Source organism: Mesocricetus auratus, unplaced genomic scaffold (assembly GCF_017639785.1).
Source record: "Mesocricetus auratus isolate SY011 unplaced genomic scaffold, BCM_Maur_2.0 Super-Scaffold_100007, whole genome shotgun sequence".
NCBI lineage: Eukaryota > Metazoa > Chordata > Mammalia > Rodentia > Cricetidae > Mesocricetus > Mesocricetus auratus.
The window spans coordinates 20,538,118-20,610,206 of record NW_024429191.1 but is presented as its reverse complement, the minus strand read 5'-3'; the positions used below and the strand labels follow the sequence as shown (position 1 = coordinate 20,610,206).

Here is a 72,089-nt window from a genome sequence, read left to right as displayed (position 1 = left end):
TTAGTATCTGGAGAACAACATTTTTTGTTAAAATTATCAATAGTTATTGATTGTACTAGAGAGAGCTGGGATAGCAAATTTGTACAAAGAATAAATGGAACACAGAAGCAGAGATTTTTTTAGACTCAGGAAAGGCTGCTTTCATCAACAGTAGATTTTGTAGTTTGGATGGCATCTGAATATGGATGAAAAAATCAATATTATATGTATTTTATTTAAATTAAAAAATATACCTCATATCCAAATGCAACAGCTCAATGGTTGCAATAGAACAATCTAAAAGTTGTTAATTCCACAGCATGAGGCCTGCATATGCAAAGTGAGATGAAATCTTCGTGCCTCCAGATTGCCAGCTGCTTTTGCCTTCTGATACATGTAAAAGCTCAGTAAAATGAGCTATGTGAGAAAAGAAATCAGTGGGTTTATATTATTATTACTATCGGAAAAAGCTTCATTACCATGTTTATATAAAACCCCTTTGGATGGCCATTGTTTGCCCTTTTCTCATTTTTATTTTATGTTACAAATTCCTTTACAAGTTTTAAAAAATACATTTAAAGATCTTGTCATAAATCTACATATATTTAAATGTGTATTTGCATAATCAATGTGACTCTAATGTTTGTTATAAACTTAAAATTTGATGCTATTATCCTGTAGCAGTTCATTCCAGAGACTGTGAAATGCCAAAGGTGTTGTGTCCGTCGTGTTCCTTGTTCTTTCCCTTTGTCAAAGTAGAAGGGACCGGATATGCTCCTAGATTCCAAGAAATGGGGAACTGGGCTCTTGGTATTCATGGTGACTAGCTAATGTCCCTACCCCCTACATGGAGTTGATAACAACCCCAGCTATTGAGGTGCCTCTATTCTTTGCTGTCATTGATTCTTCCTGTTGGGTGATATGAGTCAAATCCTGAAATGCATACTTCCTTGTGGACTTTCATTGCTTCAGCTAACTTTCAGCTAACCTGCTTCCATTTTCCGTAAGGTCCTACTTACCTGTCCTTCAATTCTCACCTCAGAGCTCAACTATTCTCTTATTTGTGATCCTAGCTTTTAATGGCTGAGCTATTTCTCTGGGCCTTAACTATTTCCATCATATTTTCTTAGCCTTTGGTGCTTCTGTTATATAGACAAGCCAACCGCATATGAGTTACTTATACACACATTGTTCCTTTGAGTAGGTGTGCTGATCTGTGACTCCTTTCACAGAAAACCAAACATGAAGTAAGTGGGGTCCTTGTCCATTTTGTTTGCTATTATACTCCCAGTATCTTGCATAGTATTTCACACCTAATAGGCACACAAAAAGCATTTGTAGATGGAATGAATGAAGCTAATGGCTTCATTCAAAAATTTTTTATTATAGTCATCCTTAGGTGTTTTTTGTTTTGCTCACCACCATATTTCTGTACATGGTAACTTGTGCGTTTAATAGAAATGAATATTTAGCTGAATGAATGATAGAATGGAGCTGTGTTTTCGCCAAGGCTAAGAGGCTCCTGAAAGACAGATCTGGTAGATTTGGTAGGCATAAACATGAATATATGAATGGATTATTAAAATAAATTGAGTGAGGTAACATATCCAGTGTGAAGTTAATATCCTAATAAAAAGCACAAGAAAGTAAACTGTTCTAAAACTTGATGTACTCCCAGGGTTTGGATCATGATGCCACAGATGCCTGAGGGCTTATGGATTTAGTTTTTTTCATTCAGCTGTTTGTGACATGTTCCATGCTGTGGTTTAATAGATAAAAGGGTATCGCTGGCAAATGGCTTCCTCATTTGGACCCTGACTACAGATAGGGCCAGCTGGGAACTCTTGAAAAGGCAACACAACCCTAGTTATTTCAGTAAGAGGCAAATTAAGGTGCAAGGTGTTAAAGTATGGTGCATCAGTTGGATAACAACCATCGTTGTAGGAAAAACATTATGACTCAATACAGCTGAGTTTGGCAGCTACAGGTGTAATTAAATAAAATCAGCAATGATGGGAATCCTACCTCAGTATGACTAATCCATCAAGTCTGTGAAGAGTGATTTGTTTTCTCCCTGAACTACTGTGGGCAAAATTTTCCCATTTTCTTTTCCACTTAACATTTTCATTATTCCAATTTGATCATGACTGGCAAAGATTATGTGGTGTCCTGCCACTGTATTGGGTTGGTGGGATAGAAGGTCAAGGGATGGTGCAATGGCCTTCAATTTAACACAGCTCTGATGAGCTCTAAAGAATTGGAATACAGTTTTTGCCTCTTGATTCTTTGTCCTTGTTTTGAAGAAAAACTAAACACCACGGGAATTTCAGATTATGAGCCTGTGGTAATGAAAAGGTTCCTTATTTCACAAATGGCCCCCTACTGAAAAATAGTCTTTCCCTTTCTCCTGGAGTGGAATTTTAATCCCATAGATTGCCCTGTTCTAACTCATCCACAGTTAGTCTCCCAGACATCATTAACAACCACTCACACACATGAGTGAGACCAATTGGCTTTCTCTTATTACAACCTCACTGGTGCTTCCCCATCAAATTTAGAAAGGAATCCATCATTTCCAACATGGTCTGTAAATCTTTCTATAATTTGGTTAGGAATATTCTCCACGAGCTAACCTGCTACTCCTCCTCTTGCCTACAACCTTCCAGTCCCAGTGACCTCCCTGCTATTTGTTGGAGAAACTGATCCTGGGGAATCTCAAAACCCAGCACTGTGTGTCGTGAAACCTGTCTTCACTCACCTACCCTATACAGTTCTACCTGTTACCAGCCTGTGGCTCTTCAGAAGATTTGTGTTGCTTCCCAGCACTCATCCTTATCCTAAAGAACGTTACGTTAATTTGTTTATTATTCTCACACTGCATAGTGGAACCTTATGAGAGAACAGGCCTTATTTGTCATCATGAAGACTGGACATCGGGTGTGTGTGCTCAATAAACATTTATTTCAACAGATCAATGCATTTATTTTTATAGGCACTCTGTGTTCAAACACAGTCTCCCAAAGGCTTGTGATTCTACTGCCTGACCACAGCTACTTGTGTTTTCTTCCCCTTTTGTTGTCTTCATTTGAAAACTGAAAGTATTTTCCTTTTTGGACAGTGTGTGATTATTGTTCTATACTTGGGGATCCTCTGATTAAAGCTGTATTCATGAGAAATAATCAATACATATGACAATGTTTATGTTAAGCTTCTTTTTCCATCCCCCTCCCCCATATGAAATGATTTCTTTAGAAAATTTGCTTCCTCTAATCTTTCCAATCTGCCATAAGATTATCTGTGAAATTGCTACAAGATTTGCCTGTGGTCTCAGGGTATAAGGGCTGCAGCAGGAAAATTACACCAGAGTATTTTAGAAAAGTAAGGCAGGATTAATTTGTTGTTGTTTTGTTTTGATCTATAAGCAGTTAAGATTCGTGTTGGCCTCTGCTGTGTGTGAGAGAGACCCGCAAATAATTCATGCTTTTAATGATAGAGTCTCTCACAGTTCTCCCTATGAGTGTCCTGACAGGGAAGACAAAATTGCCTTTTTTTGCCACTTAGAAATGCAGGACAAAGCAGCTGACAAATGTCGTGTGGAATTTTCTATCATACAAACAGATATTCTGTGTGTCAGCAAGGGTATGCCTATATGATTTGAGCAGCTTCCTTCTGCTTCCTCTAGAAATGGGTTAGTTCACTGAGGACAGTCTCCAGATTATTGATATAATCACAAATTGAAATGGGACCCTGAGCTCTCTGTTCACAGAAAAGCTCGCCTGGCTTTCTCTGTATTTGAAGTGATTAACGATGCTGGAGCATTGTGGGAAAATGGTATGTCTATAATTATAGGAAGCCACAGGAGGGAGAGGCCATTTCTGATACTGGTCTTTGAAGCCACCCAAGTTATTTGAGTCAGTATGGGGGAATAGAAAGAAGAAAAGTAAGAAAAAATATTTTTTAAAGAGAAAAATCAGAGTATGTAGTATGGTGAGCAGTCTTGGGGACACTAGCTATGAGATAGGAGGATATAAAAGACAAACAAAATGTTTGGAGCACGGGAGAACTGAGTTAAGACAGCAGCAGATACCGGCTCTACAGTTAAATAAGGGGATGTAAAGTCATAAAAACCATACCTGGGCACAGACAGGCTTCCCACCATTCTTTCCACTTTAACCTTCCTTTTTGATATGTAATATAGAAACAATGCTTCTCACCACTTTTTTTGTGAGTACACAATGACACAGCCTTACTGAAAAGGAAATTCTATGCAAGTACCGCAAACAAAAAATGTGGAAAGTGCAGTCCCCATCACCACCTTTGTCTCCCTGGTGTTGGTTAAACTTACAGTTTTAGAGAGTTTCAGACATACAGGGTTTTAAAAGCCATATTTAGGAGGTGCGGATGCCTCTGTTACCCCTCAGCCCTGGGTGTGGTCCCCTGCTCTGTGGACTTGAGCTGCCATCTCAGCTTCTTAGAAAAAGCTAGGCTGAAACAGCAAATGCAGTCAGCCGGAGGATGTGAATTCACAGTGACTGCCTAATTCCACTTGCAGCCGCTTGGTGCCACTCTGGCTTTATGAACCACTCAGCCACAGGCAATTGCTGGGAACCTGCTTCCTCCTCAGTTGGCTTTCTATGGTTTCAAAGACAGTCATTGTTTTGAAGAAGGTCATTTGGAGAGTTCGGTGGCGGGTGCGATTAGAATGTGTACAGCGAGTCACATTCCAGGTGCTTTGTGTGCTAACACTTAGGTGTTATTACCAGCATTAATTATCCAAGGGACATGTAACAAGCACAGGTGGGCCCTTGTTGGTTCATTTAAAAGGCAAGGCTTTGTAGAATGCAAACCCCCAGGTAGCTACCCTGGCCTTGAAGTTTAATTTTGAGATAGCTTGAGCCCACTAGGCTTGTCTATTCATAGATGGGATTTTATAAAAAGGAAGATTCAATATTAATTCTTCCCCAATAATATAGGTTTTGCACACACACACACACACACACACACACAGAGGCAATAATAGTCAGAAAGAATATTTGTTGAGGATACAATACTTGCAAACAATAGATCCTGGTTTCATTTGTTTTATTTTGTTTCTGTTTTACTTCTTTGCTTGAATAAGTTTTTAGTCATCAATAAAAGGGGCATTTTTTTCTTCCAAGAACACCATATCTTTCAAATGAGTTACATTCAGTGTTGTAAAACACTTTACTCCAAATGTTAAATCTTTTTCTTTCTCTTTACCTCCTTGCTCATTTAAGCAAACAGGATTCCAGAAAAGAATCCGTGCATGGGTTTTTGCAGCTTGGAGATGACTTTCTGAAACGTAGGACGTTACAGCATTTAGCTGAAGGTCCTTGTCTCTGTTTAATGGGAACCCAGGAGGGGGGCTTGCCCAGTTCTAAGGATGTGATTGAGAGCAGTGCTTTTCTGACTCATTAATTTGGAAAGGCAAGAGGAGGCTGCCGTTAAGAACTGTCTTTGCAATTAATTGCATGTAAAACTCTTATTTTCCCCCCTGACACGTTTATAGAAATTGGATTATCTTGTTTATGCTGAAAAACTTCTGCTGGCCTTCCCACGAGTGGACCTGGCCATAGGTAAAACTGAGATGTTTGCCAAAACTACCTTGTGTCCCTTCTGATACTAGTGCTTACTTTTTCTTCCTGTGAACCTATGCCTTCTCTGTTTCCCCGTGAGTCTTAGTAGTATCAGAATTGTCAGTTTTGGGCTGCATATATATTTTGGGTGTTGGGGAACCATCAGTAGAAAGACCATTTTAGTTTTTGCTTTGTAAGTGCAGGCAAACTTACTTACTTTTTTTTCCACTCTAGTGTCCAAAGCAACCAGAACTGTTTCATGCAGTAAATGAAACACGGCATATGCGCTTGCTGTCTGGCACCATGAATGGAATTCTCTAGTCTGCTTGTTAGAGGTGTTTTCAGCATCTTCTAGACAGTGGGCCCTGAATCATCAGGGAAAGGCCAGGGGACCTGCATTTCCACAAATGCTTCATGAGACTCTTGTGTTCAACTATGCGTTTGTCTAAGATGCTTGGTTTAAGGATGAAAACTTCTATGGAGTAGCTGACTATATCATATCAGAAAAACAGGACAACCAAAAGGACAGGGGGTTCAGGAGAGACTCAGGCATTGCTGCCACTCTGTAGGAGAGGTGTGGGGGCAAGGAAACAGCGTATGAGTTGATTGACACCATCCCGAGCCCTACCTAAGATGAAAAAGTCGAACACTTTTATTCAATATGTGGCAAAGGTGCCTCTCTCCCAAAGGACGAAGCTAAAGATATCTACTTTACATTTTCACTTTTCCCAGTTTTCATTGGTTGCGTGTAGCTATTTGTGTTTAAATGAAGCTGGGGCTGCGCTGTCTGCAGTTGCAGATCAGCACACTCATGATGCCTGGAGTGCAAATTCAAAGAGAACAGAAACCATGACTTTTGTCCTTCAGGATTTGGGAGTCTGGAGGTCAGTGAGTAACCTGAATGACTAGCACCCATTGATTGGATTGGTCTCTTCCACTCCTCTGTTTTGTTCATGCTGGAGCACATGCTTGCAGGCTTGGCAAGGTCAGGTTCAGGGATGGGATACTGATGCTCTGTTTACAGCAAGGTTACACTGATTGAAAATCAAGAATGACCAGAGACAGGAAATGCACATTGTAAAGGACATTAATTCAGTATTGGCTTGCTTGTGAGCCATCTTTCTAGTTCAGATCATCTAGGAGATTAAAAAAATCCACTAACCCAATGTCAGTCTGGTTTGCAAAGCTTATTGACCATCTGGAAAATTGAGCGATGAGGGGAGAGCTGCTTGCTCCATGTTTGGCTGAGAGGTTGATCCATGTACCTAATGCTTAGTCAGAGCATTTAAAGAAGTGACACAAGAAAGAATTGTTTCCATCGTGATTAAAATTTATACAAGATACTAGCAGTCATCTAATTCTAAAATTTATGGTCCATGTACAAGGAATGTAGACCCCCAAGGCTCTATTTCAGATTAAACCTAGTATAAATCATAAGGCTAAGAAAGAATGTAAGAGAAACCCAAGATATTCAACTGGTCTCATGAAAGAGACTGCTGAGGGAATCTGGACCATTCCAAGAACCTTGTCATAGGCAGTAAAGGAGTGGTGTCTGATGGGTGTAATTTATTCACATGGAAAATTCTGGAATAAAAACCTGAAGTTTAAAAAACCTCAACATAAATCCAACCACTTTGAACCTCTTAGAAGAGAAGATAGGTGGTACCCTTGCACAAATTGGTATAGGAGAATGCTTCCTGAATGTAACATTTCTAGCACAGACACTGAGATTGATAATTAATAAACGGAACCTCCTGAAACTGAGAAGCTTTTGTAAGGCAAAGGACACAGTCAACAAGAGAAAATGGCAGCCCATGGAATGGGAAAAGATATTCACCAACCCCACATCTGACAGAGGGCTGATTTCCAAAATATACAAAGAATTCAAGAAGCTAGAAGCCAAAACACCAAATAACCCAATTAAAAATTGGGGTACAGAACTAAGTGGAGAATTCTCAATAGGGGAGTCTAAAATGGCTGAAAGACACATAAGAAAGTGCTCAACATCCTTAGCCATTAGGGAAATGCAAATAAAAACAACTCTGAGGTACCATCTTACTCTTGTCAGAATGGCTAAAATCAAAAATACCAATGACAGTTTATGCTGGAGAAGTTGTGGTGAAAGGGGAATACTTGTCCTTTGCTGGTGGGAGTGCAAACTTATACAGCCACTTTGGAAATTAGTACGGAGGTTCGTTAGGAAATGGGAATTAGTCTACTGCAAGATCCAGCAATTCCATTCTTAGGCATATACCCAAAGAATGCACATTCATACAACAAGGACATCTGTTCAACCATGTTCATAGCAGCATTATTTGTAATACCCAAAACCTGGAAGCAACCTAGATGCCCCTCAACTGAAGAATGGATGGAGAAAATGTGGTACATTTATACAATGGAGTACTACTCAGCCGAAAACAAACAAACAAACAAACAAACAAAAAACACTAATGGAATCTTGAAATTTGCAGGCAAATGGAGGGTACTAGAAGAAACCACCCTGAGTGAGGTAATCCAGTCACAAAAAGACAAACATGGCATGTATTCACTCATATATGGATTTTAGACCTAGAGCAAAGGATTACCAGCCCACAATCCACACTGCCAGAGAAGCTCGGAAACAAGGAGGACCCTGAGAGAGACATACATGGTCCCCCTGAGAAGGGGAAAGGGCAAGATCTCCTGAGCTAATTGGTAGTATAGAGGAGTGGAGAGGGAGTGAGAAGAAAGAGAAGGGGAGAGGAGGTCAGGAGAGAGAAGGAAGATTGAGTCAGGGGAAAAATAGAGAGCAAGAAAAGTGATACCATGATAGAGGGAACCATTATAGGTTTAAAGAGAGTGCTGGTACTAGGGATATGTCTACAGGGTTGACCCCAACTAACAATCTAAGCAAAAGTCTGAGAGGCTAGCTTACAAGCCCTTTTCAATAATGAGATTGATGACTACCTTATACACCATCCTAGAGCTTTCATCCAGTAACTGATGGAAGCAGAAGCAGACACCCACAGCTAAACACTGGGCTGAACTCTGGAATCCAATTGCAGAGAGGGAGGAGTGGTGAGCAAAGGGGTCAAGACCAGGCTGGAGAAACCCCCAGAAACAGCTGACCTGAACAAGGGGATGCTCATGGACCCAGACTGATAGCTGGGAAGCCAGCATAGGACTGTTCCAGACCCCCTGAATGAGGATGTCAGTTTGGAGGTCTAGTTAACTTATGGGGCCTCTGGTATATTTCCATAGTACACGAATGGACTTTGGAAGCCCAATTCACATAGAGGGATCCTCTCCCAGCCTAGACACATGGAGGAGGGTCTAGTGCCTGCTACAAATGATATGACAGACTTTGAAGATCCCCCATTAAAGGCCTCACCCTTCCTGGGGAGTAGGAAGGGGATGGTATAGGGGGCCGGTGGGGAACAGGAGAGGAGGGGAGGAGGGGAAAGAGAGGAAACTGGGATTGACATGTAAAATAAGTTTGTTCCCAATTTAAATAAAAAAATGAAAAAGAAAGAATCAACATGGGAAAAAAATAGAACCTGAAGTTAATATCACAAAGGTTCTCCAGACTCTAGCTTTGTCAATTGTCCTATAACCACATAGCTTTTCATCCATCCATCCATCCATCCATCCATCCATCCATCCATCCATCCATCATCCATCCATCCAATGTGGGGCTTTCACTCCTTGGTTGGTTTATTCCTCCTGACTCTGCCTCTTGGGTTGTTGGGCTACAAGTGTGTATGCTACTATATCCTGCTCACATAATTTTCTCAACCTCATTTTGTCACTTGTAAAGTTTTTATCCAACAGTTGTTCATGTATTCCATTTATACATACTTTTAGGCTGGAAATAGTTATCAGTGAGAACTCTGTAGATGGTTCTTAACTTTGGACTCTTTTTAAAAAGGTGTTTGAGTATTTTGTCTGTGTATATGTCTGTGCACCATGTACATGCTTGTTGCCTACAGGGCCCGGAAGATGGTGATGATTCTAGAAATGGAAGTTACAGATGATGCTTAGCTGTCAAGTGGATGATGGGAACCAAATTCTTATCCTCTGGAAGAGCAGACAACTTTTAACCACTGAGCCATATCTCCACCCCACCCTCCCACATTGATCTTTTAGTCTTAGATGGTTTACGAGCCTTACTTGTTCTTTTGGTTCTGTGTAGGGATTCTGAGAATGCAATCCATGACCTCACTGCCTCAATACCTTGGAGAATGTGTGAGGATGGATAGATAGTTCTGCTTTTGTAGATTTACTGAGTCATGTGTCTGTGTGGGGCCACAAAGCTGTGATCTGAAGAGCCATCTAGGTTGTTCACCATTCTTTTTAAACATTTTGTTTCTTTTTAATTATATGCATGTTGTGGGTTTGTATGGGTGTATATATTCATATGAGTGTGGGTGCCTGTGGAGGTCAAAAATGTTAGATCCCCTGGAGATGAAGTTACATCAACTGCTTGCCTTAGGTGCTGGTACCTGAACTCCAGTCCACTGGAAGAGCAGTATGTGTTCTTAATTGCTAAACAATCTCTCTCTAGTCTCCTTGATCCTGTAATTTGAGAAGTACTTGGCTTTTAAGGAAAGATATCTTTTATTTATTAATTTTAAGTGTATGTGCAAGTGTCTGAGTATGTGTATATATACCACATGCGTGCAGATAACCATGGAGGCCAGAAGAGGGTATTGGATCACCTTAAGCTAGAATTACAGGTAGTGAGCTGTCCATCGGTGCTGGGAACTAAACCCAGGTCCTCTGCAAAAGCAGCAAATATGCCTAAATGCTAAGCCATCACTCTATCCCTGGAAGTCCTGGACTTTAAGGAAATATTGCTCATTTGGATAAAGCTTCAGTAAGTATCAGTGTGGACAAGTGAATGACCCTTAATAGAAAAATCCTTAATAGAATTTTGGAGAACAGAAAAAAACAAAACAAACAAACAAGCAAACAAATAAAAATCCCAGGTGTGTGGCAAAAGAAGGACAAGACCCTCTCATAAACACTTGTCCCAATCACTTCTGCTGTTTTGCATACGAACTTATAAGTATATTACAAACATTAACTAATGCTTGAGTTTCGTGGTAGTCCTTACTTGGAAGTAAAGCAACTCATGAGATTCTAGTTCATTTGACACCTGTAAGGCAAAATCACCATAGAGGTAAGGCCCGTGTGCTGTGCCACAGGTATTCTGTGAATGACTCCTTGGTCACCACCCTCACTGAATGATACATGGTCTCCTTATATTGTAAGTAAGGGAGACATAAAGACTGTGCCTATTTTGCCCATACATATACCCTTAGAACTCACACAGGTTTTGATCTATATGTTGTTCTTGGTTATGTGAAAAAATAAATTCAATCAGCAAATGCAAAACTAAAAGAAATGAAATACATTTAGACCTGCTAATTAGCATAGTATACCCATGAGTAAAGGCTTGCTTTTTGAGTTGAAGTTTAAAACTATATTAAAATCTTTCAGAGGCTTGTGAATCCTTCTGTCATGAGAGGAATAGTATACTCTCACTAAAGGACAGCAGTAGTTAATAAGTTAGAGTGGTTAGTTCAGTCTGTAGGTGAGTAAGAGGGAGTTCTCTAAGTCTCATTTTTAAGGATTGAAGTTGTAGCTCAATGGCTAAGTGCTTACCTGCCATGCACGAATTCTACATTTGATTTAAGTCACAACAATGAAGGGGCACAAAGTTATGAGACAGTTGTCAGCTGTCTAGAATCTGGGATTCTGATCAGATAATTTGGAAACCACGTTTTCAAATGATTTTGAAATTTGTTTGAGTTCTGTCTTCCATTTCTTGTGTCCCTCAGCCGACAAGCATTTCCAAAGAGGGAAACAAAAGTCTACAATGAATGTCTGCTTTTTCTTCATACCTTCTTCCCTATCTTTACCCCATTTTCTGTAACTATCTCATCTGTTGTTCGGGTTCTGGTTTCATGGCAGCTATGTTAAGCACACTACCAGCTAATATTCTAACAGCTGATTCTTGTCATCCCATTTTACACCAAGAAAGACTGACCAAATGTCATTCCTGCATTTCTGGTTCTTGAAGACTTGGAGGTGTAGAAGGACAGGGAAAGGACAGATAGGACATGAAGAAAAATGTCTTTCCTCATGCAAAATCAATAGATGTTTGAGCATTGGAATGGGAAAATAGCTAAAAGATTTTTAAAGGCTTTAGTGGCCTTAGGATTGGATGAAGGAACACTCAGTGCTCTTTGCTGTCAACTCCCCATCCACCATCTCCCTCCCAAATACTCCTTCCTACACCAGCTTCTGTGATTTGAAGTTACTATTTGATGACTGTTGACACTGACTTTTCTTGCCTCCTCCCTTCCCCCCTGACACTTCCTTTTTGTTCATGGAAGCTTGGAGATTCTGTTAAGTTATTTCTGATAAGTCTGGGCAAAATGATCTTTCCCTGTATCCGGGATTCTATTTGACATTCAAGCAACAGTTAATTACATATTGTTTTGTGGTTGCAATGAATTAGCTAAACCAGAGCTATTTAATATCAGGTAAGTATTGTATTGTTCTCCCAGCACAATTGGATTGCAAAGGTTCCATAAAAATAAAACAGTTCTTAAAATAGTAATAAAAATGAAATAATAGATAATATTTACTGAAAACATCTACTATTTGTCTCATTTTATCTATTCTTCATATGAGTTCAATGAAATAGATATTATTTCCACATCATAGGTGAGGAAATAGAGCCTTAGAGATTAATTTGCCTATGTTGATTTAGCTAGAAAATGCAGTTCAAAAGAGAATAAAACAATGTAATTCCACCATTCCAAAAGAAACATCTTCAAATTTTCAACAGAGTAAAGACAAAGACTGTTACTTATAACTTTTTGTGTTGAGACAGGATCTCACTACAAAAACCTGCTCCCCCAGGATTTGCAATGTGGAACAGGCTAGTCTCAAACTCACAGAGATCTGCATGCCTCTGCCTCCTGAGTACTGACATTAAAACTATGCCTGACTCAGTTCATTTTTTTAATAATCTTAAAATGCTTAGCAAAATCCTAGTAAGGACTGGAAGAAAACCTAAGTTTGCAATATTTAAGGACTTGCATCTGTTCCTTAAAACTCATATAAAAAAAAAAGCTGGATGTGGTGTCCCATGCTTATAACCCTCGTGGTGAGGGACAAAGACAGGTGATTCTCGGAGCTTGCACATTAGCTAGCACAGCCTACTTAGTGAATTCAAGGCCAGTGAGAAACCCATTGGTAGACAGTGCTTGAGGAATGATAGCAACTCTTGAGGTTGTGCTCTGGTCTCCCTATGCTCACTCACGTGTGAACATGCATTTCATACACACATGCATATGTACACCCACACATATACATTTTATTCACACTAAAGATAAAGTAAAAGGTGCCATAAAGATTTCAAAAAATAATGGAATCATGAGATTCGCAGGCAAATGGATGACACTAGAAGAAACCATCCTGAGTGAGGTAACCCAGTCACAAAAAGAGAAACATGGCATGTACTCTCTCATATATGGATTTTAGACATAGATCTGGGGAGTGCCAGCCTACAATCCTATGGCCAGAGAGTCTGGGAAACAGAAACTTTATTTAGTGGCTGATCGAAGAAGAGGCAGACTCCCCTCGGTTAAGTACTGAGCTGAACTCAAGAAAGCCAGTAACAGAGAGGGAGGACTGATGATCAAAGGGATTAAGACTGGGCTGGTTTAACCCCCAGAAACAGCTGACCAGACAAAGGTTAACTCTTGAATCCCAGGCATTAGCCTGGGAAGCCAGCATGGGACTGATCAAGACCCCCTGAATGTGGGTGTCAGTGAGGAGGCCTAGGTAATCTATTGAGCCTTGGGCAGCAGATCAGTACCCATCCCAAGTATACACACGGACTTTGGACTCCCATAGAACAATGTGAGGTGCACTCTCACCCTGAACTCTTGGGGAAGGGTCTAGGCCCTGCCCTATTTGAAATGACACACTATGCACACCCCCATGGAGGGCCTCACCCTCCCTGGAGAAATGAGGGGATAACGGGGGGGGGGCACGGGAGGAAGGGAGGGAATGGGAGAGGGACCTGGAACTGACTTGTGAAGCAACCTTGTTTCTTATCTAAATTTAAACTGGAAAATAAAATTTAAAAAAAGATTTCAAAAAATAAAGTGTGACATAATATTTGACAGTTCACGCACATACACAGATGTTAGTCAACAAATATTCATTTAAGAATCTAGCATATTCCACAAAGGCATTATTTCACAGACTTCCAAGGTGACTCCATTAGATTCTGTTGCCTTGAAGGCTGAATGTTGCTTCCCACATAGCTGACTGTCCAACAGGCATTTTTTACCCACTGATGTTGGGGACCATCACTATATAGAAATCCCCGGCCACAGGGATAACTACCACACTTCCTGTGCTCAACCATTTATTTCTAAAAGATGATGCTATAATAGAGTCATTCTAAGTTTTTTTTAAACATCAGAGTTCTTAGGCTTGTTAAGAAAAATTTTACTGAGCTTCTTCATGCTGTAGAAAAATGTCTTCAAAGAGCTATGTCTCTGTCTCTAAAAGACTTCTTTCTCTTTGGTTCAAGCAGATTTGTAATTATCCTTAATAAAAAATGACAATTAAAATTTTTATTAGCATACATCGATTATACATAATAATGGGTTTACTTAATGGCATTTTCCTACAGGCATATAATGTGTTTTGATAAAATTCACCCTTCTGTTCTCCTCTCTTGTCCTCTAACACTTCTGATAATCCCATTTTTCTTCTAAAATAGTCCCCATTCTACATGTATATCTTTCTGTTTTTGGTGACCCAGTAAGTTTCACTAGAGGTGCTCACAGGAGCACGGACACCACAGTAGTGGTTACACCACTGAAAAAACTAGTTTAGACCTCCTCCCCCATTGTAGAGTTCTTGTTGTTTATAATAGTGAGACACACCTTTCCTTGGAACCTCCCTTTCTTTGTTAGTTTCCTTTATTCAGAGTGGACTTTTTTCCCCCAGAAGCCTTGACTGAGAGCTCCACAGTCAGTAAGACTGAAATACAAGGCTATGAGGTATAGTCCTTGTTCATTCATTAATTTATTGCCACAATGATATTGGGGCTTCTTAGTTGCCTCCTCTATTCACATGGAATCATATAAGTGAAATAAATCATACTCAAACAGAAATATCACAGCTTTTGCTCATGCACCAATCCTAGATTTTGTTTAGGCAATAGAAAAACACACACACATACAAACACACACACACACACACACACACACACACACACAGAAAATGACTGTCTGGGGGAAATGAACAAGAATAGTAAGAAAGGAACAGGAAAGAAAAGAAAGGGTAGGTTGTCTGTGAATAGGTCAAAGCACATGGTGTTATATGAAAATGTCTTTATGAAAGCCATTACTATGCATATGGATATATGCCAGTAAAATTATACATTAAAAACACATAGATGCCGAGGATCATAAAACATTATAGCTCTTCTTCCATTTGCAGTGGGGTTACCTTTCAATAAGCTCCTCATAAAATAAAGTGTTGTGAGCTGAAAATACATTTAATCTGACTAATATACCTAACCTCATACAGTCTAGCAACATAATGCACTGTAGAGCATCAGCCCTCTCTCCTTGTGCTGCTGCTGCTCTCTGGGAGCTGTGGCTCACTGAAGCTGCCTACTGTGGTATGCAGTTGTGTGGTCCCCCTCTTCAGAGATGTACTGTAAGACAGTACCATAGTTTGTCCTAAGCATGTGTTCATATGTCTAACAGACCTCCAGCAGTGCCTGTTTTGGGTACTTATAAAGATCATATGCCGTGGCAAATTAAAGAAAGACTATACAATTTGACAGATATTTAGTAATCACTCCCAGAGATTTTACCACATGGTGTGAAACATTTCGTGTCACTGTGAATAAAATACTTTACCAGTATCCTTGGGAGGAGGACAGGAGATATAGCTTGATGGTAGGCACTTGCCAACCCTGAATTGGATCCCAGGAATCACGAAAAGTAAATAAATGGAGTCACCTCTGGGTAGCTAAGTTACCCCTTGGTAAGGCTGATTTGGAAATGGGTCATTTACAAGGTAAATTTGTGTGCATTTGGGCTGAAGAGGTGAGAGATATACTCCTGTGGGATGATGAGGAGAGTAAGTGGCCACGTGTAATGCTGATGCATACTTGAGCCATGCATAATGCTGCTACCAACTGTAGCATGCACCATTTCAGACATCCCAGCGTGATCATAATGAGTGCTGGAAGACCGTTAGCAGTCTCAAAGTGTGGATCCTGTGAGGATAATGACACAATGGCGAAGCTGCGTGTGAAGAATTTAAATAAAACTATTTCAAGGGCTATGAGAGCATTCGAGAGAGATGGATTAGATTCAGGTCTGGTGGCAGACACTGACAACACCTGAACCTGAGAGGAGGAGGAAGGTAGGCCTTGAGTTCAAGGTCTTCCTCAGCTATATAGTGAATGAGTACATGAGACCCTGGTCCAAGGAATTAATCATGTCACTAACCAACTCAACAGAAAAGGAGATATACTGGTATTAACATATTTTATTTGATTTTTAACATTCCCAGAATATAAAATTAGCTCTTTTGCCTCTCAGTGAACATTTATCAGTTCAAGTTGACCTTTTACATCATTTTAGAGTATTCTTACCGATAGCAAACATAGGGGATTTGTGTTTTGGGCCATCATCAATTCTGCAGTATGTAGTTAAAGGAACTTAAAAGCAACCACAATAAGAGCAGCGGTATATGACACAAAATCCGGTCTCTTTGAAATACTGAATCTGACAGTTTGTTCTTATGAGAACAATTCAAGCAATCATAATTTCCTTGATGAACAACTTTTTCTATCTTGATTCACCAAATTTAAATACTTGCACAAGTCCTGTAAACATCTTCATACTGCTAAAACACCATGAAAAATACCTCAAATCTCTAAACTCTGTGTTGTTTCATCTTCTGGCAGAATTAAAAGCACGTGTGCGTGCACGCGCGCATGTTTATGTGTGTGAGTGTATGTTTGTGTGCATGTATGTGTGTATTTTTCTTTGTACTCATGCATATATGTTTATGTGTGTACATTTATATGTATGTTTATGTGCTTGTGTTTGTGCATGTGTATTATGTTTGCATGTATGTGTATAAGTGTTTATGTGTTTGCTTATGTGCATATATGAATGTATATGAGTGCAGTGCACTAGAATACATATGTTCTCACAGGCCAGAGTTTGGGAACCAAGCTCCCATCTTTTACAGGAGTGATACAACATTCTTATTCATAAGCCATCTCCTAAGTCCTAAAGAGGAAATAGGAGAGGCTTTGATGTGGGTGCTGTGAACAGACTCCCAAAAGGAAAGAAATGTGTACATTTAATGACTGAGCTATTGCTCCAGTATCTGGCTACCTTTTATTCATAATTCATTTTTGTTTAGAGTATTATATGTACCAGGCAGTCTTAGGGATCTTTTGGTTATGTTTCTGATCAAATTACACAGTAAATTTCTTATATAGATAATATTATTTCATTTGAAAGAAGAACTACTGAGTCCCAGAGAGTTTAAGTACTTTTTGTGGTTTTCAGCAAGAATGCAGTAGAGCCAGAATGTAGTAGAGTCAGGATTTGAAACCAGTGACTAATTTAAAAAGCTAAGTCTTAACCATAATCCTATACTCATGTACCACGCAGGCCATGTCATTTTTGCTTACTTGACAGAGACACAACCTCTTTTAAAAATTACAGCAGAAATACATGTTAAATATTTATAAGTAATAAAATTGCCTGAAAATTTAAAACCTCAAATAATTGTCAAGTTATTATTTGATAATTTGACAACGAAAGACCCTTTTCACTTTTCAATATCTGTAAGTAGTTGTTATTAAAATTTTATTACATCTGATTATGCAGATACAGATATGAAATTCATATTAATGATACCAAAATGAAGTACTCTATAGCCTGTGATCAATTAAATTTCGACATACATGTCTTTCTATGAGAAGACATGTAGCTCTGCCTTGAGTTCTTGGTTCCATAGATGGTTTTACCAATATTGGTATGGCTATCCACTGTTTATAGATATTCACCTTGTAATCATGGAGAAGTAAGCCACACAAATAAACCATTGTCGTCTCTCCATCTCGGAAATGTCAATTTATTTTTCCAATTCAGTCTTAAAATCGTCATTGTTCTTAGTGTCCTTCTTTCTCTAACACTCTACAACTAATCTATGATCCAGTCCTATAGGCTTTTTACAGTCAAGGAAAATACTGGCCATTTCTCAGCACCTCTTCTCACCATCACACTGCCCAAGCTATCATCTTTTCTGAGTTACTGTAATTATTGCTTATTGGTAGAAGCCAAGAGTGATGTTTAAATATTTGAGTCAGATAAACGGTGCTTAAAGAATTTCTTGACACCCCATCTTCTAGTCTCTCCATATCTGCTCATATCACTCGCCTTGAAATATTTGCTATTATTTGAATAAATGCATTTTCCCTTAGGTTCTGTGAATTTTTGTTTTGTGTTGTTTTGATCACACCCCTCACCTCTTTACACCTCTAACTCATCTCTTCCCTTTTCCTTTAGTTGCCATAGTTCATTTGATCAGTGGATGTTGAGCAAATATACCAAAGAAGTACTTCTGGAGAGTGAATTTCTAGAAGCAAGAGTGCTGACTTTTACACTTGAAAGAAATTATCTTCCTCTTCATGTCTGGTGCTTTCCCACTCCCCGTCCTTTCTTGCTTGTGTTATTGCAACATTCTCCTGCTCCTCTTCAACATTCCTGTGTGCTCCTGTCTGCTGTTTGACTCTTGGAAGGCTGGCTAGCTTTCTCTCCCTCGTGGGAGCTCTGCAGGCAAAACAGACTCTGGGCAGCTGGTGCGATCCCAGCGGGCCACTTTACAAGGCAGTGATGTCAAGAATGACCTTGGAGTACAACCGACTTGTCATTAAACAATTTAATAGATGAAAGAATTCTCCTCTTCATACTTTGGTCACATTTAATATCTCCAAATAGCTGGCATCAAGTAATAAACCCTCACACTGTAAAGAGAGGACTTTTTAAAAAATTAAATTTATAGGGTTGGTTAAAAATCTCTACAACATGTATAGAAATTGGGGCAGACCAACACAGGGCAAAGCAGGGCAAGACACTCTGGGTTTCTGTGCTTTAACTGTAAGAGCTGCAAGACGATTATTGAATCTGAAGATTTAGTCATGCCGTAAAACTGCCACCCATACTCACTATCACACTCCTTTCAAAATCAGACGATCACTGTTTGTGTTTTGTATTATGTACAGCATCACTAGAGTAACAGCGATGGGGGCGCGGAATACTTAGATGATAAAATTGTGAAAACTTCTGCCTAGTGAAGCCCATTGATTTCTCTTTGAATTTTCTACAGACAGGGAAATGAGCCTACCGAAGTTGAATGCTGATTCAAGGTCACACAACTAGTTAATGATACAGGTGGGTCCTCTGACTCCCCAAACAGTGCTCAGTACAATCCACAGAAGAGTGTGAACACAGTCCTGTGCCAAATGAAGGTCTACCTGCTAGAGAGATCCTGCCCCTTCCAATTGTCCCGACACCCCACGGTTTATTTAGATTACATGATTTGGCCTCATATTTCTTCGGGAGCTAGCGAGGTAAGGATCACCCTATTAGAGTGCTTAATTCCGAGCTAATGATCCCTCTTTCCGTCTGAAGTCTTTACGTTCCAGCTTTTTCAAAGGGAACGTGGTGTTGCTTGTCCTTTTCTGCCTGCCGCATGATGTGCACATCAGTGCCTCCCGCAGCCTTCCACTTTTTAATTGCCTCTCCTTCCTAATGAAGGCTGTATCAGCTCCAGTGCTAATTGAACTTCGTCCTTCATTCAGACTGTGTTATTAAACAAATAGTCACAGTGTTTGGTCTCACTTTAATGGGAGCATTGATGTTTGCTTAACATCAAAAACTTATTAGCAAGCCATTGCAAAGGCAATTAATGGAGGACATGTGGGTAAGGAAATTGAACTAGTCTGCCACACAGGACAAAGAACGGCAGAGACACCCTGGTTTTCCACGGTTTAACTGTCTGTATCCTGGAAATCCCAAGCTGACTATTAAATTCCAAACTTTTCACCCAAATCAATGAAGTTTTCGTATATGTGTATCCGAGGAACTCTAGAGCAGACAGACTTGTCTCTCTCATTTGTCTCTGATCACAAACTTCCCATCTCTTTAAATCATGTTCCCTAAGTCTTTTAAGTCTTTTAGCTAATAGAATTGTATTTGCCATTCCACAAAAACAATGAATGACATACTAAAAACAAAGATACAGTATCACTTAGAGTATCACATCAGTGCATTAAGAGTTGGGCTTGTTGGGTTCTATGGATGATCCAGCAGCTGAGAGCACTTAATACTCTTGCAGAAGACCCAGGTTCAGTTCCCAGCACCCACATGTTAGCTTACAACCAACTATAACCCCAGTTCCAGGAGATCTTACACCTTTTCCTGACACCCACGGCACTACACTCATGTAGAGTACCTAGATACACCCAGGTGTGTGTGTGTGTGCACGCAAACACACACACACACACACACACTTAAAAAATACATAATACTGAAAAGAGAGTTTGTCTTATGTTCTTCCGTGCTCCACTGTGACACAGATGTCTGTCAGGTATGGACCACTTGATTGTTTATTTTTTAATGGGTAATTTGTCCTGAGAACCTTCCTAAGCAATAAACTGAGACGTGGCCACCACATTGAAAAAAAGAGTGCTTATTTCCTGGTACGGACTAGGCATAGTTTATTTAATCATTTGTTATAAGGCTTTAGACAGTTACCTCTCATTTAAATGCTTGCCCAGCCCGGGGTGGGCATTTGTATTTGGTGAGTAACATTAATACTTCATTGTAAAGTAATTGCCCTCAGATGTGTGAACATATGCCATTCTTGGTGTTACCAGAATACAGTATCATAGTCTCTACAACTTTTTCTGGAGATCAAATTTATTTGTTGTATTTAAATGATGTCAGCAAAATGAAGAAGTGCCAGGACGTCAATCAAGAAATGTTACTAGTTTTAAATTTTCTTCTACTTCTGAACCCCTTAGAAAAATGATACCTGTGTCCAAAGGACAAATCAACTTTAAAAATATAAACCTCAAGATATTTGGCAAATGGGTAATGCATAGAAGGCCAAGGTTTTCCTCCTCCTTCTACTCCTTTTCTTTTTAAACAATCCATGCTAAATATATATGAGTGAACAGTCAATACTGGGTTACTTCACTTATTTCAGGGACCTTGGATGTGACTGTGAAACTCCCATCTGTGTTAATATGAGTCATGCATGGCTAGTTCCTGGGCAATGTTTAGTGAATAGATGATGTGGTTGCCAGGCAGGGACCCTTTTCAATAGAGCTATTGTTGGGAGAGACTGTATGTATATGTACTCTAGTTTACTTAGGATTATATTACATAAACTGTTAGTAATAGGTTTAAGGGATTAGCATAGGCTAGCTTTCCATGCAATTGCTCTTTATATAAAAATGTTAAATGCTACTACTAATGCCGTCATAAAAGTAAGGCTGGAGGATTATCGATTTTTGGAGGCTTTTATGAGATCGTTTGATAAGTGACTCTCTCAAGTTTTTAGTACTTGGCCCTGGTTTGTTGTTTACCTTGCTCAGGCAATTTGGTGTAATTAATTTTAATAGCCGTATTTACTTCTAGAGTTTGTACCACTGTGGAGAGAGATCTCTAATCCAGACCTCAAATTCTTCTTTGAATTAAAAGCACACAATTATTTCATATGAGAATCTTGTTCATAAAAATTAAATGAAGAGGGTGAATGCAAAATCTTTAACATGTTTATAACAGTATGAAGTAGGAATGGTAAGAAAGAATGAAAACAGCTAATGAGGTTAGTGATGAAAATTACCCATGTATTTTTGTAAAGAATAAATAAAACTTCCATAAATGAAAGCTTAACAGTGTACTTTTTTTTGGTGTTTACAAGACAGGGTTTCTCTGTATTGTTTTCGAGGGTGTCGGTCCAGCCCAGCCTCGAACTCCCAGAGATCCGCTTGCCTCTGCCTCCCGAGTGCTGGGAACAGTGTGCTTTTTTAATGTTTTCCTAACATTGTGAGTTGATATATACTTAACTAAAGATTTCCTGAAAAAAAGTCAGTGATCATGCTATGTGATGAACGTAACCATTCAGAGATATTTGCTACTCTGTAGATTTCTAAGAGGGAAGGGAAAACAGTGGCGGGAATATGAAAAGGACAGGTTACTTAGCAATGGGGAATGGCCATTTTCTGATTCTTTTCTATCCTCCTGTTTATGGGCACATGCTTTCTAGTAGTTGGAGTTTAGGGAGGACACGTGTCAGCATGTGGTACTCCATTCTCAGGACATTGTGGGTGGACACTGTGTTCTTGCTTGTCATATCACTAGGGCAGACATATAATTAAAAACAAGGATGAATCAGACAATTCTATTTTTCACTTACGAAATGATTTTTTTCTTAAATAGTTTGAAATTGATTTTTAATAAAACCGTATTGGGAAAATTACAAATGAAAATGATGTAGAGACATATGAATGGTACATGCCAGTAATCTCTGCATTGGGGAAACTGAGTCAGGTGGAACTGGTGGTCAAGGCCAACCTGAACTACATAGTTAGAAACTGTTTCCAAAAATAGGAGGCAAGAATAATTAGTAAGTTAAGCTGTTTCATTTTGTCTAAGTTTTTTATTCTCGAATTTCAGTAAATACTTATATTTATATTTTGCTGTTAGAATAACATTATGATAACACCTTCTGTGTATCCGTCTGTACATGGTTTTATTTCCTTAGGTTTAATTCAAGTTACTTTCAGTTTCTCTGAAGTTTAGACGTTACTGTGAGGTCTGAGAGAGGAATTAGTGTCACTGAACATGCTCATTAGAGAACAAAAACCCATACTCTCCAGGAATCCTCCTCCCTTCCAGTACTGGTCTCTAGCTTTATGGAGATGGTTCAGGACTGTGTCTGGATGGATTATAATTCTGATGCCCTTGGTTGACATTAGGGTCTATAGGAAGAGAGTTAGGAAATGCTTGCATGTAAGATACTCCTAAAAGTGTGTAGAGAATGAAATATTGCTTGAGATTATTATGTGGTATAAATATTCTGATCTATAAGTTTGATTTTCCCCCCCTTGGGGGAAAGCATGAATCAGAATATCTAGAGTACTCTTTCTTTAAAGGAGAAGACAGGTTCAATAATGGAGATTCACAAATGGAAGAATAAAAGAAATACATAGTTTTGCTTTTGCAAACACGCTGAAGTGGAAAATAGAAAAGCCAAAATCAACAATAGCAACAACAAAAAAATACCACATCCATTTGGACTAAAATACATGTATATATAACACAACTTTCCAAGCATAAAACGAAAAGTCTAGCCAAGGGAATGAAAGAAATACCTTTTAAAAAACTGCTGAAATAGGCCTGTTGTTGAAATAGTTTTATTTCCCCTTTAGAAGATCTATTTACTGCAATTCTGGGAGCGAGAAGGACGATTTTGAATAAAGAATAGAGCCATTTAAGATGTTGTGCACAGTGCCAGAATTTATGAAGACCAGTTCGAATTAAAACTAAATGTCATCCAGCAAATAGAAGCCAACAGAAATGTACATTTCATTTATTGTATTGGGAGTTGGGGAGGGCAGCAGGGATGGGCTTACACTAAACAGAACTCTTTTATATGGCACAGATTTTTATATGGAGAATGTACATTTTGCAAAGTTATGCCTTCAATACTAGCTCTTCAGTTGAATTCACTAGCTGCCAAATGTTGAAATCTTACCTTTTCCTTTGACACGGTGCAAGGGGAAATACATTCATTCTTTCATCAAGTTTGTAGTCACCACCTCTGCTTTGCTTGGTGTTATTCTACCCACTTACAGGGTCATTGGCAAGTCAGGACATTCTCATCTTTGGGTGTTTGTAGTAACAGGGGATAGACAACATAAACAAGAAAGGGGTATGGTGTGGTTAGTTTTAAATGTCAACTTGACAGTCGAAAGTCATCTGGGGAAAGAAGGAGTCTTAATGAGGGACTGTCTATATCAAATTGGTGGGGGATTGTCTTTAATTGCATTAGTTAGTTATCATGGGAAGACCCATCCACTGTGGGTGGCACCACTCTCTGGGTTTATGTCCTAGACTGTGTAAATGAGAGGGGGAACTAAGCATAAATAAATACGCATCTATTTAACCTATCTCTGCTCTTGGCTGCTGAGGTGGTGAGTCCAGCTTCTGCCACAACTTCTGCACAGTGATAGATTATAAACTGGAATTGTGAGATAAAACAAACTCTTTCTCCCCAAGTAAGATTATTTTACAATAGCAGTAAAAATGAAACTCAACTAGGATGCCTTTTTTGGTAACCATTAAGGCAGGGTGTTTGAAAAATCCTGGCCTTATGGTCAGAGAAGGTCTCTGTGTCTCACTTGAGGCTTTTCCAAGACAAGTTCTTAAGTCTACTCATTTCCTCTGCATTTAGGTTATGACTGTCTTGTAAAGTTTTCTCTAATGCTTGCATTGACCAAAGAACTTTAAAACTGAAAAAAAATTTTAAAAAAACGCTGGAAATGCATGTTTTATAAACTAGAGGCTCAGGTGCACTGCCATTTTCTCAGCTTTGAGAAAATCATGAATTATTTTTATTAGCGGGAATCATTATAGCTCTAGATCTTCATGATTGTTACACAGGAGATTCTTTTTGTCCTAAACATCAAGTAGCTGCCAGTTTTAATTTTCTTTTAAATTTACACATTAAAAACATTGTTTTAGCTGTTGAACAAAACTGTCTCTTATATCGAAGGGACAGAGTCAGGGTATGAAATGCACGTTTTGGTTTGATTTCTTCCCCTGCAGCCTGGCTCTCTGGTGAAAACCAGCCTTGTATTTGATAATTAGAAGACTAGTGTTCAATATTAATAATGAGAGGAAAAATCGAATTCCAGCTTTCCTCTTTAATAACTTCATGCCTAGAAGTTGTCTATTCAAGTGTTTGTGGTGATGATGGCCTCTTTTCTGGCCATGTACCTCCTTGGATCACTAGAGATCTCAAGGACCAGCAAAATGACAGAAAGTAAAGTACTTATTCAGTGTTTGTTATGTGTTAGATGTGTCAGTGGGCATAGAAAAAACGAGCAGATAAGAAACAGCAACACCAGTGACTACCCTCCTAGAGATTAGTTTGAAGAGTGTGGGGTAGATAAGTAGACACAGAAACTGGTAGCACATGATGGTGAGTGCTAAGAGGAAACTTTGCAGGGAAGGGATAAAGAGATAGATTGACTGTGAGGTTTGCGAATTTTGAGAAGAGAAAGCATGGAAAAGTTTGGTGGGTTGCTAATGTGTATATGAGAAGTAGGTGAGGCAGCATGCTAATGGGAATATATCTGCAGCATTTAGAAGAGCAAGGGCAAGCATCATGAAGCTGGGATACACCTACCAAGGCAGCAGTGAGACCACTGTAGCTAGAAAGCAGGACTGGGCGGGCATGGGCTCAGACAACTTGGTGGTTGTGTGTGTGGTATATGGACTATGTAGATTCTTTCAAACTGTTACAAATAATCTGGCTTTTGGAGGAATCAACCATACAGTTGTTTTAGGGCAGTGTCCACAGGAATTTTATGCTTTTATTTCCTAAGAACTCACTTAAATGGAGAAAATATTAATGAATAAATTGAACTTGGTTCACTGTTTTAATGTTTCAGGCAAGCATTGGTGGCGATTGGAGCTAACATAGTAGCAATAAAGGTAGTGAGATGCCATCTAATCCTGGATATTTATAAAACACAGTCAAAGCTTCTATTGTTGGGTTGTAGGACTATACGACAAAGAACACAGTAGGGATGGATCCAGTCTCTTGACATATGCAACTGGAATGGTCAGTTGTTATTTAGAGATAATGGAGTTTGGGGGGTGGGGGCATGTTTCTTTTTCAATGGATTCATCTCATAGTTGGTTTTGATTTAGGCGCAGTAATATGATAACCTGTAATATTAATACAGAACCATAATCTCCGTCCAAGGCCATTACAGACATTTGCTAATTACTCTAATCTTACCCCACTAGCAGGAAAAGCCATATTTGCATTCATCATAAGTTTCTCAACAGTGGGGATTTGAACAGTGGAATATGTGTTTATCAAACACCTGGCCAGCCAAGAGGAGAGGGATTCATAGCGCACGTAATGATGACAAACTCATCTTCATTAACTAATATTATTGTAGCACTTCCAGCACTCTCTTCATAAAAATTAGAGGTGTGGATGAAAGAGGTATTTTTCCCCTAGAGATTACAGCTGATGCCTGTCAACTTGATGAACAGATGGGAGAAGCACCAAGAGTGTAACCGAGGTGGTGGGCCAAGCTGCCTTGAACACTTCTTGAAATGGAAACAGAGAATTGACACACCAGATGATTTTAAAGATGTGCTGGGCATTTGGTGGAATGAGATTAGAGGCATTGAGTGAATGATTATAGAGATAACTTCATTTTTGCCTGTATTGTCAAAAATCTCAGATAAAATGTTTTGCTTCATATTTTAAAAATTCACTTAATGCCCACTGTGGTACCTCTTTTAGCACTTTATAGCCTCAGGGGGATAGAATGATAAAGAAACTAGACTACCATTTCTATTCTCAAGGAAATTTCTAGGGTAGAGGTTAATGAATCTTAGCATTTGGGCATTTACCTTGTTCCCGGAAGTTTTCTATGATTACTGAGAACACTCTATCTGAGATTTCTCATAATACAGGCAAAAATTTAACATTCCTATTAGTAAAACTAAGACATAGCAAGAATAAATTTCATATCATTACATAGTTGGTGCATTGGTGCATGGTCCTTTTGCTGAAGATATCCATTGTGTTTTGACTTAGCTTTGTTTGTGTGTAAAGTATTTGAGGTGAAAGAATTCCTGGTTTGAATAATTCACATTAGCTACTTAGAACACCACAATACAATATACATTGCCCTTAATTATCTGGGAACTGAAATACTACAATTAATTTAGCTGCAAGAACTTAAATGTCAGAACACACTCAAACTATATCACATGTCAGAGGAATGGAACTCATAGTATCTATTATTTTCCTTCGAGACTTTGCCCTGTATTTAATGAACTTTGTTGGGTTTTGGAGATAAATCATATTTCTTAGGTATTTGGAGATAATAATACAAGACTGGCCTTGGGCAAAATTGAAAAACATGATGAGTTAGAAACCTTGGATGCTCCTACCTCTGAATATTGCCCTGTCCCATTTTTCTCATTGACTTATAAAACCCTGCTCTATTCCTTTCAAACAAATAAAAACAACTTTAATTTAACTGAGTCTATTTGTCATGAAGCGATCTCATGCATGGATCAGAACATGGGCCAGGTTTTCGAGGAGCTCTCAAAACACTTTGTAAAAGAAGCATCTTTCAGGAGTCATTCATTATGACATCAGGGAGTGGACACTTTCTTGTTGGATAGAACTGGGCTTTATTTCCGGCCTAATCATCCATAAGTTGTTAATGCCACCTAAAATACTGCAAACAATGTGAATTCATTTGTCCTTCTAAAAAGTATTAAATTTTTGAACATATATGAGGCATGTGTTCTCTGCATGTTACTTGACAGATACATAATAATATGAATTGCTTGTTAATATTCAAGCAACAGTTATTTATTTGATACGTGTACCAGGTTCTGGTGAGAGAGATCATAATAAAATGGAAATATTGTAAGTCTCAATATGAAAATAGAATGAGCACTGTCTCAAGCGGATCCTCAAGCAACAGCACAAGTGCACTTATTTCTATATTCCCTTTCCCGTGTGTCCATATTTATTGGTGAGTAGAACAACAGCTAAAGCACTGTCCTTAGTGTTCCTCATTAGAGTCTTATTCTTGTAGCTATTGACTCTACCTACACTCTTGATCTTTGTCCTATGCTTCCAGAAATCGAACTGGCGGTGACTATTTCCCCCCTGTCTTCTGAGTTTCTTTTTGCTGCTTTCCCACATCCATTCCTTTGTGAGATGCAAAATTGGGGCACAGCCTCCCTGAAATAGCAGTGACCTGAATCTAGCTCTCCTGGGAACAGAGGAGCAGGGTGGATTCCAAAATTAAGTCTAAGTAGGAGCAGAGGAGAGGGAACTGTTTTAACCGAAGTTATGAACACAGAAGGAGAAAGAGTTCTCCAGTGGGTGATGGCAAAAGTCTGGGCAACAGAAGATGGTGTCTTAGACTGGTTGAACCATGCAATATATATGGAGATATTTTTGTAATTACATTCATAGAGGCCAGTGGAAGTAGAATTCTTGTCTCTATACTTCATTCCTACTACTTGTGAAAATCTATAAAGCTAGAATGCTTGGAAGTTGAACAGGAGATAGTATGGACTGTGAAGAAGAGAGAGACACACAGATTATCCATCCAAGAGGCTTCTGTGATGATATTTAGTGTTCTATGTCCCTACTCTCAAATTCCAGGAATACAAAGGAGGCAGGAGAAGAAATTTAGTAGAGCAGAGGATGGTGGTACTACTTACACTTAGGCATCAGCAACAAGGGACCTTACACATATAGGAAAACAATGACTATGGAATGTGGGAACTTGGAAGGAAAAGTGGTAGGATTATGGAAGGCTGCAACAGGAATAAGAACAAAGTCTGAGGAACAGCCTTACATTGCTGTGACAATGTACCCATTAGACATGGTTCAAACATGGCAGTTGGCATATTTCACTGTGGGTGGACAGTGAGCAAGCAGCTCAGAGATAAGAGCAAACATGAACTATTCATGCAAGATCTTAGTGGTGATGAGAAGGAAGCAAGCAGAAAGCAAAAGACTTGATTATGGAATGCAAAGGCAAGCTGATAGACAACTTTAGTTGGAGGGGAAGGTATGGCGGGGATGGCTGGGGGTAAAAAGCAAAGGAGCAGAAGCAGGAATGACAATGGTCACTTCTCAGAGAAGAAGCAGCCCTGAGTTCTCACCCTAGGGGAAGCAATGCAGATGAGGTTTAAGTGAGACAGAGGAAATAGTGCTCAGGGTTAAGGAGAAAGCAAAACCTTCATCTAAGTGTTTGAGAAGCTGTTAGTTTTGATTTTGAGCAGTTGGCGTCCCACATGAGGGGTGTAGTAGACATTCATACTAGATCACATCAGCCAGGTTCAATTTCCCCCCATTAAGTGTTTATAGATGTTGAGTGTGTTCTGACATTTAAGTTCTTGCAGCTAAATTAATTGTAGTATCATCTACGTAGAAATCTTGATCTGACTTCTAAATGCATAATCATCATTACCTGAAGTATCCAGGATTGAGCTTCCACATTCTATCACTCTTTGGGTTTAATTATATATTACGATATAGAGTTGGGTAAGTTTTAAGGATTGATGGTATCCAAGGGATCACACAATCTAACCCATTAGGCTGGTTTCAACTTCTTAGCCGCCAATAGTTTTGTGTCTCTTGTGCTTTAGTGAAGACATGACCTTCCTCATAATAATGAAATAATTCTATTTCTATAGCTCTTCTAGACAGGTATGCAGAGAGTAGAGATTTAGGAAACCTTAGCTATTTTTATATGGGACTTCAGCATGTTTTTATATTAAGGGGAGTAACAATATGCATCTTGGAAATACAGAGCTTTAGAAATGAATATGGTTGTAATTTTAAAGTTCTTACGATAGTAAAAAACTAAAAGAGTGCGTGTGCAACATGTTAGTCACAAGTTCAGGGAGACTCGTTGGTTTATTTAAACAAATAAGAAGAGATGTTTCAGCTGGGAGTTGATAGCACATGTCTTTAATCCCAGCACTCGGGAGGCAGAGACAAGCAGATCTCTGTGAGTTCGAGACCAGCCTGGTCTACAAGAGCTGGTTTCAGGATAGCCTCCAAAACCACAGATTCTGTCTCAAAAACCAAAAACAAAAAAAGAGAAGAGATGTTTCTATTAATTACCTTTGTTCTTTGACCTTTTCATGCATATACATAATGCATTTTGATTGTTGTATTTCTCACCATCTCTCACTTCCTTTTTTCCCTGTTCACTTACCACTAATTTCTTTCTCACATCCATGTCCATTTGCATTGTTTGTATCCTCTGGGGTGTGGCCAGGTCCCAGTGTGTGATAGGATTGGAACTATCATTGGAATCACCAGTTGGTATCAACCAGAAATAATGGCTCCCCTTCCCCAGTAGTTTGTCAGTAGCTAATAGTTCAGAAAAAAAAGGAATAGGATCTTGTGAGTCTCTCCTCATCCATGTCCAGTCTTGAAAGGACCCATTCTTTTCTGGCCCAAATCAGAAAGCCACGGCCGCTCTGACTTTGTGGTCATATTGGCTGGGTTCCGCCTAAAGGATTAGATTCTGCTGCCCTACTCCCTATCTTCCAGCTACTGTTTCTCTGAGCACTATTTTGCAGTGGTCCCCCAGACTTAGAAGGTGCAGTATGAATGACTAAGGCTTATTTCTTTGGATGCAGGGTCTCACTCTCTATAGCCTATGCTGGCTGCCAAAATGGGGAAATCCCCATGTGGATGGGGAAAATTTGAGATGAGACAAATACAAAGCTTCTGCCATGAGTCTAAATATCTCAAACATCCTAAATGTTAATCGTGAGATACCACACCAACACCAAGGCAGGCTCTGCTCTGCACACATCAGTTTGTAGTGGTAACTCTAGTTAGAAATGGGTGAAGTGGAGGCAGCTTTTACTGTAGTTCATAGGAAACAACACACACTGTCGCCTTTATTTCAAAAGAAAGCTCATGCATAGCTGTGGAGGTAGGATAAAGGATTCCTTTATTTGTATTAAAAAGAAACAATCAGCTTGTTGATTTGAACAGAGCTTCTGAGTTACAAAACATTTAGAAAGCTTTGTTTAAATGTTCAATTTACATCCTGTAGGAAAGCCCTTCAAATATATGGCTTCCAGAAGGCAGTGGTGGGAGCAGCAGTAAATACCCAACCCTGTAGCACCTTAAGATCTGCACACAAATCCTCAAGTGAGAAACTTCCCTCCTGAGTTTGGTGTTTACAAAAAATGCTTTGTGCTCTAAATCATAGACTGTTCAGCCTGAATTGTGTCGCTTGTGGAAGCAAATGCAGACAATGACAGATATCTCCCTTGCCTTTCAGTCAGGCAAAGCCCACCAAAACAAACTAACAAACAAAACCCTAAACAGAAGTAAAAGCCAACACCAAACAGCAATCCCCCCACCACAAAACTCTACAAAGCCCCCAAACCAAGTCATAAAACAAAACCAAAGCAAATAAATATAAAAGCATTTTAAAAAAAAGGAAACTTCAACCCCCCCTCCCCAAATCACAAACTCAAATCTTCACCAGGCATATTTTACTTCTTAAAAAGCCAGCTTTAATTTGTATGCTTTAATGTTCATCATATACATTCAAGAATACAGATTAAGCCTTCAAACTGGGGATCTTAAATACTTATCTCCTTCATAACATTTTCATAGCCTCAAACCTAGATTATTATCATTTGACATAATGCTAGAGATGGAACCCAGGGCCCCATGCATGCTAGCTAAGCTCTCTGCCATTAATCTTTGCCCCTGGCCCTGACTCTTATGTTTAACTGAAGAGAGATTACTGTATAAAGTAGCCAGCATTTATGAAGTGATTACCATGCTCTAGCTTTTGACCCCCTTTTAACTCTCAGAACAATGGGGTGACTTACCAATAGTCTGCAGCCAGAGCACAAAAGTGAAGTGGAAAGGGGCATCCGATGGGGATAAAGGAGATGACAGTTGAGCCCAGAAGCGAGGCAGTTTGGCTTCCTCTGTCCTGCTGACCCAGGTGTCTTTGTGGAGAATTAGCTGGGATAAGGCTGTCTACCAAATTGTTCCCACTCTACCATATGAGAATGTCAGCGTTGGAAGAAAAGGCAGGTTGATAGTACAAGGCACATCTTGGTTAGGTCTGTGGAAACCTGTACAATTCCTGAGACTTCAACTTTTTGCCTCCTTATTAGTTAATTATCGACTCAAGTATAGTTCCTTGGGCTGTCTCCTACTTCAGTGATTTGACAGTGTGACCTAACTTCCTCTCTTTGACATCAATAAAAACTGTAGCAGCTACTATTTATTTGTGGGATCTCACATAGCACGCCTATCTTCTTAGTGGAAATTACCAATAGCTAGTTATTATTTTAATGTTTATAACTGATTATATAGTTCCCCACAGAAATAAGTTTATTTACATCAACTCATTAATAGCTCGTACATGGGAACTTTCTTGTTTTGGGTAAAACAATTTGTTCTGAAGATGCAAGCTTCTTACTCAACCTTGTATTTCCTTCTGCTAGCCATGGAAGGTGATGAGGTTATATTGACACTGCTTGATAAAACCAAGACAGGAAATGGCAAATCTAACCCCTAACCTCCCTACCCTGAACAATTTTTGTCTAATTTTATGGTTTAAAACCTGTCAAGGAAAACCCCAGGGGTGACATCTTTGGGAATTGCAAAACAATTGTTTCCAAAATGAATTGTTTAGAGGTTGTCAAGCTCCTAGAAATTGTGAATGTAACCTGTAATTGGAATTTTCTTCTTTTTCCTGATGTTGAGAGCAGGTAAATTAAAATCAGATGTTCATTTCTTGTTACTTAAGTTCCTGGTTTACCCATCTTGTCTTCTGAAAAATAGGTATAATTAGATCTCTTGCATAATTTACTCAGTTTTCTATAAAAAGCAGTTCACAGATTAGTGAGAAACTAGAAATGCTGACAGGAAAGACTCCCAATTAGTAAATGATTGATTAATTCGTTGTTGCTGATTGAGTGTTAGTGTCATGTTTCTAGATTATAGGATAGAAATCAGATAATGTGTCCCTGAATGTCTAGCATGTTAAAATCAAGAGGAGCTGGTTCCTCTGCGTCCACTCTATTCACTTTGCGCTCCATTATGTTGTTGTTCCCTTGGGGTGCTGCTCTTGGAAAGGTTACAGGTGGGAATCTAGGTTGGCACATCACTGTGAACCAGTGCCTCTCACTGTGCTGTTTCCAGGGCAATAGTAACAGCACCATTTGATGTACTGGTAGAAATGCTAGTTCCAGTGGTCCAATCCAGACTTATGACTGCAGGAGTCTGTTTTAAGAAATCTTTGAGGGTTTAATACTGTATCCACTTAGAAAGATAACAGTAGTAGGTTCCCCCTTAAGCCTATGACACATGTTGTTAAAGGTTCTTGATCTAATAATAATGCTGATATGGGTCAAGGCTCTAGAACCACTGGTCTAAAGAAGGTAAGTTTATACAATTCCCCAAGGTTCTATTATTTGCAACATTTCACTCCCAGGTAGAGTTGGTAAGTCACAGGGTGTGGACATGTTAACTTTACAGGATAAGTAGATTAATAAACAATTGCCCCAGTTATGATCCTTGCCAGTAGGAAATGGAAGTTTGATTGCTTTTTACCCAATTTTGTTAGGCACTTTTTTGTTGTTGTCGTTTTTTTTTTTTTTTTTTTTGAGACAGGGTTTCACTGTGTAGTCCTGGCTGTCCTAGAACTCGCTCTATAGCCCAGACTGGCCTTGAACTCACAGAGACCCACCTACTTCTACTTCCTGAGTGATGAGATTAAAGGTATGTGCCACCACTGCCAGGCTAATGCTTCATTTTTAAAATAAACCCACTTCACATAAAGTACTATCCAGTTGTAGCATTAAGCTCAGTATCAGCACTGAGGTTGAGCACCACTTCACATACTTTTTTTTGTTTGTTTATTTGTTTGTTTTTCAAGACAGGATTTCTATGGCTTTGAAGGCTGTCCTAGAACTAGCACTTGTAGACCAAGCTGGTCTCAAACTCACAGAGATCTGCCTGTCCCTACCTCCCGAGTGCTGGGATTAAAGGCCTGCCTGGCTACTTCACATAGTTATACCGTATTATCTCATCATATTTGCACCAAAAGTTAATTGCTTATTTTTATCTTATTTAGCTATCTTTTTTTTTTATTCTTAGGAACATTCCTGATACTTAGAAAAAGTTTTGTTTCTTTTATTTAAAATTAAGAGGAAAGACACTATTTTAAAGATTCTTTTATTTATTTTTAGTGTGTGTGTGTGTGTGTGTGTGTGTGTGTATGATGAGTGTAGGTGTACATGCACTCCTAATGCACTCAGAGGTCATAGTACATCTTTTAAGAGTCTATTCTCTCCTTCCATCTTTATATCCAGGGATCGAATTCAGGCCATCAGGTTTGCATAGCAAGTGCTTTTACCTCCTGAGCCATCTCAGTGGCCCTGCTTTATGTTTCTGATATCATTTTAGCAATTGCAATTTCATTATAACTATTTGTAATGTATTACAGAAATAAGTTCATAATTTTAATCCATGTCTTCCCATTTGTGAATTTGTTTGCATAGAGTCTTTGAAAAGTTCTTTATCTGGGAAACAGATGTTTTATTAGTATATGTTTAAGGTTTTGTCTTCAATATTTAAGTTTTTCATCTATATGAAAATTACTCATGTATGCAGCTATCTAAGTAGGCAATGAATAACATAAATGCAACATGTGTATTTAATTGAGGTTTTTTCTTGCAGAATAAAACAGCCACTTAAATAGTACAGTGCAGGTTTTGACAAATGTGTTCATACACAAACCCGCCACAGTCTAGCTGTGGATGTTTTAATCTCTTTCTTTTTATTTTGTTTTATTTTTTTCTCTTCCTTTTTTATTTAAGTTAGAAACAAGTTTATATCATATGTCAATCCCAGTTCCTTCTCCCTGCCCTCCTCCCCATCCCTCCCTACCAGCCCTCCCCCCCTCCATCTACATTCCGATCCCCAGGGAGGGTATAAAGTCCTCTATGATGGATCTCCAGAGTCTGTCTTGTCATCCAGGGTAGGAACTAGGCCCTCATTCAAGAGTCCAAGCTGAGAGATCATCCCTCATTGAGGAATGGGCACTCAAAATCTATTTGTACGCCAGGGATAAATACTACCCAAGGCCCATAGATTACCTAGGCCTCTTCACTGACACAAACATTCAGGGGGTCTGGGTCAGTCCCATGCTTTCCACACAGCCACCAATATGGGGTTCAATGAACACATCTTAAAAATAACATTCTATAACAAATCCCAACCTATTCTTGCCTTGTCCTATTTTCTTAAAAATATATTCTTAAAATATTTTCTTAAAAATATATTCTTGTCCTATTTTCTTAAAAATATATTCTTTTTTGTTATATTTTATTTTTTTATTTTTAAATTTAAATTAGAAACAAGGTTGCTTCACATGTCAATTCTAGGTCCCTCTCCCTTTCCCTCTCCTCCTCCCGTGCCCTGCCACCAACCCCTCCAATATCTCCTCATTTCCCCAGGGAGGGTGAGGCCCTCCATGGGGGTGGCCATAGTCTGTCATTTCATCCAGGGCAGGGCCTAGACCCTCCCCCAAGAGTTCAGGGTGAGAGTGCATCTCTCATTGTTGGATGGGTGCCCGAAGTCCATTTGTATACCTGGGATAAATACTGATCTACTACCCAAGGCTCAATAGATTACCTAGGCCTCCTCACTGACACCCACATTCAGGGGATCTTGATCAGTCCCATACTGGATTCCTAGCCATCAGTCTGGGATTCAAGAGCTAACCCCTGTTAGGTCAGCTGTTTCTGGGGGTTAAACCAGCCCAGTCTTAACCCCTTTGCTCATCAATCCTCCCTCTCTGTCACTGGATTTCTTGAGTTTAGCTCAGTGGTTAGCTGTGGGAGTCTGCCTCTTCTTCCATCATCCATTGAATGAAGGTTCTGTTTTCCAGACTCTTTGGCCATGGGATTGTAGGCTGGCACTCCCCAGATCTATGTCTAAAATCCATATATGAGAGAGTACATGCCATGTTTCTCTTTTTGTGACTGGGTTACCTCAAAAATATATTCTTAATAATAAAATTTCAAATGTGTGGTTTTTGAAATTTTGTTGATTTGTTCTTCATCTAAAGTAGATATTTAGTTGACCACACTGTGGTTGGTGCACAAAGTTATTTTTTTTAAATCTATGCTTCATCTTTTCCTACTGAAAAAGTATAACTCCAAGGAAGGTAATTGAGAAATATAGAAAAGCACGAAGGTTAAACGCAAATGTCCTCCACAGTTTTACTTCCTAGACATAACCATAATGTGCATTTCTGTTTATCAAAATAAAATGAAAATTAAGATAAAAAATCATACAGCTTATTTTTGTGCATTATTCTTTACTATTTTCATTTTTATCTCATTCTTAAGTTGTAGAATATTACTCTAATTAGTCAAAGTTGTGTTACATTTGTTTATGCTGCATTAGTGTAATTATGTAAAGATGTGTTGCTGTTTCACCTTGCCTGCTTAAGGTACCTGATTGGTCTATTAAAAATCTGAATGGCCAATAAATAGGAAGTTGAGGGATAATCAGAGATGGCAGACAGTAAGAATAAGTAGGAGGAGAGAATGGAGATCAACAAGAGGAAAGAATAAGGGAGACATCCGGGGTCAGCCATCCAGCCACCAGGCAGCCAGACAAGAAGTAGGCCATAAAGAATAAAAGAAAGGTAAAAGGCCCTGAGGCAAAATTCAGATGAAGAGAAACAGGTTAATTTAAGTTGTAAGAGCTAGTAGACAAGCCTAAGATAGGGCTGAGCATTCGTAGGTAATAGTAAGTCTCCATGTCATGATTTGAAAGTTGGTTGGTGGCCCAAAGGAAAACCTGCTATACTAACTCTCTTGTTACAACAAACAAATAGAATGCTCTAAACCATTACTAAAACTTTTGTGTTTGTTGCTGAATTATAAGGTTAAAAGTCCAATAAAAGTTACTTATATTATTGAGCTTATGCATTTCAAAGCTTATTTTTAAAATACAAATGAAGGCAAACATGCCCATAATTAAATATGCATAATTATAATAACGATTAAGAAAATGTTATAAATATTTGAGGATTTTAACATAACTTGAACTGAGAACAATGTTTGGTTTTTTTTTAATGTCCAATTCAAGGACAGGAATTGTACTAATATTTGGATTTCCAACATAACTTTTAGGGGAATCCTAGAGTGCGGTTAATAGTGCAAATAGAATTCATGTATTTTTATGTAACTTGGACAGATTTTATATTTTCATCCTGAAGGTAGAACTTTCAAATTCATTTCTTAATATTTAAATTCTCTTGTTAAGAGCAGAGACAAAAAGACTTAGAAATGTCTAATCTCTTAGGGTTTAAAAATACAAGCAACTATTGTATTGTTAGATTTATTACTTTTCTAGATTACAATCAATGGGATTTTTGCAATTAATGACAAAATTGTGTATAATGGCCTTATGGTATTAATAGTCTTAGGAAGCCATCTGTAGCAGTTTCATTTCTCCATATAATTGCGTAGAGTAGTACATGTTTTCCAAGGAAAAAAAATCTCTAGACAAACTATGCCTCATTTTACTTCTATTTTAAGAATATGTGCTCACTGAATCTGAGAGTTTTGAGTCATTTTTCTTCAGGGATTTGGGAGTTTTCACAAAGAACAGACATAATAAAATAAAGTTTGGACAGGCTGCATATTGAGGAGGGGAGGCAGCATCCATCCATGACAATTCAGTGTTTTGGTGATTTCTTTGGTGAGAGTGGACAGGGGGAGGCACGCATCCTAGAATTAATGTGTAACTTTATCTTTAGACTGTTTTACCACTGAGAATGGACTGGGCAATATGGACTCTGTCAACTGACATTTAGTTACATGACCCATATGGCTATTTCCCTCTTGGTGAATGTGCACCAATAGAGGAACCCAGAGTCCATTATGCTTTTCCTACTGTGGATGCCTGGTGCCAGAGCTCAGAGCGTGGTGTCACATATCTCATGGTGATTTCCTCATTTTCTTAATATCCTTTTGATTTCTTTTAGGATGATTTTCTTCCTTTATGTCCAATGCCAGCAATCACTATAGTCTGACTTTTTAATTCAGCTCAGAATATGTTTTTTCAATCATGTGCTCGAATATTTAGGGCATGCCCTTAGCAAACATACCACTAATTTTCAGTCTTTAGTTTGTATGAAGTTCATGATTCTCAAAAACACAGTCAATTTCCCCAGTCAATGTAAACACATTAGTTCATGTTTTCATGAACATGCCTTGCATTTACTTTCCAATTCCGTCAGTGATAGGAACTTTGGCGGCCTCTGGAATCTTGGGATGGGACACCGTGCATCAGCCACAGTCTTTACAGCAGTCTCTTTGGGATGATTGTGGGTTCTAAGTAGCACTTAGTCCTCAGGAGTTCAGTAATTGGTGCTCTTGAAATTTTAACTCTGAAATCATATACACATCAGGAGTATATGGACTGAGCAGGTTGTGTTTGTATACTTAGAAATATATATCATAACAATTAAAGAAAATTTGATAGACTTACTCATTTTACTTATAAGATAGGTCCCTTGGTTTTACTATGAATATTAGTAGGTATTCTTTGAATATTATTATGTTTAATTGTCTGATAATCTTAAATATTGTGAATTGGTTCCCTGAACCTGCTAGTCATATTTAGGGCTTATCATATCTGATAATGATTGCAGAGTGATCAGTAAGGAATCTACGGTGATTTTTGCCTCTGTCATAGTAGTGCGGTGATGAGTTTTAGCAATTGGCTGTTGGATCTGGGAGCAGCATCCAGACTTGATGTGCGCCATTTTTCTCTGGTGTAAATACTGACACCATATATGTGAAGAAGGTCTCTAGTATGAATCTGTGTCAGAGTAAGTTGCTGTTCTAAATGACCACTGGCCTCTCAACTTCTTTCTCATTTTGGTTAGGCTCTATTTTCTTGTACTTAATATGTTCATCTTATATGCAGTTGTATTTTGTAGCTCCAAAACTTCTTTTTTTATAGATGCTCCCCTACCCCAAGCTGGGGTTGGTCTTGAATATTCAATCTTCTTTCCTCAGCCTCCAAAGGACTGGAATCACAGGTCTCAGCCATTTGCTATGGATGTTTCTAAAGATTTCTCAGGCTTTCCCCTCCGTTCTTTATGCCTTCAGTTCCTCTCTGTTCTTTAAACATGTTAAGCATTCTTTATTAATTTGCATTCTAAATCCTTTAATTCTAGTTTTTTTTCTCTGTAAGGAAATGCTTTTATTTAAGCCTTATCGTAATTGAATCTATTTGTTTCTCTCTTTATTCCTGTTTGTAGACAAGGGAAACAGGTACTGGAAAGGTAAATAAATAATTAAGTCAAAATTTAATGTCTGGGCTGGGTTTTTATTTTCTTTTTTGGTGCTTGCGTATATGTACATACATATAATAGAAGTGTGGAAGTCAGGGGACAATCTTGGGTGTCAATCTTTGTCTTCTAAGTTGTTTGAAACAAGGTCTTTTGCTTATTACTGCATATGCCAGACAAGCTAATCTGTAGGATACCTAGCAATTCTTTTGTCTCTACCTTCTCTTTCACCATGGGACTGCTGGGGTTATGCATATGAGCCTATACGTCTGCCTTTATGTAGTTTCTGAGGATCTAAACTCAGGTCTTCATGGTTTGTGGCGAACGCTTTATCCAGTGAGCCATCTATATTTTCATCCATCCATCCATTCATCCATCCATCCATCCATCCATATATCTATCATATCATCTATCTGTCATCTATCAGTCTATCATATCATGTATCTATCTATCTATCTATCTATCTATCTATCTATCTATCTATCTATCTATCATCTCCTGTAACTTATTTATATCATCTATCATCTGTTTCTCTATTATCTATCTACCTACCTATCTAGGTTCTGTTCCTCTCTAATACTTTTCTTTGTTTTCTTTCTGTAGTGCTTCATAAGTCACATGTCCAAATCTACCTCTTATCCAGTTGAAATTTTATTTCATGCTCATTTTTCAGTGTTTAAACTTCTTTGTTCCCAAAATTGGAAAGAAATGTTTACTTCAGTGATATTTATCTCTGCTTTTATCCCTTTTAGGGACTTAATTTCTGGAGGGTGGATGATGTCATAGTCCTTACCCATAGCAAACAGCACAGTCGACTGAATAAGCAGAGGAATGTGCCAGTCTGCAATCAGTGTGGGTGTGACATCTTGAATTCTGTGCTCTGTGGTTTTGGTTCCTTATCTATAATGTGAAGATGGCCACCTGAGTCATAGAGCTGGGACACAGAAATTCAGTAGCTCAGGTGTATCAGCTGGCAGGAAAGTGGTTCCCACCTCAGGTTGCCTTTGGTCCTACTCCCTCTATCGCACATGTAAGATACACATTTGTGTGTGTGTGTGAGTGTGTGTCTGTGTGTGTGTGTCTGTGTATGATCCCATTAAGAAAAAGCTGAAGAAAAGTGAATGAATTTCCCATGAATGAATTTCCCTTGGACCTCTCCTTGACTGACTCTATAGTGTCCAGCTGTTGTCATGCCAGGATGAGATTTTCCGGAGGTTCCCCTCCACCTTTCAGATAGAAATGACCAGTCTCACAGGGTATTTTGCCACTCTAATTGGTTCAAGAGATAAACTAATCCTTTCTATTGAATTAGTTGTCTAATGTTCCTTTCTCCCAGGGCAAGAAAGTCTTTATCCATCTCCATGCAGAGGTGCCTCTAAATAATGAATCCTTTGTGGGAGCTTCTTGTGAGGTTTAAAGGTATTTAAGTGGGGGTGGGTATTTTGTAAAAACTTCCTTTAAAGCAGCAGGGTTTCCTCACATATATCACCAATTTTATTTCCATTTTTCCTTCCTGCCCCTGTGGAAGTTTGCCAGTTTGTCATTTGACTAACTGGAGTTGGAAGTGGGCTTCTGAGATCAATTTCAACTTAGAAATGAATTCCTTTTGTCCTTGTGGGTGTCCTATGGAGCCACAGAGGTCACTGTGGATCATACCACACCTGGATATATAGGTTTGTTTTCCTACTTGTATCATAGAATCAGGGGGCTCTTTGGAGCAGACAGCTCTTGATACAAACTCAGGGTTCTCCATGGCACTCCTACTCCAGTATTCCTATGTTCATTTAGAAATGGGAATTGTTTCTTTTTAGAACACATCTGGACTCCAAAACCAAGTATTCAAAGTTATTTAAACACATAGTCTCTAAAGACCTAGTTGTATTCACTAGTTAATTTTCTGATACTCTCTTTATTTGACATTAATATAAGGAACAGCTTGCTACAATACCTTGGAAAAGGACACAACAAGGATTCTTTTGATACTGTGTAAAACTCATACAATGCCAACTCTCTGAGAATATAATCAAATGAAGTAATCTGTTATACAAAGCAAAGTAGGACTGTGTCTGTAATTAGTATGAACACACCAAACAAAACAAGACTAATTACTGGAGTGGGAAAAAGCAGAATGAATTTTGTGAAAAACAGGCTATCTTTCTCACTAGGCGGGTTTCTTTTTGTGTAGTTCTTCAACTCTGGAGAATAGGAATTTTCATGACATTAACACAGCTTATTAATGATCATTGTAAGTAACTCCATCCACCTAATTAAATCATCAGCTACAATTGGTAACAGGGGAGAGAATTTAAATGGAGCTGTTCTGACAAAGCAGTTGGCACCACAGTCCTAAATATTTAATACTCCCTGTGGCTGGATTAATGGGAACATTTACTGAGGTGTTTAGCCAGGTCTCTCAAAGGTGACTGGCAGACATTATTTATGCCTTTTAAAAAATAAACCAAATTATAAATATTTTTGCATAAAATCTGCCACTGAGTATGATATAGACAAAGAAATTATAATTAAAACCTTTTATTTTTTACTCCATTTATGAGCCAGTGGGGCTTCTGAAGAAAAATGGAATTACTTCAAGAATTTTATTAGAACTAGAAAGTAGGAAATAAATAAATATATATCTTTCTATGTGTTTAGTCACTTTAAAACAGTTGAAAAATCTCAAAAGAGGCATAATAAATATTGTGCCATTCAGAACTCCTTTCCGGTGCATACTAGATAAGATGACTGCAGGAGATACTGAGGGTTCAGGTAACAAGACAGACTGGTCCCTGTGGTGTTACATCATGGCACATCCAATATTAAACAATAATTACAAGTGCAACAGTACAACAAAGATAGGAAGGGGGGAGACAAAATATTTAACCTGGCACTTCAGTAGCCATTGAAGATGGAAAGAAGGCCAAAAGAATTGTTTGAAATGAGCAAGCATTCAAGTAAGCAAGGTAAACTTTTACTTTTTGTTTTAGATCATGTGGAAGTTACAGATTTGTGTTTGGCAAAAATGAACACCCCTGGTGGAACTTTTAAAATCAGCTTTTAAATTTTAGAAGAGTTTCAGATAGTATAGACCTAAGATTTACACCCTTAGTTTTTACCTCAGGTCCTATTCTTTCTTTCTCAGTATGCCTTCTGTGATTCCATGCCCTATGTAGTTGTCAGGGCTCTTTACACTCCTGTTGTCACATTTCTCAGAATTTTTCATACTTCTCCTGCTGGCGGTGACCTTGACACTTTAGAGGTGGACTGGTAAAGTATTTTGTAGAGTGCCTTTGGTATCTCTCTGATATATTCTCTATGATTAAGAGGTTCTGTGAGGAAGAGTAGAGAAAGTTTTGTCCTCATTACATTAAATCAAGGATGCCTTCCATCAACAAGATTATCTGTGTTGTTACAAACTTTGATCACTTGGCTTAAATCATCTTCAGTAGTTTCTTCACTGGATAGTTATTTTATATCTCGTTCTTCTGCACTGCATCGAGTAAGGAAGTAATTAAGCTCTGTCTACACAGAAGAATAGAGGAACAAAGCATTAGGAATGAAGATGGAGAGTCTACATAGGTTATTTGAAACCACAAAGACCTTATTTGGAGCATATAAAATTTGTTTGCTTTCTGTTTAATTCAGCTTTACTTTGTTGTTCAAATGGTTTCCCCCTTGGCCATTTGGAGTTTGCTCAGTTGACTCCTTTCTCCCTCCGGCACACCCGCTGTCATTCTCTGTTTGCGTTGCTTCTTTGCTTTCTGGCACTGTAAGACATTTCAGAGTCATCTTGTGCATTCCCAGCCCCAGTCCTAGAATCAGCATTTCTCTAGGATCTGCTTCTTCTTATTAAAGAATAATAAACAAAAAGGTCTCGCTTTTACTGGCTTCTTGCTACATGGGCGTCATTGGTTCTAGGCCTTCCCAGCATACAGAGAAAGGGGAATACACATGTGTTCAGCAAGCATTTAGTACCCAACCCATAAATACTGGTCCATGTGTCCATGTCAAACTAAGCATAGGTTATTACTGATGACTCCAACTCTAGTCCATTACCACATGATCATTCCAGTTGTTTCTCCATGTTTGTAAACTACTACTCCAACAGTGTAAAACCTGGCTTCTGCCATCTGTTATCCATTTACTTAATTGCCCAATTCCAGTATATACAATGAGCTGTTTCACAATTATCCCAGCTGTTACCCCTATCCAGTTTTCTGGTCCAGAGGACATACATTCGATAGTGGCCAGAGTAGAATCTCTAACTGCCTGCTTTTCTTCTTTGTCTGTCCATATTCACCTATCTACCTCCCACATAATCCATTTCTCATTTATATAGCCACTGAATATACTTTTAGTATATATATTTTATATTAAATATATTCCAATATATTTACAGCTAAGAGACACATAGCTTTTATACCAGAGTTGCTAGTGATAGACTTCAGTAGATGAACCAGTACTTCTCATTATGATAGACTTTTAACCAGCACACCATTTTTAAGTTGACTGAACATTTCTATTGCTCCTGAACAATGTACTGGGTTTATTATTAGTATTATTGGTATTCCTAAGCCTTTTAGGAAGCTCTCTATTCTTTATTGTACTCATGAGCATCTAGTCTCAACATTTGAATTTTGTACAAAATAAGAGATATTTGTGTTTCTGAACTGGGATGACATTTTTCACCTATGTACACTAATTGTTATGTGAACTAATGAACATGTCTAGTAAAAATCAGGACTGATGTTGAAAACCTAGAAACTTTCAAGAGTATAAAGATTGCTGTTGAGTTAGCGTGAGCAAGATGATTGTAAAATATTGGGTTCATGCTTTAAAAATAAGATGGGTTTTAGACCTACAATGTTTTTTTTACGTGTATTTAAGTTTTCATACAATTTTTAAGAAACAAATGTAGGGAAACCAAGGTGACAGACTTATGTATAGGGACAAATGAAGAAAAGACAGTGTGCAAATTCAATTGGTGGTATACTCATGACAGATCGAAGGCATTGGACTCTTACTAAGATTCAAAATTTGCTGAAGAATAATCCTTCTGTATACCGTGAATATGTATTTTCTCATTGGATAATAAAAAGTTGAAAGCTGGTAGCCAGATAAGAAGTATAGGTGGGACAGCCAGACACAGAGAGAATGCTGGGATAAAGAGGGGGAGAAGTCAGAAGAGTTGAAAGCCAGCCAGAGAACGAGTCAGACACACAAAATGGGATAGTGGTAAAAGCCACAAGCCTCATGGCAGCACATAGATTAATAGAAATGGGATAGGTTGTAAGAGTTAGTCAGTAACAAGCTTGAGTTATTGGCTGAGCATTTACAATTAATATAAGTCTCAGTGTGATTATTTGAGAGTGGCTGTGGAACAGAAAAAGTCTACCTACAGTCTCCCACTTTGGAGGCTGGAGAGATGGCTCTGCAGTGACAGCACTTGGCTGCTCTTGAAGATGACCCGGGTTCCACATTATTTCTAAGCACACCTCTAAGAGATCTGGCACCCTCTTCTCTGCTACAAGCATCAGGCCAGCAAGAGGCACATGTGCATATATTTAGGCAAACACTCATACACATAAAAAGAAATCTCTAAAAAATAAGCCCTCCCACTTTGGCTGTTTGTAATTTACCAACAATTTATCCCAGTGACTTTGAGAAAAGAATTTCTACTATAGTTTTGTCCTTGAGTACTGTAGTGAATTCAATATACTTCCATGGTTTAGTTTGACAATCTAGTCATAGCTAACAATTTGGCTTCAAAAACTTAAAGAACCAGTGGTGAAAGTTAGTGTCAGCTCCCATGACGACATTCAAATATACTGGATATGATGAAAATTGGCTCCCACCTCTCTCTTCTCTGTCCCCAGGAAACAGAGATGCTGTGTCTGGTACAGTGCACTTCATAGATGATGAGGATTGAGCCATGGATAGTGTTGCTTCTAATTTTCTTATTGCAAGGTCACCTTTACCTAAGCATGCTTCTCAAACAAAGTCACTAGTTTGCTTAAAGTTTATTGTGGACCAGTGTATTTTATTTTATCACAGGGCTGGTAAATTGGTCAGTGTATTTATTCTGTAGTTTAGGGGTGGTCATGGCTCCTCTTTATCAGATCAGGCAAAGCACTCTCCTCTTTGCTACAGCACACACACACACACACACACACACACACACACACACACACACACACACACTCCTACGAGGATAAAACATAACCCCTCTCTTTTGAGAAAGTAATAGTGTTTTATATGTTTTCTAGAGACCGTTGTGGAGCGTGTTTGCTCCAGACAGTTGTAATGAGTGACAGTGCCTCATTAGGCCAGGGTGAGGACTTTCCAGTAAGTCTTTTTAGAAATTTCTTCCTTTCATGGTATCCGAAGGGTTACCCTAAACTGAAAGGAACAAATAATGGACTTGAGTTTCTCAGGAGAAATTTCTAAGGAGACTTGTTGTCTCTTTATGGGAGGATGGAGACAAGAAACCGGTTTTAATACGGGAGGAAGGATTAAAGGACAGCACACACTCTGCTTCCCAGACGGCAAGCGACCCAGCCTTATTGTGTGAGGGGCAATGCCACTTGTCAAGTTTTACTCTGCCCAGCTTCTAGCTAGTATGGAGAGAACCTAGGATGGGTTTCATAGGACCAAAGATTGCATTAAAAATGTCCCTCTTCACCCTTAACTTTCAGAAACTTTCCAGTAAAGCAGTAGCTCAAGTGTGTTGTGGGAATTCAATCCAGCTTGGCTAAGTGGGTGTGATCTTCTCTGAGGGTATGTGACCCAAATACCCAAATAAAGGGCTAGGGCTGAGTGAAGGAAGCTCTCTTGGGTGTAGGCAAGCTGGCAGTGAGCCACAGGAACATGAGTGGCTGGCAGTTTGATTCTCATCTCCTTTTGGCGGTGGAAACCGTGAAGGTGTATGGACTGGATCCGTAGTGGCATCTGTATTGTGAGTGTGCTTTATTAACTGGCACCTGTTAATACATCTGACTTCGTTACAGAGATCCCTCCCTCTTCACAAGCGGTTCCTGTGGCAGTGTGTCCGGCATTTTATCGCCACTCCTTTCCTGCGGCTATCAGAGGTAGTGGACTGATGCATGGTCTCTGCCATCTTAAGCATGTCTTGCTTCCTCTTGATCACAGGACCCCTGATAGGAAAAGCCTTCAGTAGCTGGTATGACATCTTTGACCTGAGCATATGCTGTTTCTTATTCTCAGCACTCTGCACTCGTCCACTCCGTAGTCTGGAAGTGATGAAGTTGGTCAGAGATCTGCTAGAAATGGTCCCTTTGAGGAAGGCCACTAACTGGATTGCAGGCATACAGTTTTTCTGTAATCTGGTGGAAGATCCTGTGTTAGGTTCAGTGGTGCCTTGATCTGCACCATCACCACCATCACCACCACCACCACCACCACCACCATCAGCACCAACAGCACCACCATCACCACCGGCATCAGTACGACCACCAGCAGCAGCACCACCACCACCACACCACCACCACCACCAGCAGCACTGAACTTCTCAAATGGTTTCCTTTGCACAGTTTCCAGAGTCTGGGCCGTGAGTGATCTGGCCAGGACTTTGTTTCTTCCTTTCAACATCACATTGATGAATTTGCTGATGGCAGGATCTACAAACTCAGAGTTTGTGTCAGTCACTGGGGCAGCTTCTATGATCCGGGTTTTCTTGAGTTCTTGGTCATCTTTCTGTTCAGAGAGTTCCATCACAGGCTTGTGGTAATATTATTTTTTTTGTCAACCAAGAGATCCCTGAATTTAGGATCATAGTAACCATATCTCACCTGGGCGAGCCATGTAAGCCTCCAGACAGCATGCTTCACTGAGGGGAGAGTCCAGACCAGTGCCAACATCTTGCTGCTTGAAGTGCAGGGTCAGGTATTTGGACTGCCTACTGAGAACATGGCAGAGGAAGAATCAAGATAAAACACCGAGAATCCCAGTATCTGAAACAATCACAGGATAAGACCTTTATAAAGCAACACCCTTTGAATCATTTGGGAAACATCTGCAATCCATATACTGTAGTCTGTATGAAATATAATCTAACATAAGGAAAACCCATTGGCAGTGGGATAAAAGAACTAAAATATTTGTTCAATTATGTCATGTCTAACATGTGACCTCATAGAAGTTACTAACTTTTCTTAACCTCAGTTTCTATTTGAGCTTTGTAGCCTATCAAATGTTTTGAAAGATGTATTTTCATGACATATATGGAAGAAGTTTTGTATGACTTATCCCACTTATAATTGTTTTGGGTTTTTTGAGACAGGGTTTCTGCTGATCTTGAACTCACAGATATCCGTCTTCCTCTGCCTCCCAAGTGCTGGGATTAAAGGCATGTGCCACCAACGCCCAGATAAAACAATTTATCTTTTTGTTTGTTTGTTTGCTTTTGGAGACAGGGTTTCTCTGTGGCTTTGGAGGCTCTCCTGGAACTGGCTCCTGTAGACCAGGCTTGGTCTCGAACTCACAGATATCTGTCTGCCTCTGCCGCTCAAGTTCTGGGATTAAAGGCATGCACCACCAATGCCAGGCTCACTTATAATTTTTTAAACACAATTCTTTATTGATTTTTTCTGGAATTTCACATCATCATATCCCAATCCCACTTACTTCCCAGTCCGTTCATACATGCTCCTCACCCCTGCAACATGCCCCCAAATTAATTAAAAACAAAACAACCATAAAAAACCCCACTTCGTTTCTTAATCTTTCCAACACCTCTCATTCATCCTAGTGGCATCAGGAGCTCCGGTGTGTCACACACACAGTGTGCCCCTTTTATACAATCTTCTCCATCCTGTCTGGTTCAAGGCCTCTGGCTCCTGGTACACCATCATCACATCATCATGGGGATGGGTCATCATCGAAACTCCTCTCAGATATCCTGGAGATTTTGTAGTCATTGTTCTGCAGGGCCAGTCCCTTTGTGCACTCCTACAGGTCAAAGATGGGACAGCTGTTAGGGTGCGTTAACTCAAGGCCCAGGAAGAGGGTCTGGATTGTAGTTGAGTTGATCAGACCCGCTATTAGGATCACCCTCTTCTGTGATGGGCAGAGCCAGCTCTCCTAAGCCCATGCCATCAGGGTCAGCCCTACGATGCCTATGGCGCATGGTTGGGTCATCTCTCCCGAGTGCTAGTGTCAGTTTTCCCATGGGGTTGGTGGTGGTGCCAGCTTTCTTGCTATAGTGACCAGTGAGGGGCAGGGTCAGCTGTTCCCTGGGCCTGTGAGGGACAGGGCTAGCTGAGCACGGTTCTTGGATTTCAACGTGTACTGTTTCTATGACTCTCTGTGACAACACAAGTCCTGGACATCAGCTCAGAGGTTTATAAATAATTCTTTTTACTCAGGTCAGAAAGTGAAGGGAACTGCTTTTATTTGTTTATCCCAGGGCAGGCTTGGCATTCAACAATCCAGCCATGGCGTTCCTTTTATTCTGGTCACACTGTGATGGAACGCTGCCTAGCTAGACACACAATCACATTGTTAGTTTCCCAGTATGATCATGATCTTTAGCAGAGCAGGCACTTAGTAACAGTTATAGGAAGGCTGTTTGGAGTTGGGAAAAATAGAGGAATTATCAAGAATTTGCATCTATTTCTTAATGACTCCCAAACCCACTTTAGTAGAGTTAAAAATACAGTTATTAGTGTAGGACCTCACTATCTGTCACTACCCTATTTCTAGACAGAGTTACATTCTGGAATATGGGGGATTGGGGCTTCCACACTGATGCTAGCAAGGTACCATTCAATCCATAACAAGGGGGGAATTTCATTCTCTTTAGCTGATTTTCGAATATTCTATACTCTCTTTAAATTTGCCCAAATGAGTATTGTATTTTTGTACCCTTAAGTGTTAAAACACCTTTAACTATCGCTAGCCTCAGACCTCAGTATCAGGTGATAAATACCAATCTCTAAAAGGTACATTAATTTTTAGAGGCCACCCGTGTACCATGAAGAGAACTGGCTCACTGGGCTTTAAGAAGGATGTCCCAGAAGAGCTAAAACTTTTCTAAAAGGGGAGGGCAGTTCAATTGTATCTCACCAGTGTTTCCAGACCCATTAAGTTCTAGGTAACGGACAGGTTTCCGTGACACACAGCTTTGAAAAATATAGTATTTCTTAGTCTTTTCCAAAATGCGTATCACAGCTCTGTTTATTGAGTTGTTGTTTTCTTTGATTTCCATCAAAGAGAATAATTCAAGCAAATATTACCCTCAAATCTCTCTATTTCGCATATGTGTTTTTTTGCTATCCAATTTAGGTATAAAAAGTTATATAATTAAAGAATTTAACAAGAGAATTAAATGAAAGCGTAGCAGCAGAGTCCAAAAGGGCATTGTCATCTTTTTGTTTTGTCAGTGTACACAGCCAAAAGAAGTGCTAATTATCAAACCAACTCCAGGATTATAAGAACAAGGAGAAAGAGAATAGACGGTGTTTCAAGTGGGAGGACGTTTCAGGCTCTCTTGTTTGTAAGATTGCTGGAAATTAAATTTAGAAAGCTTAGAAAAGGTCACTTGCTTGTGAACTTTTGTAGTGAAATAAAAACTTCATTTTTGGTGTGTGTGTGTGTGTGTGTGCATGCATGTCATGGTGCAAGTGTGGGGATCAGAGGAAAACTTGCAATAGTCATTCTCCCTTCTTCGTGGTCCCTGGAGATGAAACTCAGGCTGTTGGGCATGGTGGCAAGTGCCTTTACATAGCAAACCATTTTGCCAACCTAGTTTTTGTAACCTTAACTCTTTTAAAGGTTAAGTACTGGGCATGTGCTACAGTCTGTCTTCCTGTTCAGATACGTGGGTGGCAGTTATTTTTTTTTCTCACTTCCCCTGTGACACAGTAGAAGATTTTTTCATACATTCAGAGTTCTTCAGGATGACAGCTCTGCTGACCATGGCCTGTGAAGGCCTCACATTTTATAGCTGCCCTTGTCTCCATTTGCTTTGGTCTTTGATTTTTCACGCAAATGTAGAATAGTTTGGTGGGTAATGAACATACACCTGGATTCCTGGGCACAATTTTACGAGTGACCTTTATCGCAGAGAGCTCTTTTGCCAAGCACTTCAGGTGTAATATGATGCACCCAGTTGCACCCTGGCTGTGAATGGGTCTCATTTTGGAGTCTGCTATATTAAAACTCTGATAATACTCAATGCTGATTACAATGATATGGTTTACTGTAATTTTGCTAAATGTTTGAGGACCCAAGCCCTGAATGATTGCTATAAGGAGAGGCTATTGTAACATATCTGCAGAAAGTTTTGCCCAAGGCCCTCTATTATTATGAGAAATGCTTATTTTGTTTTATTTTAGTCTCTTCTAGTCACACCTGATCCTAGTAAGGTTCCTTTCCCCATGCTTTTGGCCAGACTGCCATGCTTTACATCATTAACCCTAAACTCTGGGGAATTGATCCCTTGACAGCATCTTTGATATTAGATTAGATCCCTTCCAGGCTGTATTTAATTGACTGTGCTCCTAGCGGGCATGGTGGGCTCTGTTCCCTCTCTCTACTCTGCTTGGCCACTCTTCTTTAGTAGCTGCTTGCAAATGCACTGTGCCTCAATGAGGAAGGATGTGCGGAAGATGAAACAAATGCCTATGATTCCAAATTCACTTTTTTCCTCCTAATAACGTGTCTGCTGCTACACCTGTCAATGAGGCCCTTTATTCTTTCAGAATCTTCTTCTGTCGAAAGAACACAGCTACTTTCCTCTCATGCCCTTCACACTGTACCTTACCTAGTTTGTGAAAAGAAATGATTCGAAAGCAATAGTAATTAAAATACCACTTCTTTTTCCATTACTCAAAAGCATCTGCTTCCATTTCTTAAAAATTTTTGCAAGCTCTAAGTTTTTTAAAATGACTTTGACATTCTGAAGATTTTTTTGTTGATCCTTTTTTTTTCTTGCAGAGATTAAAGGAAATAAACTACCATGTTTTCCCCCAAATAGGAAGTGATGTTTGTTCAATTTCACAAGTTTAAACATGGAGCTATATCACATGAGGAATATAAGCAACTTCTCTGTTAGTCGTCCTTCTCTTCCATCTACAAAAAGTCGACTATTTATTTTGGTCTATGAGCTTTCTAAATATTCTACTTTAATGATAATGTCATTGTCCTAATACTAACAGTGTAAGTTTGGTGAGTGAGACTTAAAACTCATTTTGTTTCCTCCTCTAAGACATTTCAGGAAGCTCTAAGCAAAAACTCCTGAGTCTGGTTTGAACTAGGGGTTTGTACTTAGTTGAGTTATTTAAAGTCTACCCAATGCTGAAATCTGCCTTAAATTCCTTTCCTCTCCCTAACCTGTTTCGGGATGTTGTGGATGTTTTTGATGTCAGGGACTCCAAATGTTTGCTTGGTTTTTCCTTGGACCTTCCAGCTCCTGATGTATCTTCCTGTGAGATGGAAGCTCAGGGTAAGGGCCATAGGTAAGTGGGGTTTGGGGTTTGCTACTTACTACTTGGCTAAGCCTGGTGACATGGCCTCCTCTTCAAAACATGACTGTGGTTAGTGATTTAGGATTCCTGTATTAAATTAAAGCATTCCTGTAACCTTTCTGACACATTATCATTAGAGGAGAGGCACCAAAGAGAAGGACTCTAATCAGGTTATGAACTCCAGATAGTTTGAAACAGCTGAAAAATTTACAAAATTTCAATGTCCTACCCAAGTCTAGAGAACTCCTCTAGGGATTAGAAGGATGGGGTTCTAAAGATCATGCAGCACAGACGCATTCTCAGACTGGCCAGCAGACTAGGTTTAAAATTTTGATTGATGTTAGGACTGTAATAGGTCTTGGCATTAAGTGGTCCAAGGAGGTTGCCACTACCATCCCAAGGGTCATCATGTTGTCCAAGCTTCTCATTGTCCCTCAGTGGAGAAGCTAGTGAGGGAAACAAGAGTGGCAAACCTCACACTCTTCCATGTAAGGCTGCTGTGGCTCTGTGTTGGTGTATCTCATCCCTGTTCCCAGAGGCATTAGCATAGTCTCTGTTCCTGTGCCCAAGAAGCGGCTGCCACCCTGGATAACTTTGCCAAGTCACCTTTGATGCTGTCTCCAAGACCCACATCTACCTGACCCCTGGCCTCTGGAAAGAGGCTGTGTTCACCAAAACTCTTTATCAGGAATTCGTTGACCATCTTGTGACAACCCATACCAGAGTCTCCATTCAGAAGACCCAGGCTCCAACTGCAGCTACTATAGAAAGGCTTTTATACAAGAAAACCAAAGTGAAATACATCTGTTAAACAAAGCAAAACAAAACCCATGCCTTCAGGTGAAATGTCAGTCACATCCACCCAAGGCTCATCATGCTCTGCTGTCAACACTGACGGTGCAAGTAGAGGTGAAAGGAGACTCTGGAGATGAATTTCACTTCTCTTTCCTCCTCTTTTACTTCAAGACACCACATAAATGAGATTTCTCTCACTTTTTTTTCTTGAGTTCTTGAGCTTAAAATCTATTTGATTTTACTAAACTGTTTAGACGAGCTAAGGGAAATAAAAAGAGCTGGAAATGATTGGTATCAAGCCCTTTAGATTATGGTGTGGCTCCTGTCACACCTGGGAACTACTTCTTTGAGCATTTAGATGATGGTCGTACTTAAGGCATGCAGTTTTGGAACATTTTAGGGCATTTTTTTCTTTATTCATGTTCTTTATCCAAATCTTGAATGATCATTGTCATTCTTCTGAAACTGAAAGTTACCACTTGGTTGTTTTAATCTTCCTTGTATTAATCAGTGGTGATGTGGTTAATTCCCTCAAAGTAATCGTATTGAATTTCCTGAACTGTGCAGAAGAAGACTAGTCCATTGACATGTAGTAGTCTTTAGTTAGCTCCCTTACACATATCCTTTTGTTACACTCTACTTCATTTTTTTTTCTTTCATAACAAAAATGCTTGACACAAGCAACCTGAGGGAGGAAGATTCATTTTAGCTTGAAGTAAGGACCACTATGGCAGGGAATCAAGGCAGTAGGGCCATAAAGTACCTGGTTACATCAGCTCACCATTATAAGAAGAGAGCTATGAGCTCATACACACTAGTGTTCATCTTGATTTCTCCACTCTTAATTAGCCTAGGGAATGGTGTCACTCACAGTGAGTAGGTTTTTGCTTTTCAACTAAGTTAATCAAGATACTTTTCCACAAACATATCAAACAGCCCATCTTCCAGGTAGTTTGAGATTATTGACAAGTTGAGAATTAAGACCAACAATCACAATCTTAGTGATTTTTCCTAGTTTCTAATTGTCCATGATGTTGAGAAACCTAAGGTTGATTTTTTTAGGGGCTTTGTTGGAGGATAATTCAATTGGAATTATAGAATTTCATGTTTTAAATCATTTCCCTGATTAATAATACAAAATTCAAGAATAGGCTAAACATCTTTACTCTTGTACGTTTGAACAACTTGGTCATTTATTTAAGTAGATTTATTTTATGCCTATTATTTGCCAAAAATTATATTAACACTGAGAAAAAACAATTTCCCTGCCCCAATGAAGTATTTCTGTCAGTGGTAAAATTAGAAAGTAAATGAAAAAAGAAATAATATAAATCTCACAACTACAAATGTTAACTATAAAGTCATATGGAACTATAAAGTTTATTAACAAACCAGAAATAATATTTGACCACAAACCTGAAAGAAATTAACTAGTCTTTATGTAATAGTCCCATGTTGTTAGAAGTAGAACTTATAATACCAAGATAGTAAAGAATTTACTGTATTCATAGCAGAACCTGGAAGGCCAGGTATGGAATGAGGTGAGTGGGGTCTTTCGTGATTCTGAAGGGGCCGGAGTGATCACTGAAAGTCAGATTGCACATGGCTCTGTAGGCCATGGTGATAATGGGTTTTTAATCCCAAACTTATGGAGGACCATTTACAACTCCTCTTCAGAATTTTTGAGCAGAACTTGAGTAATCACTGTAAATGAAGTTCTTAATTGGTCTAGATAATAAAAATTCAGAATCAGATATAGACATAAATGTTGAGAGATCAGAGATAAGGAGCAAGCCACAGCACACCTGACCTCCTTAGCGTCTCAACAGAGAAGAGAGCAATTTCCTGTTTCTCCCTGCTTATATCCTATTTCTGACCAGCTACCTCACTTCCTGTCTGTCTGTACAGACCGCCAGACCTCTACAATTGGCTAGTGGTAAACTCCATTCTCTGACCCCCAGACAGGCTTTATTTGTGCAAGAAAGACATCATCACAAATTGACATCTCTAGCAATCATTCTAAGGTTCTCATATGTGTTTCTGTTGCTTGTAATGTAAAAAAAATTCCATATTTTTAAATCAAGTTTGCAATGTGGCACAATTATGAATACCTTAGGACAGAGCAGTATCTTCTTTGACACCATTTTTATTACACGGTAATGAATATGATAATGGGGGTATTTTACAACTGGTGCTCTCATGATTTAGTGAAATATGGTATGCTCAGAGCTCCAAAATGTCTCCTCCATGTATCCTCAGCATCATAGTGAACTGGCGAAAAAAACCAAGAAGAAATGAATCAGTATCAAGGTGACATCTTCCAGTAAGAATGGAGGCTTCTCACCCCTCTGAACTTGGGAATCACTCCTACTTCTATTTGTGAATTTGAGAGATAATGACTAATTGGAAGCAGGGCTATATTTACAGTGCTGGGACAGTTTGTTTAGACAGTTAATTAAGCCTCAAAGAAATCTACTCTGACTTTGGTTTGCGTTAAGCAGCTGAGCTAAACCAATCACAATGAATTATATATATATTTGGCATACTTTCTTAGTTTCTAGGAAACTTTAATGATTCTCAAATTTTTAAAACAATATGCGGGTATGGTGGCTTGAATATGATATGCCCTGCATAGGTTGTTGTGTTAAAACACTTGGTCCGTACATGGTGATGCTGTTTGGGAAAATTGTGGAACATTCAGGGGTGATGGAGCTCCAGTGGGATAAAGTGGGTCACCGGGGGCAAGACTTCATCTTTTATAGCTCGTTCCCAATTCCTGTTCATTCATCGCCTACTGTCTGTAGGTATAATATGATCAGCCCCCCTCCTGCTGCAGTGCTTTGGCTACCATGTGCGAAGCAACTCCTTGCAAACAAACTGCTCTGTTGAGTTGTTCCTTGTAAAGCACATGTTCAGTGCCATGAGAAAAATCTCTAGTATGATGGGCTTCCTTCTTTTTCAATGGAGCTACTGAGATGCCCTGTTTATGTAATCCTTTTCTTCCTATTCTGCAGATCTGAGTTTCTTGAAGGGAGGAACAATGTCACTTATTTCTATGTTTTAGTGATCGCTAGATCACTTTGCTCACAGTAGATATTCAACAGGAATTCGATAGTTAATTGACTGGGTGAAAAGAGCCATAGTTCATAAATTCAAGTAGTTTATGACTTAAAAGGAAGAACTACCTTCTTAATATATGGAAAGTTTTTAAGTTTATTTGAGCCAAAGACGTATGCATGATTCAAACACAATGATAAAACTGACTTTCTTTATTCTATTTAGGTGATTTACATATTGCTCTTGGATTCCTGTTTTGGTTGGGTAACAGAAATTGTCTAAACTCTTCATGTTAAAAATTATCTCCTTGGAGTTAGAGAAAGTTCAGTGGAAAAGTGTGTTCCTTATCTCCTAGACAACCTGTACTTGGTTCCCATGCTGGGTGACTTTTGTAACTCCAGCTGTGGGAGATTCAAAGCACAATTCTGGCTTCTGTGTGCATCTACACACATGTGTTATTCACTCACACACACACATATAAGTAGGAATCATAAAAAATCAAAAATTATCTTCATTTGGTAGCTATTCTAACAGTTCCAAGTTTAGCAACTTTTCAGATATTTTCTCCTTTCTCTAATTTTCCCCTTTCCCCCATGTCTCCCATTTTTCCTCCCTCTTCCTCTGTCTTCTTCTTCATTCTTTCTCAAGTAGACATCGTGTGGGATGTGACCTTATCTCATATGATGTATTCTGTTTCCTGGATGGCCTCCAAAAAGATGTGAGTTCATGATATCTCCCACCTGCCTTGTCTTTTGGATATCATGTTGGTTCTAAGTTATCCATATCTGAGGATGTTAAGGCCTGATAAAGAGGCCCTGAATGCACACGTGCTATATTTCGGCTGATATTATCTTTGGCTAAGCTCTGTAGCCAAAGACCAGCATCAGCTTACAGAAACTCCAGACTCCAGTTAACAGGACCAAATGGGAGCCACCCTGTTGTGTCCTGTGTGTTGTGGCCATTTGCATTTCTGATCCACAGCATCCATAAGTAAAACTCCTGGCTGTTTTGAGCTATTAGCATTTGAGGTAATCTTCTTTTCAACTTCTTAGTTCTTCTAAGTCCTTCTAAGAATGGCTCCCCATGCAGCAAGACACACCCATGAGCACTCTAGAAAACAGAGTTAAAGCAGGATGATTGTCATGACTTCCAGGTCAGCTTAGGTTATAAAGTGAGTTTTCCACCAATTTCCGCTTTAACGCATGATCCCAGTTTTAAAAAATGGATGTTAGATGCATAGTGTTAAAAAGTGGGACTATTAGCTGGGCATGGTGGTGCACACCTTTAGTCCCAGCAATCAGGAGTCAGAGGCAACTGATCTGTGAGTTCGAGGCCAGCCTGATCTACAAAGCAAGTTCCAGGACATCTGGGGCTGTTAAAAAGTAGGACTATTTGTTCAAAACTATATTTTGCTTTAAAAATATGCTAAGGGAAAGCGTTCACTTTTGTTGAAAGGATTTTCATTGACGATATATCTATAAATCTACATCATATTTTTTGAAACTCAGGACAATTTTGCAGATTTTCCCCTTAGACCCAAAGCTATTTTTATTAATGAGAAAAAAAAGCAGACCTTTTTTCATTTCCTTAAATGGCAATATGTGTATCCACCTTAAGTATAAAGGTAAAAGTCAAAAGGTATCATACAAAGGGCTGCATTACTTGATCTCTATCTAAATGTTACTCTTGTGATTATTGGAGTTCACTTTCACAGCAGGGTGGGAAGAGGATATGGCAACATCAAAAGGAAATTACATTTGCTAAAAAAAAATGCGGGTGAAAATGTCGTCATTAATTGCCACAGGTCATCTCAGCTGCACACAGCAAATGGCAGGGGGAAAAGGGCTTCCTGTGGGAGAGAGCAGAAGATGCTTAGAAAGATGCTATTGTGATGTGTGGAATTGAGAGACCCCCATTATGTAGCTTGGAGTAAATAGCAGTATTAGTATAATGGACTGTAATAAATCACCAGTGGTTTTTAAGATTTCGTGTTTGTGTTCTTTCAGGTCAATGAGAATGGCATACTCTTTTGTTTTGTTTTGTGTTGTGTGTGTGCACTACTCTTTTAGACCCAGCTGATTCTGGTTCTTTTCCAGATGGCTGCCTTTAGAGTTTTGAAATTAGCACTCAATATATTTTAATTCAATTAGGAAACTAATGGATGCCTGAACTTATTTAGCCCATCCATTCAAGCATCTTGAAGTGCAATAGTAATTGAAGCAATTTTTCTAATTACAATTTTAATTCTTTCTTTTTTTTCTCTCAAAAATTAAACTCTGATGCACCGATGACTAGAAAACTTTACATAACACAGGAAAGTAGCATATAAACGATTATCTCAGGTTTTTTCTTGTGGAAAAGATGAGTATTGGATTGATGCACCATTTTAAGAGTCTTGTGCATAACTCTCCCCTGCTCTTAACCCAGATTTTATGAGCAGTCTGGAGATTGAATTGTTTTTCCTCTGAACAGAATAGAAAAACAAAACAAAAAGCATGGAGCAAAGACATAACTCGATATGGTTAACCTATCAGACAGGTGTTTCTCTTGTTAGCAAGCTCCCAGGGTGTTTAAAAGACTTCATATATTTGCATTTTAAGGACAAGCTCAGCATCTTTCCACTTCAGTAAGCTGAGTAAGTATGTTCCCTGTGTGGCTTTGCTTTGCTTGTTGAAAGGCTCTTCCTTCACAGTGGGAAAGAGATGCTTGAAGCCAGAAGAGAAAGCAAGACTCCACAGTACCACAACAAGGGAATGTTATTTCTCTATGTCAATAGGGTGAGATGTCTGCACAGCTTTTTATTTAACAGCCCGGTTACCTAACTGGAGTGGATGGTTGGCCCATGTACACTTTTGGATAGTGTACCTTGATACCTTAACATAGGAATGTCAGGATTTGGATGGACTATCCTTCTCATTAGCAACTGCAATTGATTCTAGGTAAGGGCTGGAGACCTAGGCAAAGATTCTGACTAATCACTGTTAATGGGAAGGGGGAAGGTAAAGGGAACTGGGGGATTGACTAGGGTTACAGGAACTGTAAAGAAACAGCCTGGAAGGCAAATGGAAAGCCCACTTATACAATGATGGCTTTACTGATCTGTATGGATGTAAACAACTTCTCTCTGAATGGAGAGAAGACTCACTCCATGAGAAACAGGGGCCAATATCTGGTATTCTAAGCCTGGCTAAGAAGCTAGGTATGGGGAGGTAATAGGCCCATGTGGGAAAATATTTCTTTCTTTACTTGTGACTATGTGTTTGTGTCTGTCTGTCTGTCTGTGCCCATGTGCCTGTATGTTACGTGTGTGAGGGTATCTACGGAGTCCAGAAACATTATTAGATTGCTTAGAGCTAGAATTACATGTGGTTGTAAGATGCCTAATATGGGTGCTAGGAACTAAATATAGGTCCCTGGAAGAATAGGAAGCACTTTTAACTGCTGAGTTATGTCTACAGCCTGGGAAATGTATTATTGATAGCTGACTAAATGGCATAGCAGCAAACTGCCTTCTAAATACCTATGTTTATAACCATGGGCAAAAAACTGCTCTCCACCTTAGTCAGAGAAGTATTTCCTCCTGATGAAGAGTGACAAATGCAGAGACTCATGGCTGCCCAAGATGTAGAAGATAAGCAAAGGATGTGGGCTCAGCTATAATCAAATCACTTATATCACTCCACTCTAAGGCACAGGGGAGAGTGCAAAAGATGGAGTGGGAAGTACATAGGGGTCAAAAGATAGACTCTAATCAATTATTATATTCATCAGTTAATACCAGCTGGAGTTTCCTGTACTCCGCCCACACAACACCAGCTCTATCAGCAATCTGCTAAGGCTGGGGAAGGTTTTTGCAGAATACTACCCTTTACACTGAAATTATTGACTAAGATTAGATTCCGGGAGAGGCAACCACTGTCTTTAGTTGTGTATTTGCTGCTGAACCCACTGGGCACAAAATAGTAATAGATATGAATGTAAGAGTGATTTGCATGGAGGAGAGACAGGGGTCATAGTGAGGTGGGAGGTGAGAGTGGCCAGTATGCAAAGCATGCATATGTGAAATAGCAAAGTAAAAATAGAATTTAAAAAGCTCAGAATTAAAAATATTTTAACATATAAAAAAGAAGAGGACATGATGGGGGGAGGGAGCTGTGGAGAGAGATTCAGGGGCAGTCAGAGAGGAAGTGGAGGTGAACATGATTGAAATACATTGTCTGCATGTATGCAACTTTCAAAGAATAAATAAAACTTTTACATTGGTGTGTAAAACAAATGAGATATAAACGCGAGAAGGAACACCCTTGTACCGACAGAAAAGGAAGCAGCGCGAACACTGGATCTCAACAGCATAGAGTTGCAGAGTCGTTCATGTTAGGCTTGCAGCTTTTCCATCTGCCACTAGTGGAGCTAGTTATATTACCTGTACTGTTTGCATTCTGTAAAGTGTGGATTGAATTGGATTTAGCAAGTCGGCGATGAAAGGGGCATACGTGTACATGTGTGCTTCTTTGAGTCATGAGAGACACATGGGGCTGGTCATCTCCCATACTTCCTCTAGCATGTCTCTTCTTTTTGTGTAAATGACCTTGTAGAAGCTTTCATAACAACATACTGAATATAGACGATTGTGGTTAAAAAGGAATTTGAAAAATGAGTACTATTTTGAAGGGATACATAGATCCTTTGTAAGGCTGACATGCAAATAATACCTAAGTGAGTCAAATTTTCAAAAAATATTTTCTAGGACACTAGTCCTACATTTTATTCTGTGAAGTGAAGAGATCCTGGTTTCAAGAATGTCATGTTTATGTGAATTTGGAGAATGAATCTAATCCTGATCGTCTTTGTAAGTTTGGCAATTTACAAAGGACCCCAGAAATGCTGAGTCATCCATCATTTTTTCATTGCATATTGGAATGGAGACCCTTGGTCCTGTAAACACGGCATGCTGACACTCATGTGAAAGTAGAGATGTTCAGAAAGTTTTTGAATCAGTAGGGCTGTGGGAAAATGGAGCTGTGAGAATTAAAGGTCATCTTTGGAGAGGGTGAAAATGCATCACAAAAGGGGGGAGGATTAAAACTTGGCACTAGGGTGTGACTTTACCAGCTCAGGAGAGAGAAAAGACTGTCGAAAATTTAGAGATGGGAAAAGGAGGAGAGATGAAAATCAAGCTATAGCTTATCTGGTAGTATTAATTACTCCAAGGTCTTGAAAGAGTATAGAAAACATGTAAGAGAAAGACAGAGGCGAATTGGAACAATGCCAGGGATCAGGTAAAGATTTGTGAATCTGGTAAAAAGAATAATTGGGTGTTTTCCTATGAGGCATGTGTTTGATTCCAATCATGATATAACACTTGATATTTTGGAAACATAGATATATCCAAAGCTATACAAATAATCCCATGTGTTTTGTGTTTAAATTATCAAAGATTTTCTTTTTTTTTTCCTGACTAGAGTTTCAAATTCATTGTCTCCCGGAAATCTCTATCACTTCTAACTCCTCTTCCTGCCATTCGTGTTTGGAGTTACAATCTCTTCTGGGCACTGGAAGTCTCCCCCACTGAGGATTTTCCAGTCCCAGTGAGTCCAAGTTCTATGGAAACCCAAGAACTTTGGAAGCTCCCACATTAAAGTAAGTGCAAGGTGCCTGAGGTCCATAGAGCATCATCTGAGTAGTTTAAGCAGGGAAAACAATGTGATTAATTTTACATTCAAAAATCATTCATCAGAGTTTAGAATGAAGAGGATTGAGGCTGGAGGATGTTGAAATTAGAGAGGCTGGTGACCAGACCCTAGGGAGGATGTTGTGTTGGAGAGAGTCAGAGGAGAGAGATGGGGAAAGCAGAGATAAGGTGTGTGATTGTTTACATAAGATGTGTGATGACAGAAATGGAGGGATAGAAAAGTGAATTTCCAGCCTTTGGACTCACCAAGTCTGTCAACTAAGAGTTTTGTATTTTGTGTACTTATTCATTTTCCTTCTTGTCTTTTTTTTCTCCATTCAAGCACAAGCTTCTCAGGGATCAGGAGTAAGCTCAATGGAAGACACATGTGAGTGGTAAATGTTAGTAAATACTTACATTTTTTACATCTATTTACTGTGTGTGTGTGTGTGCATGCACATGTGTGTAAATGTCAGAGGACACTTTGTGAGAGTTTTCTCTCCTTCAAACATGTGGGTCCTGGGGATGCAACTCAGGTCAATGCATTAACCCCTGAGGCATCTAGTTGTCCTCATAAAGACATTCTTAATCTGAACCAAAAAATTATGTTGCACTTTCACTTTTTTAAATAAGAGACAGCAAATAAGTGCTTGAGTAACCAAGAGCTTTGGGGAGGGGTTTGTAACATTTAAATGTGAACAAATAGGCGTCCAATAAAGTTCCTGCACCTCTTTGTCACTTGATCTGGGTGTTTTAAATGTGCTATTGGCTTTCCCCCTTTCTCTCTGGTTGTTGTCTAATGTCACCAAGCCCCTTTCTGTTTCCTTTCTGACCACTGTCATTGCAACCCTGGTAAATTTATCCGTCAGCTTATTTTACAGTTCTAGGTCAACTCGGTCCTGGGGGATGAAATGAGATGTGGAGAGTCTGATCTGGAGCTTCTAAAATATAACTGAAGAAAGGCAGGAATGGCTTTGGTATATGAAAACCCTCCAGCTTCAGCTCCACTGAGCTCCGAAGGCTCGTTAGTGGGAATGAAGGCTCAGGCAGACTTCACTGCTGGACCAGGAGGGTGGGATGGGGACAGTGGTGGAAAATATAGTTCTGGCTCTCTATATTTCAGTCACTATGACAACAGCCTGGTGGAGCAAATACTTAGTTCCAATTTACAGATGAGAAAAAGCATCCTTAGATTTAATGAATACGCTCAAAGCCATGTTAAAAGTGAAAGAAATGCAAGTGGAACCACATGTCTAGATACTGTTTGGTACTAATTGGTGCCTTTATTTCTTACAGTTGGGTGGACGCATTAGAGTTTTCTAGAGGAACAGCACTGATAGAATGAATATATGTTGCAGAAGGGGATTTATTAGGTTGTCTTGCGTTAGACAGGCTAGTCCAGCAGTGACTGTCCACTTACTGAGGAGGCTGAAAACCCAATAGCTGCTCAGTTCACAAGGCTAGATGCTTAAGCACTCCCAGTCTGATACTGAAGGCCTGGAGGTTTCTGGAGAGTAGGGAGTCTTCATTCCATAGCGGAATGGAGGTCAAAAGATGGTAGCAAATGATGGCAACATTAGGGGTGGCCACAGAGTATTTGCAGTCACTGGCAAGAAGGGAAGAAGGCATGAAACACTGCTTCCCCCAGACTTATACCTAGGAGGCTGCCAGAAGGCCTCACGCACTCTGAGGAAAGTCTTTCCTGTGGTTAATTCCTCCTGGAAATGAATGTCTTAGCTGATTCTAGATCCGGTCAAGTTGGCAATCCAGATTTACAATCACAGAGGGGTGCAATATTTTTCAGGTGCTTGTAGTGTGAAAGTATTTAACTCGTACTGTAATGGGGGATGGAAGACTGGGAATCCGCACTGTCAATGACTCTGTCACAGGGCGTTGGGGATATTGGCTATGTGTCTGTCTGTCAGGCTTGTGCTTAAGTAACCATCGCACTAACTCAGTCTTTAGCCCAGGGTCATATGTCTGGTTGTGAAGCTGGTGCATTCCCCCAAATCAGTGTGCTGAGACACATGATCATCAAGTCTGAAACAATGCTGCACTGTTCCTGTGGTGCCGTAGAGGCTAGAGTTGGCCTAGACTTCTGTTTTTGTGTATTTAGTCTAGGTGAAAGCCTCACCTAGTAGAGAAGTCGTAGCACCATGTGGACAGTTTTATAGAGACCCTATTACCACATTTATGGGTAATGTTTTCGGTGAGCAACTATTTTCTAAAATGACAAGCTTGTGATGAGAGACTGTCTGTCATTTTAGGACATGTGACTTACATCCTGTGCCATGGTAACTACGTTCTAGTAGCCTGGTCTGGTCACTGGGAGAGGATCCAGGGCCAAGCGTTATTTAGACTGCTGAATGAACTATTCTTCAAAGGGACTATTGGTACTGTTTTGAGAAGAAAAGAATCAGGCACAGGCAGGGGAAATGAGTGAAAGATGCCCCTCCTCTTTCACTTGGTCTCTCTGTTTTTGCTACTATCTTTTGAAACCTGCTTTAAAGTTTTATTAGTAGTTTATGGTTATGAATGTACCTCTGTGTACTACTCATGTGTCTGGTACTTGCAGAGGCCAGGAGACGATGTCACACCTGGAACTGCAGTTAGAGATGGTTGTGAACCATAGTGTGTTTGCCAGAAATGAAACCTAGGTCCTCTGCAAGGTCAGCTAGTGCTTTTAACTACTGACCCCATCTCTCCAGCCTTGGAATCTTAGCAAAAGAAACCCTTTACAGTAGTAATCTCTAAGCCTTAAGTGGAAAAAGTCTTTCATCTTCTTCTAGCTTGGAATTATATTAAACAGTGGAGAAGACACTAGCTACAGCTTTTTCTAATTGTACACCTGGGTCAAACAAGTTGTGTGACCACGGGCAAATACTCACCTTTCATTGTGGAGGCTGGGATCCACGTTCTTTGATGTCCACAATGCCCAACACCAGCTTCTTTATTTCCACTTGAAAGTGGATGCTTGTGAATGCCTACCTTGACAGACTTCAGAATACCACGAAAACCTAATTGAATCCCTTTTCCTTCTGCCACCTCTTGCTCTGTGTAGAAGGAACAGAAGTGTATAGTGATATATTATTCGTGATTTATTAAAGCTTGCCTGAGGACTCAGAAGGCAAAGTCAGCCACAAGCCATAGAAGCCAGACACACACCTTTAATCCCAGCAGCCAGAAGCTAGAAGGTGGTGGTACCCACCTTTGATCCTAGGACTCAGGATTAAGAGGTAGACGGATCTTTGAGAGTCCAAGGTCACCCAGATCAACACAAGAGTGAATCTGTCTAAAAGAGAATTATAGCTCACAACTTTAATCTCAACATTAGGGGAGTATACAAGATAGAAACAGGGTCTCAGAGAGGCATTCATTCTCCAGGCATGCCAATGAGAGGTTACAGTGTGAGGGTTGGTGAGAGCTCATGGAGACAGGTCAGCCCATTCATCCTGATGTAGAGGTAAGGAGCTAGTGGCCAGCTGCTTTTCTGATATTCAGTTTGAAGCTGGAACCCTGTATCAGTCTCTGGGTCACTTATTTTTCATGTTACAGAAGTTGAGAACTTGGAATCCCACAGGGAAGGTGGTTCCCTGGATGATGCTATAGGGTCAGATATCTCTTGATTCCCTAGCTTTCTCCCTCCTGACTTACCTGATCTGGAACTACCATGGACTGTCACACTGTCTAGGAGCAATATTATGCTCTGATGAACCAATGACTGTTCAGCTTGTTTAGTTGGTCCCTGCAGCATAATATGGCCAAGATAAAGTATTATTTTATGAATTTTGGGGTTAGAAACTGTAAATGATAGCTGCAAATGCTGGCTCATGCTGCATTTAAAAAATCTGTATTCAAATTATTGCCAACTGATTCTTTTTTGCAAGATTTAGATTTCCAGATACTCTTAAAAGACTTAAGAAAATTAGACTGTTTAGAATGCTCAATGGTTAGGAGCAGTTTTTGCTTTTGCAGAAGACCTGGGCTCAGGTCCTAGTACCCACATCAGGTAATTTGTGTTCCAAGGTATTGATTGCTCTCTGGCCCCCTTGGGCCCTGTGTTCACTTGGTGCACATAAATTCAGTCTCTTTCTCTCCCTCCCCGCCTCTCTCAGACACACACACACACACACACACACACACGCATGCACACACACACACACACACACTTTTAATAATCTTTAAAAAGAAAAGACAGAAGAAATGAAATGAAAGAAAACACCTCTTCAGTTCATTGGCGGCCTGGAAGAGCTTTTGGAACCGACTTTTCCTTCCCAGGGCATCTTTCTGGAGATGAGCAGCTTCTCTGAGTGCACCCCTCATTCCACCACCACCCCAAGACTCTAGCTTCACTCACTCGTTTATTTATTTGATCTCTGAAGGAATATAAGTTTACAGACTGAATCAGTCCATTTGTTGTCACTAAAATGAAGTAGCCAAGGCAGGCTAATTTCATGAGGAAAGGATGTTTATTTAGCAATTGATTTGAAGGCATTGGCTCATTTTTGGTGAGGGCTCTCCCTCTTTGCTATGTCACATCGTGGTGGCAACATATGGGTGGGAAGAGATTATATCACAAAATGGGATGTCAGTCCTAGAATTTTCAGGCAAGTGGACAGAACTAGAAAAAACCATCTTGAATAAGGTAATCCAGGCCCAGAAAGACAAATATAGTATGTACTCACTCATAAGTGGATACACAGCATAGAATCCACAACCCCAGAGAAGCTAGATCCCTCTTCCAGAAACAGATGGAAGCAGATGTAGAAATCCACAACTAACCATTGGGCCAAGCTCCTGGAGTACAATCGAAGTGAGGAAGGATGATAATATGAACAAAGGAGGCAAAACCATGATTGCAAAACCACAGAATCAGCTGACCCAAGCTAATTAGTAATAGCTGACTTGGGTCTGACAAATGGGGAACCTGCATAAGACTGAACTAGACTCCTTTAATATAGGTGACCATGGTGTGACTGGGATAATATATGAGGCCACTGACAATGGGTCCATGATCTAACTGTAATGCAATGCACAAACTGATTTAATGGAACCCATTCTATATAGAGAGATACCTTGCCCTCCCCAGACACAGGGGTGTGGGGGTAGAGAGGTGCCTTGGTCCTGCCTCAATGAGATGATGGGACAGACTTAGTTGACTTCCTAGGGGAGGCCTTACTCTCTCTGAGCAGCATATGGGAGGTGGGGTGTGAGGAGAGTGGGGTTAGTGGGAGGAGAGGAGGGAGGGGGAACTTGGATTGGAATGTAAAAAATAAATTAATATAGATGCAAATATTCAAAAATGGGATGTCAGAAGGACACAGGGCAGTTTCAGCTCAACTAAGAACTTTCTCTAGACCCCCCCCGAAAGGTTTTACATAATTGTAAAAACAGAGAGAACGGAGTTTCTAACGTTTGGACATTTGGGGAACATACTCTAAAATATGCAAGCCATGCTATGTCCCTGATCTGTTGTGGGCCACCAAGGCTTAGAAACTGTCAATGGATCATAGTCCAGGAGTAAGAAGCTCAGGTTGACTTGGCTCAGGAACAATTGAGTCACAGCACTTGAAAAGTTGTGCAGAAGCACCGATTATATAAAAAGAAGTCTTAGCTGCTCACAACCAATAGCATTTAAACTTTTGGCTTAAGTCTTTGTGTGGAAGATCCTATGTCAGAGAATGGGGAAAGCATATGATTGTTTCAAATTTTACCTTCAACCTAAAGTTCATCAGGGACTCAGCGAGCATCATAGCCAGGAGTGAGGTGGGATTTTCTCCTTTCTCTTCAGTTGCATTTTAAATTAATTAATTGATATTTTAGATTATTATTTTTAATCATGTGTCTGTGTGTGGAGGTGTGCCTGTGAGTGCAGGTGTCTGAGGAGGCTCCAGGTACCGAATCCCTTGGAGCTAGAGTTACAGGCGGCTGTGAACTGCTTGATATAGGTGCTGGGAACTGAATTCTGATCCTCCGCTAGGGCAGCGTCATCCTTTACTCTTCAACCATCTCTCCAGCACTATGATTTGTTGGTTAGCATACAAACAGGTTTCTTTCTGGAATGGCATTTTTATATGTACTTAGTTTCAGTTGTTCTCCCTTTCATTCCTGTTCATCTACCCCATTTTCTGCCATCTCACCCCCATTCTTCTTCCCTCTTTAACATTAAAAAAACTTTTTACTGATTCTTTGTGGATTTTACATCACCCACTCAGATCCCACTCATCTCCCGGTCCTCTCCTGCCCTCTGCCCTCGAAACCTCCCCACCCAAGCAAAATTTAAAAGTAAAACCAACAAACGAAAATCGCCAAATCTAACCAAACCAACCAAACAAACAAACAAAAAGTCTCAGCGTGGAATCTGTAGTGTGGCCCAGAGAGCAGCACAGTATACCCTTATTTCATACTTTTTTACTATTAAGTGTTCATTGCAATGAGTCACTGGTCTGGTTTGAGGCTTCTGGCTTCTCCTACACTACCAATACTGAGCCCTACCTGGGACTCCTCTTGGACATCCTACTGCTGCCTTGTGTCATGGAGTTCCTGTAGCTTTGGATCCTATTGCTGCCTTGTGTTGTGGAGATCCTGTAGCTTTGGATCTGCAGGACTGGCCCCTCACATGCTCCAGCAGCAGTTCATAGGTGAAGTGCATGTTGGGGTGGGTCACCTGATAGACTTAGTTCTGGGCCTGAATAGCTGGATAGTGAGCCTGCCAGTTTTCACTCATTGTCACACATGTGCTAGTACCTTCTCTACCACTCCCTTAAAACCTCCTTTCTTCCCATTTCATGGCCCTTTTTAGTCTCCTGGCCACTGCCCACTCTGAGTCCCACATAGACATCCATGCACAATAACTAGAACTTGGGATTCACATAGAAGACAGAGAGAGCATGTGCTATTTGTTGCCTCAGGAAGACGGTGGACCTGAAAAATGTTCTAAGAGCTGAGGAAACTTGGCTTCATTGAGATAACCTCCTTGGTCACGATTTTTCAGGAAAGCCATGTGCTAACCAGGTTGCATTCACTGTTCACCTCCTTGTTTGAGGGAGAATGACAGCCTGTGCTCACAGTGACCTACTGAGCATTGGTACCACTGAACGCAAACCAGGTTGTTTGAAGGCAAGGTCAAGGGAAACTCTTAGACATCTGCACCGAGATGCCCGAGGATGTGAGACAGAGCCCTCTGGTGGTGTTCCATCTTCCTACCCTGCTACCTTCAGAGGCATGTACTTTTTCTCAAACTGAAACACCCAAATGTCCTGTGTTGTGTGTGTGTTGGGGGAGAAGTCCTTGCTCCCACAGAGCATTAGGGAACCAGGATGTTAGATGCACAGGGCCTCTTCTCAGTGGAAGAGATAAAATTACAGATTTCCTATCCAGAATGTTGGGAGTTGATTTTGTTAATGATCTAATGACCTTTTTGCTCTCTGAGGAGGCAGAACTCATCCACCTTTTGCTGCAGCAGCAGACCTCACCCAAGTCCTCTGGAATGATTATCCCAGACTCTTCCCTTCCTAGACTACCCTGAAGGGAGTTGTCACATGGACTTTGTGGCCTGTTGACTTCTAGGCTGTCTTTGCCAGAGACCACACTAGATCTGAGGTATTTTACCTGTAGAACTCAACTTCATGGTCACACGTACTTTGTAAAGGGGTTTCTAAGTAGTCACACCTTAAGTTTCATTGTGTACCTGGAACTGAACTGATTGTTGCCTGGGAGACTTTTCCCAAGTACTGTGTTTTACATATGCTGACAATGAATCACCTGGCATTAGACTCCCCTAAGTCTGATCCAGGTTGACAAAGTCAGTTTGCACTGGGGTTTCGTTCATTCTCGTTCCTTTGGGGGTTCGCTCCCCTGCCTGGACACTTGCAGGTTCCCCTTCAGTGGCCAGGCTGGTGTTCAGAAAATTCAGCAAGAAAATAACATTGTATGTGGGCTGTTGTGTTTTTTTTTTATAAACAAGTATGTGTGTGTCTGGTTATGCATGTGCTCATTTGTGTTTGCATGTGTGTCCATGTTTTTGGGGGCTGGAGGTTGTTGCTGGGTGTCTTCCTCAGTCTCTCCTTATTGTATTTATGGGCTCAAAGTCTCTGACTTGAACCCAGAGCTCATCCTTGTCTGTGGATGCCCTGTCTCAACCTTCTGAGCACTGGAATTACACATGGGCTGACATCTCTGGTCAGCGTTTAACCGAATCTGAACTCAGTTCCTCACCCGTGCATGACAAATGCTTTCCTCCCGGCATGCTTTCCCCAGAAGTTATCAGGGTATTCAGGTCACAAAAGCCTTCTGGAGCCAGCACATAGTGAGAATTTTACCTCCTCTCAGCGTCACCTGTCTTTTTGTACAGACATCACTCGACAGCACAGCTCCATGTCTTGGTCTCTCTGGCTGGGCTGTGCAGCTTCTGCTTTGCACAGTTACCCCACCCCCTGCAGCCAGGCCTGCAGTAACAGCGCTCACACGGCAGGTTGTGCTTGTGTGTGCTTCTCATTCATTATGTCTCTTAAATTCAATTAGTGCTCGATTGCTGTGGGAAGCAGGTTCCCCCCTCTGAAAGCAAGAAAGACACCAGCCCACAACTCCTCTGTGGTCCTGTCTCAGGGTTGTCATGGCTCCTCCACTCCCCCCTCCCCATTTAAATTCAGTTCACAGTCAGGGTCACAAATCAGTAGTTGTTGGAATGTATTATGAAGAAATAAACATTTATCAAATTTCTTTTCAAGAAGGTGAATAATTCAGCCAAAAAAAAAAAAAACCACTACCATCACAACAAAATTGTGCCACTGAGTGACAATTTATTTTATTCCTCTGAGACATTAAGGGCTGAAGCACGCTGAGTGAATATTGATCGGCTGGATACAGCTAAATGGAATTCTTTATGATTCTTGGGTTCCTAACTTGTTGCTAGTTAAGAGCTAAAACATCTAAATGCCCCCACAGTATTAGTAAGTACCCAAGCTCTGCTGGCTCCTGGTTGCCAACCTAACAAGCAACCACAGCCAAGCTGCTGAAACTTACAGCGGGACGATGGGGAGCTTTGTGAGCATCTCTTCACTTTTCTCCTCTAATGTTTGTTTAATTTTTCAACTGGCTTGGGGAGTATACCATGTCCTATATAACTGGTCTAATTTAGTCCTACTAACAAGCCTGGGTGATGGATTCTGTTTTTCTTCCTGTCGTATCCAGAGAGAAAGCTTTCTCAGAGATGTAAATTTACTTCTCATGGGGCGGGACAGTGTGGTAATGGTAAAGCCACGGTTTGTGTTCAGCTCAGTCGAATTCCATAGCCGTTGCTCAGTATCTCATGTTATTTAGGATGAGAACCTTTAGGACTATTGACTCCATGAAGGGTCATAATGGGGGAGTCCATGATGGATCTCCCTTTCTGACCTGTGGGGGGTACAAGAGACTTCTGAACTTCAAATCTGCAGGCTCTGGAAACTCACACAGGAAGGTTTCCTATATGAACAGAGTGAGGCCGTTAATTAGGCATTGCTTCCAGTTCATTAAGTAACTACCAAGTATACATGTCTAGAGCTGAAGAATGGTAGGAGATCATGGTCAGCTGTACCTATTATTACACAGTGTTGAGGTTGGAATCTATTATATATCTACCTTTGGATAGGATCTCAACTCTTACACCAAGTTTCCTGAACTGCTAAGTGATACCTGACAGCCCTTACTCTGTGGGAACATGTCCCATTCTACAGTCCTGTACTACACAGGAATATCATACAGAGGGGCGTTTGTCGGCTGATCCATGTTTTTTTTGGCCTACTAGATGTTAGGTGACACCTCAAGTTCTACTGCAGCTTACCTAATGATTAAATAAGACATTTGGAAAATGTTTCTCAGGTATAAGAAGACACAGGAATTCGGTGAGTAACCCAGAGAGAAGTTCATGAAGGAGGGGATAGTTGTCTCATTCCCGAGGGATATTAACTTGAGGCTGTAGGTACTACAGCCAGCCTAGGTCAGGGTATGTAAGTTCTAGATGAAGTTATTAGGAAAGATCATGTTAGAAAGGCAGATAGCTTCTACTCGGATCCGAACAGGATGAAATCTCCTCCATATGTTTCTTTAGAAATCTCCCACAAGCAGACACAATGACCTGATGACCTCTTGGCAGTTTTTCCCTACTTATCCTCCTTTCTTACTTTAATTTTTTTAACTGTCAAACCCTTTTAGGATCACTTAAAAAGCTTGAGGGTGCCATGAGGAAACCCATTCTTTTGACTACTGGACTGAAAAAGCAGAAACAGAAGAATTCAGTGGTAGCATGCTTTTCTGTAAAGTACAAGACCTTAGTTTCTATTTCTAGGAATTCATGTGAGCTCTATCTCTTTCTCTTACACACTCTCTCTCTCTCTCTCTCTATCTCTGTCTCTCTCTAGGAAGGATAGGGAGAGAAAGGGAGGGAACCATTATACTATAAGGACTTGTAACTGACTGGGATCTCACACTTCTTTTTTTGGTTTTACAAGACAGGGTTTCTCTGTATTGTTTTGGAGGCTGTTGGTCCAGCCTGGCCTCGAACTCACAGAGATCCGCTTGCCTCTGCCTCCTGAGTGCTGGGGTTAAAGGCGTGTGCCACCACCGCCCAGTGGATCTCACACTTCTTAAACACGTATCCTTGTTCCTGGTCATCTTTCCAATGGCCTCTCAAGAGATAGCATGCTTCGTGTTCTGTATGAACATGAGTGTTGGGGATTATCAACTTTTAAGTGATGGTTGTAAGCCAAAGAAGATGTAACATAGCCTCTGCAGATAGCCACAAACCCTTTCTTATTTAGATAAGGAAGCAGGATATGGTGACACATGTCTGTAATCCAGTAATTCCAGTTTTGGGAACACAGAGGCAGAAGGATCAGGAGTTCAGTACCAGCTCAGCTTCAGCTCCCTACTGAGACCCCAAAATCCTGCTTCAAAATATAAAACAAAAACTCTGACCCAAAACAACCACAAGGACAACAGCAGAGACCCCAGCAAGAAGTGGGGATTGTTGGGGCAGGGACCCCGATTAAGTTAGGAGTTGGTTTAATGTCCAGAGATGTATTTGAGTAAAACACCCAAACAAATCATTAGTTGGAAGTTGGCCTAGGACAGTTGTTTTTTTTCTGGATGCATTAAAATTTTTGGCATTAGTTGTGGCCAGAGGCTAAGAATGTATTTATGGGGAGCAGAATGTCTTCTCATCTGCGAGTGAAACCTGC

General features: G+C 39.9%; 1 pseudogene; it reads left to right on the top strand.

Annotated features, from left to right (window-relative positions):
- Positions 1 to 32,890: 32,890 nt before the first annotated feature.
- Positions 32,891 to 52,158, top strand: LOC121141085 (annotated as a pseudogene).
- Positions 52,159 to 72,089: the final 19,931 nt, after the last annotated feature.